At 41.5% G+C, this 72,089-nt stretch overlaps 1 protein-coding gene across 1 annotated transcript; it reads right to left on the reverse strand.

The window, feature by feature from the left end:
• Positions 1 to 19,082: 19,082 nt before the first annotated feature.
• On the reverse strand, positions 19,083 to 54,134 carry LOC147882748 (villin-4-like). The gene is made up of 23 exons (XM_087400273.1): positions 53,216 to 54,134; positions 38,265 to 38,360; positions 37,812 to 37,911; positions 37,409 to 37,477; positions 37,009 to 37,236; positions 36,718 to 36,895; positions 36,486 to 36,618; positions 30,102 to 30,264; positions 29,867 to 30,017; positions 29,670 to 29,767; positions 29,425 to 29,580; positions 29,179 to 29,247; positions 24,493 to 24,561; positions 24,254 to 24,337; positions 23,567 to 23,695; positions 22,254 to 22,401; positions 22,110 to 22,120; positions 21,816 to 21,956; positions 21,580 to 21,705; positions 20,752 to 20,817; positions 20,225 to 20,648; positions 19,766 to 19,980; positions 19,083 to 19,630 (listed from the first exon to the last, which is right to left on the reverse strand). Exons 2-23 carry the CDS (start codon positions 38,318 to 38,320, stop codon positions 19,517 to 19,519), a joined length of 2,928 nt encoding a protein of 975 aa, XP_087256399.1. The 5' UTR covers positions 38,321 to 38,360; positions 53,216 to 54,134; the 3' UTR covers positions 19,083 to 19,516.
• Between the last annotated feature and the right edge of the window lie 17,955 nt (positions 54,135 to 72,089).

Genomic DNA, 72,089 nt, shown 5'->3' on the forward strand with positions numbered 1-72,089 from the left:
AAGGGTTGAGGAGGAGGGACAAGGAAGGAGGAGGAAGAGGGAGGAGAGTGGAGCAGGAGGCAAGGAGAGGGAGGAGGAGGGAGGAGGAGGAAGGAGGAGGATGGAGGAGGAGGGATGAGGAGGAGGAGGAGGAAGAAGGAGGAGGAAGGAGGAGGAAGGAGGTAGAGGAGGAGGGAGGAGGAGAAAAAGAAGGGAGGAGGAGGAGGGGGAGGAGGAGGAGGAGGAGGAGGAAGGAGGAGGGAGGAGGAGAAGGAGAAGGATAAGGGAGGAGGAGGAGGAAGTACAAGGGTAGAGAGTGCAAGGGTAAGGGCATGCTAGAACACGATAGTGTAAGAGAGCATGGACCCAATGGAGATCAATTGCATGAACACAATAGTGAGCTTGAACACTGAACCCCAAAGAGTGGGAGCTTCATTCCATTGAGAGATATTTATACATGTTGGTCTCTACACAATCCATAGGTACCTCCGTGGTGGGACCTCTTTTGTAGGAGACCTTTTGCACAGGAGTCCCTCCACTTTTGGGGGGGACCTTTTGGGTCTCTACACAAAGTGGAGGGACTTTTTGGGTCTCTACACAAAGTGGAGGGACCTCTAAAAGTGTAGGCTTTTAGTATTTCTCTCTCTATATTTACTCTTTCTCTCTCTAGATCCTGATTTTGCAAGTATGATTGGATCTTTTCTAGAGATGATTTTGGCTATCCTCATCCTTTAAGATTTATCATACTATCTTTCAAGCTCAAGATATTACAAGCGGAGCTTTGCTGGCTATTATACACACACAATGCTCTCATAGTTGTTGTCCTAGACTACACTTCTGGCCCTTGTTGCCATAGGGCTAACACTTATGCAGATCACTCTAGTTGCACTCTATGCTGTGTGCACTCATTTGTGGTTTGCATTGGGTTGCAATGGATGCTTTACATGCCATTTGGATGCATTGCGATCCTTGTTGGATGTGCTGATAGGACCAGATTGCCTTGTGGGATGCTTTGTTGATGGACATTTAGCACACAAATGCTATTGCAGTGGTGGATGCATAAGTTGTGCTATGATCTCTTGGATGAGACATTATTGATGCTTATGCCCATGTATGGTGTTTATGCTTGAGGCACTTGGCTCTTATTGGCATTATATTTGCCAATGTTTTGTCATTGTGGATTGACATTTTCTTTTGGGCCAGATTTGCTCATATGGATGCATAGTATATGCACATGAGTTAGATGCATTTTGATGCTTTGAGCCTTGAGTTTTGGTGACACTATCCTTCATTAAGGCAGACATATTGCGTGCACCTAGTATTTGGTGTGATTTCGGGAAGGTAGTAAGTACTCAATTGCCTCCATATGTGAAACTGAGTCAGGCAGATAAGTCCCAAGTTAGATGAGGAGAGGGCCATGATGGCCAAGGTTCCTTATGCATCAGTGGTTGGGAGTCTTATGTATGCTATGATAGCTACTAGACCAGACATTGCATTTGCAGTGGGAGTTGTTAGTCGGTATATGGCTAATCTAGGAAAGAGGCATTGGGAGGTAGTTAAGAGCATCATGAGGTACATGAAGGGTACCAAGGAGGTGTGTATCTACTTTGGCAAAAGAGAGATGCATATATTTGGGTACACAGATTCCGATTATGCAGGGCATGTGGATAGAAGGAGATCCACTTCTGGTTATGTGTTCACCTTTGTAGGTGGTGCAGTATCGTGGATGTCTTGTGCATAGAAGTGCATTGCTTTGTCTACCACAAAGGTTGAGTGTACTGAGTATGTTGCAGCCACAGAGGGTTGCAAGGAGGCTATATGGTTTGATTGGCTAGTGGGAGATTTGTGGATTCATACTAGTATACCGACATTGTATAGTGATTCCATGAGTACTATTCAGCTAGCACAAAATCTGGTCTTTCATGAAAAGACCAAACACATTAAGGTCAGGTACCATTTTATCAGGGAGGTACTTGAGGAGAAGCGCATAGAGCTTGTCAAGGTTCATACATATGATAACCCTGTAGATATGCTGACAAAGAGTCTACCTAGTCAGTGGTTTGAGTATTGTCATGTTTGATGGGCATTGGATAGTATGCTCATTGGTTGTTCTCCCTTAAAGGCACATTGGCCTTTAAGTGGGAGGTTGTGGGGGTTAAAGGCCACTGTACCTTATCCCCAGTTATGTACAATACTCAAACACATATATATATGGATGATATAGAAGAATAGTCTACCTAGTCAACGGTTTGAGTATTGTCGTGTTTTGATGGGCATTGGATAGTATGCTCATTTGTTGTTCTCCCTTCAAGGCACTTTGGCCTTAAAGTGCAAGGTTTTGGGGGTTAAAGGCCAGTGTACCTTAACCCCGATTATGTACAATACTCAAACACATATATATATGGATGACATAGAAGATTAAGGTGTTCTGCACCCACCAAAACTTGTGTGACTCTCTCTTCAGGCTCTCCCTCTCTCTCTCACCTTCTTCCATTTCGCTTCCATTGTTGAGATCTCTCAATACATCTCTTATCTATCAAGTGCATCTCTGCATGTAAGACACAAAAATTCACTCTTTCTGGCGGGATGTTTAAAATTGCATCCCAATTGTCATCAAGTTTAAACCGATTCAGTGCTCTTGTGATTAAAACTCATAACACAGTTGCTCTAGTGGTATTTGCCATCATCTACATTCCTTTTCTATATTTTTTGTTCTTCCCTACTTGGGATTGCATGTAGAAAAGACATAGGTACATTGTGTTTGCACCTATATGGACTTTTAAGTCCATTAACATATGCCCCTCAATGTTGAAAGATCCAAGACCTTAAACATGAAGAAATTCTCCCTTGGTTTGAGCACCTACCAACACACCTTCAATACACTGATCTCTCTTCATGTACAAGAGAGTCCTAAAGCGTCTTCACACAACTACTATAAAGAAACCACATCATCATATATATATCCACATGCATAAATCTACGATATCTCCATATGCATATAGCTATGTGTACATCACATAAACCCAAAGCATCTCTAAAATGAAAAAACTCATCTTTACCCAAAGACTTGGTAAAGATATCTGCAACTTAGGCATTTGTCCTCACATGTCTCAAGTCAATTTTGCCACTTATCACTTTCTCCCTGACATAGTGATAGTGGACTTCTATGTGTGTTTTGTTCTTGCATGGTAAATGAGATTCTTGGCTAGCATAATAGAACTTATGTTGTCAAAGTAGATCACTACTAGACCATCAATGTATACTCCTAACTCATGAAGAAGCAATGTCAGTCAAGTTTCTTCACATGCTACTATGGTAGCCTATCTATATTCAACTTCTATGCTAGACAAATTAACTATGGGTTGTCTCTTACTCCTCCAACTAATCACACTACTCCCAAGAGAGAATGCATAACCACTAGTTGACCTTCTATCATCAATGGTGCCAGCCCAATCTGCATCAATATAACCATGCAAGCATATCCCTCCTTCCGTGGCATAACAAAAGCCAACATTTATTGTGGTTTTAACATATCTAAATATCCTTCTCACCGCATCAAGGTGACTCTTGCAATGCTTTTGCATAAATTGACTCACCACACCCAAGGCATAACTCAAATCCGCTCTAGTGATGGTAAGATAAATGAGACTCCCAACCATCTTTGGGAACATGGTCACATCCTACAAGTAATACCCATCATCAATCATCTTAGCATTTTGCTCAAATGCTGTTAATAAGAATTCCTATGAAAATTTTGAGTATGAGATGAATTTAACAATATGCCATGAGTAAAAGTTAGTCAAATTAGCATGATTGTGTTCTTCACTAAAAGAGCTTCAAATATGTCTTTACACCTTCAAATTTTGGTAACACATGAAGGAGTTGGGATTTTATATTTTATTTTATTTTTCGTTTTAACCCCCCTCATCCAAAAGAACCCCCCCTTGGGTCTCATATATTATGAAAAATATGTACAAATCTTAAAATATTTCATATTTGTTGAAGTATAAACCTTATGCTTCAGTAGGGAGGACTGGAAATTGTCATATTTTTCCCTTACATATTTAAAAATTTTGTAGGAAACCCATGCATATTACATATGGACCTTGTCCTCCCATACCTTGGATTTTGGACGAGGGTAGTAACATAATACATATTGAGTTGGTGCCCCAAGGTGGTGTTTCAAGTGGTTTGCTGTTGTACCATATTTTTCCAGCATGTCCAAAGCATATTGCCTTTGTAGCATCCAAATACCTTGTGGTGAATTAATTACTTCAATCCCAAGGAAGTATCTTAGCTGTCCAAGGTCCTTCATGTCAAATTCACATGATAATCTCTCCTTAGTTGCACATACATGATCACAAGCACCATTTTTTCTCCCTCTTAATTCACATAAAGTGAGCTATCAGCCTTAGATTGTTTGAAGTGCATATTCCCTCACATGAAGCTCTTGGAGCTTGCTTTAGCCCATACAAGGCTTTCCTTAGCTTGCACACATGCATAGGATATTTGGGATGTATATATCCTTTGGGCTGATGCATATAAACCTCCTCATGAAGTGTACCATTCAAGAAAGCATTTTTGACATCCATTTGATATAACTTTCATCTATGCATGCTTGCGCAATCATGGTCCATATGGTGGTCATCTTTGCCACCAGGCTGAATGTTTCATCATAGTCCAACCCATATGTTTGGGCATAACCTTTTGCAACTAGCCTTTCTTTGTATCTCTCCACACTTCCATCTAATTTGCACTTCACTTTATACACCCATTTGCATCCAATAGCTTTCTTTCCTTTTGGAAGTTTGACAAGTGTCTAAGTGTTGTTCTTATCCAAGGAATCCATTTCTTGATCCATGGCATCCCTCCAATCCGAATTTTTTACAACCTCCTCAAAACTTGAGGGCTCAACATGTTGCACTTTGCTAACCATGTATGCATAGTGCATCCTCATAAATCCATTGTAAGTTTGACAAATGTCCAAGTGTTGTTCTTATCCAAGGCATCCATTTCTTGATCCATGGCATCCCTCCAATCTGAATTTTTTACAGCCTCCTCAAAACTTGAGGGCTCAACATGTTGCACTTTGCTAACCATGTATGCATAGTGCATCCTCATAAATCCATTGTAAGTCAATCTATCAACGGGATGTATCACCCTTTTCTATCTTCTTAAGGGCTTTGTATTTTCCATTGACTTTCTAGCATGTGGCGAACATGCTTCAAAGCATGGTTGGTCTCTTGAGTCTTCACAAGATTTAAATCACTCTCTTCATCACTATTTGCATCCTCGACACTCTCTTTTACTTTAGCTTTTTGCTTTCCTTTATCCACATGCTTGCTCCCCCTCAATCTACCACTCCATGGGATCACACTATCAATACTTCCCTCATGTTGTCATGGCCCTGACATCACTTTACTTGAGGGTCCAGCTTGCTGTTATTTCATCTTTTCAACCTTTGGCATGTGCTCATCCTCTACAACAATTGGTTTGGGCTGATACCATGCTTCAAGCTCACTAAACTTCACATCTCGACTTTCGTACACTTTTCTAATGAAGGGGTCATAGCATTTAGATCCCTTTCTCTCAACCAAGTATCCCAAAAATACACATTTAGTAGCCCTTGGCTCTAACTTCTTCCTTATCTCACTTGGCACATGCACATAACAAATGCAGCCAAACACTTTCAATAAGCCAAGGTTGGCTTATAGCCATAAAGCTTTTCAAAAGGTGTCAACCCATGTATGGCATACGTGGGCGTTCTATTCATAATATACACGGCTGTATGCACCGCTTCAGCCTAAAAACTCAATGGATATTCATCTCATCCATCATAGCTCTAGCCATGCCACCAATCACGCTATTCTTCCTTTCCACAATGGGGTTTTGTTGAGGAGTGTATCTACAAGTGACCCATCTCTTAATGCCTTGAGCATCTAGAAACTCATCAAATTCATAGGACATATATTCTCGACCATTGTTCGTATGAAAGCTCTTGATATAACACCAAAGATCCTTCTTTATAATTCTTTTGAATTGGCAAAACACTTGAAAAGCATCACTTTCGGCTTTTAAAAAATATGCCCATGTTATCTAGATGTAATCATCTATAAAAGTGATGTAATATCTTGCTCCTCCAAGTGTCATATGATCCGTTGGCCAACTCTCTGAGTGAACTATTTTCGAAGGGTACTTTCTCACTCTCCCTCTCTTTGGAAATGGCAAGCGTGTTTGTTTGGCAAATTGGCATGCAGGCCCCATGCAGGGCACACGTTTTTGAAATCTAAGTGACCAAATATGGGTAGCCCTCACTAATTCTTTTGTTTGCATTTCCTTCAAATGTCTATAATTAATATGCCCAAGTCTTTTGTGCCAAAAGTGAGCCTCTTGATCTTGTTTGGGACCATTATTGGCATATGTACCTTGCTGTAAATGGGGCTTTCCTACATCAAATGTGAACAATCTTCCTCTCTTTTGTCCTTTAGCAACAATCTTGCCCACTTTGCCATTATGAAACTCCTCTACAAAGCATCCAAACTTGTAAAAGCACACTTGATAATCTTCATCAGCCATTTGACCAACGAAAGCAAGATTTTTGGTGATTGTGGGCACATATAAGACATCTCCCAATGTGTTTTCCACACCATAATATTACCAATATGAGTAATCTTGTGCATAGTATCATCTCCCGTAGAAACAAACTCCTTAGCGGGCATCTCATCTTTGTGAATAAACCACTCACCATGATGTGTTATATGATTCATGGCTCCCGAATCTATGAACCAATCATCACTAAAAGAGGGTTTTTGCATTGCTCATAACACGCTCCATACTAAAGAGGTGAGTGCGATATCCATGTTTATATGCATGCTCTCTTCGACCAACATAATGATTGTAGTGTGGTCTTCCACCACACCCTCTATATGTGGCATTACACTTGGCATAACAATCTCTTTCAAAGTGCCCATATTTTCCACAAAAGTGATAATTTCCAGCTTGTGGAGTATGAGTGGCTCTTCCTCTACCATGGGGTGTGGCTCTCCCCCTTCCTCTTGGCATGACACCATGTCCTCTTTAAGCAAAATCATTTATGTCCATAGTGTTTTGAGGGGCATATGAGGCTCTTCCACAACCTCGTGGGGGTCCAATTCTTCCTCTAAAATCACCTCTTCCACCTTGGTGATAGAACAAATTGTCTCTTCCACTACTTGTGGAGGCTTTGAGCCCAAGCTTTACCTCTTCCATCATGCATAATGCAACGAACTCCTTGAAATTAGACATATGGCCTTGTATGGGAATAAAAGTATTCAACGATTTGTATTGAGGGCCTAAACCATTCAAGGTGATATAGACACCAAATCGTCATCTTCCAGATTGAAATTTATGGAGAATAAGTCTTCCATAATTTGCCTTATCTCAGCCACATAGTCCGTGATGCTTCTATTTCCTCTCCACATTCCATGGAGACATTGCTTGAGCTAAATTTTCCTTGCCTCCATGCTTGTGCCGTGCAATTTGTGAATGATATCCCAAGCTTCTTTAGGCGTGCTAGCCTTCTTGATGTGAGGAATGAGTGTATCAAAAGTGCATAAGGAAATCTAATGCAACACCTTTCTTGATTTCTCAACCCATGTTTTGTATTCCAATTTCAGCTCATCCGAGGGTTCATCCCAAGGCAACTCCAGGCATTCATTTTTGCCCCTAATCAATCCCCAAACACCTTTTCCCATGAGGAAGTTTTCCATTCTATAAGACCAAGCACTATAATTATCCTTTGTCAACTTTTCACCCACAATTTGGGCTACTTGAGTGGTCTCATCCATGCTTGATTAACAATATTCACTTCCAGATGCAACTTAGCAAACCTCAAGGCAATGGCACTTTCTGTTTTTTTAAATTTGTAGTACACTCACTTCAAGTGAGGTAAATGGCATAAAAAATAGAGAATTCAGCCCCTTTTATCAAGTGCTCACACTTGCTCAAATTTTGGGCATCCAAGAACATCAAAATTGAGCACTATCATTCCACTTTTGAGCACAAACTCAAGCATGTACCAATGCACTTATAGCTTTTCCATTTTTTTGTAAATGAGCATATTTTGGCATCAAATGGCTACAAATTGCCTTCTAAATGTGCTCTTGCAATGGCTTATCAAATGGAAAATTTATCCCACGCTCCTCCCACGCTTTGGGCATCATGTATACATCCAATTTTGGGCATACACACCCTTATATGCATCCTCCAACTCAAATTTATTGGCAAAAACTTGTTTCAAGTGCTCAAATTCATTCATGCCTCACCAACTGGGCATATAACCTCCAGTATCAACATTTTCTACCCAAATGCAATATTTCCCAAATTTTTAAGTAAATTCCTGCAAGCAAGTGCTTCCTTCCACGTGATACTCATGGGTACTATGCTAATTGTCGTGCAATAAAGCAAGAAATAAGTGGACAAATAGTGGCAAAACACTTCTTGCTTGGTCTCCAATGGTAGTGATGAGCAATGGCACTTCTTCTTTGGTCTCCATCAATAATGATAGGTAATGATCACCCTTCTCTCGTAAACAATGACCATAAAATGCTCTTGGGCTTACTTTTATGGCATATCACACTTAGTAAAATTTTAAAATAATCTTTGAGAGCAAAGCAGGCGTTTCTTCCTGTTTTTATTCAAGTAGTCACATGTCTCCTACACGATGGGACTAGATTCGACTCAGAGTTTTTGCATGTCTTCTGCTTCAGTGCCCTTGCCTATGAGGAAAACTGCTCATTCATTCTTGTTTTTTGTGAATTTGACCAATTGGATCTTGACATCCGAAAGCTTCTCTTTTCAGGGACTCATTATCTTTGCTAAGGCTACACCTGTAAAGCTTCTCATGTCGTGCATTTAAAAAAAATGGTTGAAGCTTGTCCCTATACATCTACACACAATAGAATTAATTTTCTTTCTTTCTTTCACAATATGATTAGTTCTCAACAACATTGGGTTGTTTACACAATGGCAATTATAAGAAATATGATAAATGGCTAGATATCCTTGCCTCCTAATTCTAGCAGCATCATAAGCATGCACCACTTCTACTGGTTTCAACTATGCTTGGACCACCTCTTACAATATTGCAAGGTGCAATGCATGTCATCTTGGATCTTAAATAATGGAAATAAATTTCTTGCAAAAAACTTTATGTATACAAAATCAACATAATGGAGAGAAACACTGCAAAAAGTGGAAATTATACTTAACAAGTACACATAAAAAACGGGACATAATACAAACCATGTGGCTTGCACTCTACATTTCCTTGCACCACCAATAGCTGCTAAGAATTCCATTAGTCAAATAGTCCTATGCCTCTACTTGTAACCAAGGGGTGTGCTTTTAAAGTTTTATATTTTTTATTTCACTGCCTTTATTTGTTGCCTTTACAACTGTAATTCCTTCAACAAGTCATGGTTCTCATCTCCCAAATTTTGAACCAATTGTTTTACGAAGAATACCTTGAAGATTTCCATATTTTTCTTGCAATAGAGGTAGTTTCAATCTTGAGAACTGGACTTGGATATCGTTTCTACTATTGTGTTTGCAATAATCAAGTAAATCTTGATGAAAATCTCCAACATCTTGAAGTAAAATTGGCAAATTAAGAAATGATTGGACGCATTGCTAGATCCTCGAATCTTGTCGTTACAGAAAACTATAAAAAGGTTACAATAATTTGGTAGGCTTCCTATGTAATATCGGAATATGGGTAATATCCTACAGCACATGTATGAGGATCCACTCCACACTCTTGTTGTCATTGCACTAAGAGTTTGGCATACTCAGGTGCAATCTCGATGTGTAGGCTACATTTGTGCTTCATGTCGGTGATATCTTACAATGGAGCCATGATAGGATATGAAATTTACAAGGTGAGACAAAAATGGATTGGGGGATGAAAATTGGTTTGGGTCAATGGATATGGGTTAGGGAAAGTTTTGGAGTTTCCACTCAATTTAGGTGAGAGAAAATTTGGATTTGGGGGATGACAAACGGTCTTGGTCAATAGGTATGTGTTTGGAAGGTTTTCAACCTATTTTGACTTTTTCAATGTTGGTGAGGTGGCATATGCAAGACACTTTTTGGGGATGGGGACCCTCCAAGAGAAACTTAAGAGGAGCATGTTTAGGGAAATGGAAAGAGCCTACTCCCATGCTGAGGAAGTGCACTTTGTAAGAGCCTCGGGACCCATCCAAGGCTAGCTTAGTCCCTAATCCATCCCTTATAAGGCCCTTTTGGACTCCAAATTTCCCCTAGTGCAACCCCATTGAGTGGACCATGGATAATCAATCATTTTAGTGTTGAAATGGGCTAGAGATCTTTGCACAACACAATTGACAACTCTTCTTCAAGCAAGACAATGTTAAGGCACTTATTGATAGCTATGACTACAAAGACGACACCCTAATAATTCTTAATGGGAAATTGTCCCTCGTGAATGAGTTTGTGGAGAAGCTATTTTAGGTAGTGTAATAAGATTTTTCATCCTAGGTAGGTACCCATCTTTCCAAGGCTACTTGATTAGTCAAACCTTGGACAAAGAGGTAAGCCCATCCTTTGGCTTCCTTTCAGACTACATGGAGAGTTGAAGAAGAGAGTTGGAAACATCCCAAGCACCTTTGTCGTAAATCCATTGACTAGGCAATCATTCTTTTACTTGAAGTTTCTACAAAAGGGTTGTGGTAATGGAAAACCCCTTGCGAGCTTGATGCACACATTTGTCATAAATCCATCGACTAAGCAATCATCTTTTACTTGAATTTTCTACAAAAGTGTTGTGCTAATGGCAAACCCCTTGCAAGCTTGATGCACACCTTTGATTGATGCTACAGAAGTTGCTTACAAGTCATCCTTTGGTACCTTGCAACTATTTCTTCCACCTTTCTACCTCTCAGCCCTAAGATATTGTTAGACTTGATTGGTGGCAAAAATAAAAATTCTAGCATAGCACCAGAACTCGGAGCTGATGCTTAAGCAACAAATAATACAAAGTTGTGACTCGTTTCCCAAGCTAAGCAAAGGGAAACCAAGATCGAGCTTATGATCATTGTTCTAATCAAGGAGCTCAACCACGTATGTTCTAAATATAACAACTGAATATGCATAACATTTAGCTTGCAAACCCAATGGCAACAACTCAAAAACGAAGTGGCCAAGTACAGTGAAAGATGAAAATTTGTGAATAAGAGGATCAAGGATCTCGAATATGAGGTAGCAGCTTGACACTTCCATAAGACATCAGTAGCCTCACGCAAGAGCAAGATCCATTCTAAGTGTAGCTTGAGACTATTGAACTTGGAGAATCTTTTTTTGATCACCTTCATACAGAGTCAATCCAAGTGGATACACTTGCTGTATTGGTGTACAGGACCACAAAACAAGCAAATCGAGGCCATGGATGCCATAAGGAGGTGTAGCACCACAGGATAATCCGTCTTGAGGTTGTTCATGTCATTGAGTAGTACAAGGAGGATTGGTGCTTCTATCTTGTTTCCCCACTTAAGGTGAATGCTATATATCCATGGCTCCTTTCTCCCTTCATCACTTCAAAGTATTGGGTTCAATCCTCCACGTCGACCAATACTCTGAATTTTGTCCCCCCTAACTCATTGTGACAACCCACCATGGACCGCCCTCTTGAGTTTGGACCGTTAGGGCTCGGTCCAAGCTAGGTTTGAGTGAATCATTGGAGACCTAGAACCATATGATAAAGGAAATATAAGGATTCTCATGTGGCCACCTCAGCCCCATGGTTACCCATGGCAAGAATCCACGACATAATAGTTCTTGAATTCAAATGTGAGATCTTGGAGTGTGAGACCTATGCCCTACATATATAGAGGTGTAGGCTTGGAGAGAGAGAGAGAGAGAGAGAGAGAGAGAGAGAGAGAGAGAGAGAGAGAGAGAGAGAGAGAGAGAGAGAGAGAGAGAGACATTAACATATTTGAAAGGCCTTATGAGTGTAAGAGACAAAGTACAACCAAAATAGTATCTCATGCAAGGCACCATGGGCTGAAGCAAGGCCTTTTTAAGTGCCATACTAAGAAATTTAAACTCAATCTCAAAATAACTGAGAAGAACGTAAAACTCAAAATTGTGAGAGAGAGTAAGAGATATGATCTACTATATGATCCTGGTGCTATGGTAGTCTTCTAATGGGATATGAGGATATCTCACATTTGCTTTGTCGGGTCATCTCTCCCTATGGTGTAGGGTATGGTCTCCATGATCTCTATATCCAATGGGCCATCTAAAGAATGATACCATGGCTTTAACGGTCCCCTCTAAGTAGAGCCAAGATAGGTTAGATGTCCATCGTGCATGCTCTAGTCTATCTCTACCATGTATCTAGTCTCTGTGGCTCTTGATCCATAGCTCCTCATCACCTCTTCCCAATAATCCACTCTACCGTCATATCAGGCATCTCATCCTCCTCTAGTCACTATGTTGGGGTGCAGACTCAAATGTGTGTAGAGGTCTATGACATGCTGTTGTGTTTGATCTAGCTCAATCTCCCGTGTTATGGTCACCTCCTACTATCTAATCTATCTCAATAGAGTCTCTATGTCTTTGCATCTTGATCAGGTGGAGACTGATGCAATCTTGATCATGAAAGTAGATCAGCCAAGAAAGTGGTCCGAACTCATGTCTTTCCTAGAAAAGGCAATGATATCGTCCACAATCTCATAGTAGCTTGGTCTTGTACATAGGAAGTGCTCCTATATCTCCACTTCCTCCAACGTGCATAATCTACAAATCTGTTGCTCTTGAGGTGTGCATGTGGCTCTCCCTGTCTCGATCTCCAACTAGAGGGAAGAGAATCGTACTAGTAGCTACCTAATGGAAATCCTGAGTGCATGGGAGACTCATCGTCCTCTAGGTCTTAAGAAGTGATCATGATATGATGCACCTTGGTGGGGAACTCCTAGTCCCCCTACCAAGTTTGTGGTGTAGATTTGGAGTAGATCCAACCATATGATATGGTTGATTTCATCTCATGAGATCTAAGAGGGTGGGGCATCAAATTGTAGTGAAAAGGTGGCCTTTCCAATACCCTAACTTGTAAGCCATCCGGATATGTGTGCATAGCATGCAGTGTTATCCCCTCTATCTGTTGCTAGTCATTTGGATCACCCTCGTGCCAATCTCGGTAGTCTCCAACTTGGGGCAAAGTCCAAATCCAATGGAGGTATATTACTATTTGAAAAATGGCATCGATCTAGAGGGTTGTCATGTTAAACTCTACCAATACTATCTAATGAGGGACTGAAGGCTTGGTCTGAATTATCCACTATCCCATAGTTACTCGTAGCCTTTCAAATCTCCTCCAATCAAAATCGAGAGATCACTCCTTCAAACGGGTGCTTTATACATGGTTGTCAGCCTCACCAAACTATCCAATAGCCATCTCTTCATCAAGGGATCGTGGAAATATGACAGAAAGTATTGTTTCTCTGGTTGAGCCAAAGCCCCCTAAGCTGTGCCCTGGTTGCATGCATCATCATGAAAATTGGCCTTGTAAAAATTATCCAAGGTAAGTGTAGGACCACACAATCTCCACTAGCTCTCCTTGATAACTGAAAACTATGTCAAGGTAATACCACCTCTCCCTTCAAGATTGATTGTCAAGTCTCTCTCCCTTCAAAACACCTCTAGAGCCTCGAGATGTCTCTAGAAGCTTGTTGTGCTGGAGAGGATATGAGGACTATATCATTTGTGTATAGTAATATCTATATTATTAGGTCAACAAGCAATGATCCCTCACCTCTAGGACCTAAAGTCTTCTAATCATACGAGATCTTGGAACTATCTCAAAAGCTTCCGCGATCTCACCTCCTTGATGATGGTCTCTAGAGTGAAGATGTGGTCTAGCATAGAGTGAAGATATGGTCTAGAGAGTAGTGTTGTTGCTAACATCAAGCCTATGGCAAATCCTATTACCCCTGTGTCATCATGAAAGCACTAATCTCTGTCTGTTTGTCTGTCTCTCTACTATAGACCCATAAATCTTGGCCAATGTGTGGCCAATCATGAGTGTGCAATAATTCCCATTATCCATTCATTCATAGACCCTCGTGGTCCTAGGCTCCCTTGTTATGTAGTTGGAGCAATACAGCCCACACATTCCATGTAGTAAACAAGGTGGATGTGGTGGGCTTGTGTAATGAGGACACATCAAGTGGTGCATGGGCTATTGTATCATAGAGCAATGTGGTGTATGTGAGCCAAATTGTCGGGTCTGTGACGGGGATGAGTGGCTTACCCTCTGAGAGAAGCCCATGCAATAATGGGGTCCCCTTCTCAAAAAGAGTGACTTGCCTCATATAGCCCATGTGAGAGAAAGCCCGCCTCTTATGATGTGTAAAGTAGCATGAGATCCATTATGCCTTGGACACTCAGCACTCAGCATGGAACCATGGGTTCTAGGGCATCTTCCCGACCGGGGCATGCTGTGGATTGAGTCATGCATGGGAACGATCTAGCCATAGGATCATGGACCACTAATACAATGGTGATTAAGGCATGTTTGCATCATCTCCAAGGGAAGTCTGCATCATCTCTCTCCTCTTTCTCCTTTTTCTCGGATGATCATGTGATCCATCTCTATATGCAACCTATTTCACTTCATGTCTTGTTGCCATCTCGTCTACTCCTATTGCAAGTCATTATCTAGGTATGTCCTAGTCCCCCTCAGTGTTGCCCTTGTACCTATACAAGTAGATCTGTCCATTGCAATCTAGAATCTGACATTGATTGGCCTTGTTTGTACATCAAATTTACCCACTCTTTAAGCTACTCAAAGGTGAGATTAATACCTATCTTAGTAACAGTTTAGTATCTCTGCCTTTCCATTGAATATCTATTGTGAGAATTCAACATGCTTTTGTCTACCATCCCTTTCATGATTTCCTCATTTTCCCCTGCTTAGTGGCCTGCATGGTTGCCATTTCCTTCCTTAACTATTCACTCTCTGATTTTAGCTCATCTATTATCCTATGGTAGCTCCTGTGACCCCTTCATTTCTTTGAGCTATTGCAACTCTGCTCCATGGCCTACATCTTCTCCTTGCTGTGTTGGTCTTTTCTAGCTCCAATCGGCCCCCTCTTTTTCCCATTCTTCTCTTGTATATTTCTCCTTCCTCGACTCCTCTTGCATCTTCCCCTTTGCTTCTTCACTTCACTAAGGGCTTTGTGTACACGCATCTTCTCACCCATCAATGCCACATTTTTTACTTCTATACTATCAATTTTCCCAATCAACAGTAGATAGATTTCCTTAAGGGGAATAGGAACCTCAGAAGTGGCCTTAAGTGGTGTCAGTTATCTGATCAATTCTTGCTGAAAATATAAACATAAAACCTTGAATTGCACTAAAAAACAGTTAGCACATTGAGTTAACATTCCATAGCACATGCTCAGAAGTGCTACCAAATCTTCGAGGATTCATAGCAAATACTTGAGCAAGAGGTCATAGCATTTTCAAGGGCTTGCTTCCCCCCACGCATCTTCTACACTGCCCCATGTCATCATGTTGGACCCACAGCCTTGGACACACAATCTTGCACATTCCTTCTCTTCTAAAAAGACCATGATCTTGCAATTTCATTTACATGGCAGAGTATTTACATGTTTGTAGTTACAGTCAAGACAATCCTTCAGCAATCTTTTGCATATTATTTTGCTGGTCTTTACATGTTTGTAGTTGTTGTCAAGATAGTCCTTCAACATTCTTTTGGAGAGCTCTCAGCAAAAGTCATACCCACCAATCTAGTACTTGTAGTAGTAGTTATACTAGTGTAGCAACAACAACAGGTGTGTAGATTGGTAGGTGGGGACTGAAAGTCTGCAAGGAATGCAGAGGGGGGTGTTTTTTGGCCCTGCAAGGGTCCTAAGGGATGTCTTGGTTAGTGAGTTGCTAATTAGGTCCATAGTTTTGAAGTTAGTTCATTTGGTCAAATTGACCATGCAAATTGTGATTAGTATGAGGTTTAAGTGTGGGTTAGTAGGAGTTTAAGAGATATTCTAATGTATTTAAGGTATAAGGTTTTTGTTTGCTTGTGGAGGTCTTTGTTAGATTTCTTGTGAAGATTCTAAATGCTTGTCTTTCGTTAGGTGTTTCTCCAAAGATGACACCACCTTTATATTACTCTTGTTAACATAGGCACGTCCCTTAATGATCCATCTACCACACACACACACGCAAAAACCTCTTTCATCTCTTTTCTCTCCTCTCTTTTCCTTCACCTTCAGTTGCTTTTTCTATTTTCCTTTCCTTCCAATTTACACCTATCGTTTCCCTTTTACAAGTTATTAAATAATATTTATCGAGCTTATATTGACATATAGTGGGATCCCCACCTTATTGAGAGAGTGAGGAAATGGGCAATGAAGGGAGGGGATGGACTCTGGAGGGAGGAGGAGAGGGGAGGAATAAAGGGGGGGTAGAAGAGGTTGGAAGGAGTTGTGATAGTGTGGGAGGGGGTTGGGAGTAAGTGAGAAGGTTGAGGGATGGGAGATATTTTGGGAGGGACTAGGGAGTTGTCGTGATAGGGAGAAAGAGAGTTTTAGGTGGGAGTTGCGCACAGTGTTTACCGAAAACTTGCAAATTATATACAATGATCCTATAACATCTTAGTCTCCACCCATAAAAAAAGTTTTCTCAATTTTACAAAATCTACAAAATTTTAGGCGATTTAGTTATATTTTAGCTCGAAAACCTGCAAATTCTCAAAGAAAACCTTCAAAATTTAAAACCCCAAGCTTTGTGATTTGTTGAGAATTTTTTTTACTTGGCCAGCACTAGAGCGTTTTATGAAACTCTAAAATCTTGCGAAGCCATGTGGCACATGCGAAGCCGTCTAGATCAACTTAAGTATTATTAGCTACTTACAATAGCCCATATAGATAGCAACTAGCCCATATACTTGGGAGCTCGCCAAGCATTCTGTGAACACTGGTTGGGCAGGACAAGGAGGCGGAGGGTTGGGAGGGGGATGGGTGAGAGGATATCATGCTTATAGAGAGAGGAGGATTACGTTTAAAAAAAAAGAGGAGAGAGGTCAAGAATGGTTTCTATTAATCATATTTACCAAGTTCTAATGCCCTCAAACGGAGTCTCACACACACACAGCTTATGCTCTCACATAGCTACGTGTCTTTTTGTAATTTTCGCTACCATCTGTGTTTGCCTGCTAATATTATGGAACTTATCATCTCTCGACTTTTCCCTTCTTCTGTTCTTGAGAAATTGCAACCAGTAGCGTCAGTATATGGAGCGTGTGGCAAGCTAGCACTCTTACATTGAAAGAAAAGAGATGTCGAGGATGGTTTCAATTGATCATGTTCAGAGTTATAAAGCTCTCACACTGAGTGACATAAACACAGAGCTTATGCTCTCACGTAGACGAGTGCCTATTTGTAATCTTGCTAACGAGATGTGTTTGCCCGCTTATGTAATGGAACTTTATCATCTCGTGACTTTCCTCTCCTTCAGTTCTTGAGAAATGGCAACCAGTAGTGTTAGTAATTCGAGAGTGTTTGTTGTCCCTTTACAGGCTCTCATTTTCTCCGATAGCACACAAAGAATAGGCTGGCATACCATGCAAACATGTATCGTCCCACAATGGTAGTCATGCATGCAAGCATTAGTGAAAGGGGGGGGGGGGGGTGTGTGAGTGTGTGTGTGTATATATATATATAGAGAGAGAGAGAGCATTAACGTCTACGAACGACCGAAGGATCTCTAATACAAAAAAAGCAGATACAATGAAAGCTAAAGATACAACCACTAAACAGGCACCCATACCCAAGGCTGAAGTCTAACGAGAAAAATATAGATACATTGTGATGTCATGCGAGAGAAGGAAACCAGCCCCTGGCCATTACCAATTGATCAACAATCCGTTTGAGAGGTTGGGCCTATGTATGTTGTCGAGGACCAACTCCACCAGACGATTGAGGAGAGACAAGAGGAACTCGTCTGACGGTGGCTTTGGGTCTAGTCAACGCTAGTGTCGTGAAAGAAAACCAGTGATGGATCACTGCTGCTAATGATTGGCCTGTCCAGGTCCCTCCTCCTCCTCTCTAGTCTCTGAGGCAGGCCGCCACTTGACTGGTGCCAATGTGACTCTAGCGGTTTGTCTGCACAAGTTGAAAAGAGAGGATATGTCTGTAGTTCTCATGTGGATGTGTCGAGTTGTGTACTCTGCTATGTCTGGTCCCTTATTGTCCCTGACTCGAGTCACCAAAGAAAAAAATCGTAATCATGCTCTAACTGGACTCTACCAGTCCATCATGTGCTATCCTCTACGCTCACATGAGCTGATCTCTACGTCTTTAGGCCTCCTTTAGGCCTCAAGAAGGAACAAGGCCACACGCTGCTCATCAAGATGTGCCAAGAACTCTCTGAGTGGGCCAAAACCGCTACTGAATAGACAATGATGTCGTCCACATAGTGCACCCCTCCTCTGAGATCCATAAGCAATGATCTTTGTAGATGCTGAGTGTTAACCGAAAGATCAGTAGAGTCCTATAACTTGGTTCACCTCTTGGAACACGAGCAGAATGGATGGAACCTCAAGGCTATACTGAAATGGTGGCAATTTGTCCATCTGTAATCCCAAGCCCGCAAACCATCTACATGTCCAAGTGTACCAACTCCTTTGATCCCGTCTGCCTCCAATGCCAAAGATGAAGTCAAATCTAGCCATGGCAATCTCTACCATTTGGATGTCGTGGTACCAAACTCTCTGACTCTATGGAGATGAGCGACAAAATGGAAGAATGCGTCAGGCTGGAGAGAGAGAGAGAGAGAGAGAGAGAGAGAGAGAGAGAGCGATACATATACACACACACAGACGTGTGTTGTTGTGTGTATGTGTTTGTACATACATACAAAGGGAAGGCAATGAGATGAGAATATTCTATTAACATATTCTATTTAAGGTTTGGTGCCTTGAGTCCAGCTAAATTCATTGCCTTGAAAAAGATCTTTGGGACAAACTAAGTAGGTTGTACATCAAATCCCAAAAAGGGAGAGCATGAAGCTTTTCCAGCATTATTTTAAAGCACAATCAATCATCTGAATGGTAATATAGAAAAAAAAAATTTTACAAACATGACTAATAAATTTCTCATGCCTTCTAGCAAGACCAAACTTACAATCCTTTGGAAATATGATGTCCGTGTACCTATGCTTGTACATTTGATTACAACCTGTGACAATACTGAAAAATGCCTGTGCAATTTCACAGACATTCTGAGACTATCAAAAGAATTTTTGTGTGGTATCTTCAAAAACATTCTTACAACTATGGGGAAAATCATATGAAGTGTATCTAGCCTGTATATTTATGTTATGATTTTCAAACTCAAGAAGGGAGACTTTGGCTATGCACAGTTTGACTCTTCATCTCTATCCACAATTACGGATTCATGGTATGAATACCAGACATTCAAAGCTGACAACAAAATAAGAGCTATTCATGGCTGCATCAAAACAGGTCTGCCAATATTTTATACTTGTCTTGCTTCCATTTTGGAAGTTTGTAAAATGTTTCTTTGTCCATGTGAAATGTCTCTTGAAATTCTTCGCTTGATAAATAGGCCTGCAAGCATAAGCACAACTTGACTCCATTAACAAAAAAGAATTATCCCGAATTGTGGATAATTTGGACTTGACCTCTCTAGAAAATAGAATAACTGACTGAGTTTAACTTATAGAAGGGAAGGATTCATGTTACCTCTCTCCTCGAGCTGTCAAAATGAGCAGCTGGATTTGGAGAGGACACTTTCAACTGCTCATATGGGTAGGTTTTATCTCCATTTGCCTCATTTACAACTCCAGAAACTTCAAAAGAATTTGGTGCCACTTTTTCTTCCTCAACTAACTTTGTGGTGCTAAAGCTGAACGCATCAAATTCCCTGCTTGCTTTCTCTTCACTTCTAGACTTCACACCTGATTGAACAACCAAAACCAAAGTGAGAAACCCAATGTATTGTCGTGCGTGAAGTGCAGTTTCTTTTTCTTCCCCAAGGAAAAGGCTTCTATCAAGTATGGAAACCGTGTAGTTTCCACACTTTTCACATCACGATATATGGAAAATGCTAGCCCCTGTGATATCTTGCAAGGGCGGAAGCTCAACAGAGTTAAATCGCATTTGAAAAGACTAAAGAAAGCTTTCCTTGCAAAAAAATCTTACCTGGCCATGCAAAATCAAGCCTCTTATCACTGTATGATTCAAAGACAGAAGCCAATGCAGCTATTGCAGGCGACCTTGGAGATGCAACTGGTCTTGGAGTTCTTGGCGAAGGAGTCATAGAAGATGTTGCAGAGGGAGACTCTCGAATTGGTTCCCTGGTCCTCAATGCAGACAACTTCACAATGGGTGTGTTTGGGGGTGCATCTCCACCATTCTGAAATTCAAACATTGAAGACAATGCAGACACAGCTGCTGATCTACCAGGTGAACGACCATTGCCTGGTTTGCTTCTTGGCACTGTAGTCTTCTCTGGGGAACGTTCAGGTTTAAAGGTTAAATTTCGACTGAATCGACTCTTGTCTACCACAGAGAAGGCTTCCTTTCTACTTTCCGACACAGGTGAACGCCTTCGTGACCTCGTAACCTGTCCATAACATACTTTGAAGACGATTCTATAAAGAGACACATAACAGGCGGGCATAATTTGTTCGACAACAACTAAGTAATAGCAAACATGTTTGGCTCACCTCCACAGCCTGTACCGGTAGTCCTTTTAATGATAAAACCTTCCTCTGGAAAGGATCAAGATGATGCTGCAGCCATGAACAATCTTGCATGAGGGAAGAAACTAGACACTCACATTGTCAGCATTTGTATTCTCGCATCCCAAGCAAGATTAAACCTCTATCAGGGACATCTTACAATTCAGTGTGTGTAATATGCTAGCTTTACAAAAAGACAAAAAAACAAAAAACAAAAAAATATGCTAGCTTTACTACGGAGTGCGAGATAGACACAAATCCCTCTTAAACTGCAACCTGACATGCATAAATGATTAATGCTTGTTAATCCTGTTCCCGTAGCAGTAATTATCAAGCATTACTACTTGTGATCTGTCTTGCAACACTTGTGTACAGAGCAATCAATAATATTGGCGTCATTTCACCACTGCCACTCTTTAAAGCTATATTCAGGATGATGCATAATGGTCGAAAGTAGCAAACAACTGGCATGGGAAGAACAAGTCAATGTACCGAATGAAATATCCACCTCCAGCAAAATACCAAACTGCGAACATAGCAAGATCGACACCTATTCCCCCTGCACCTATATTCTCCTTGAAACAGGTGGACATAAAGGTCATTTCTAATATTTCTACCAGACCTGTCCTATCTGGCATCACATTTACAACTCCTTTGGCAGCACAAGTATGGGATCACTGTGGAACAGCAAATCAGAGTGTCTCCTTCATTGGATCTGCTGTGCCTTATAAAATCTGAATAATTGAGCGAACAAGTAGCTGAGTAGTAATTAAGGCTTTCAGAAACAGTCTTATGATGAAACCATGAATTTACCAGAACTTTGGTAGAGTCCCACGAAAAGAGCGTCTTGAAAAATAAGGGTTCACTTCCTTCAATTATCTTGTATAATGGAGTCTCCAAGGAAATGCCTTCATATGCAGCAGCTTGTTCAAGGTATTTCTGTGAAATTCACAAGACATAACAGTAGTAAAACTTATTCCATACAAATCATGATAAAAGGCTTATGGTCAAGGTGGTGTCTGTATAGCAACTAAGGTAAACGGAATTACCTGTCCAATTTCAAATGCCTTAAGTTTGTACTTGGCACTCACACTTTGACCGACCCAAATGAAGACATCAGTATAGCAGTCCAATATCATGATTTCATCACCTAATAAACTGTCTTGGGAAAAATTGAACACCTCTGTCACCTGTGACAAACATGCCAGAAACATCAACTACAAAAAATTGCATTAACCGTGAGATCATGTGAGAAATATTATATTTTTACATCCACAATTGATGCTTTGTTTGAGATCTTCTAGAAGGTAATGAGGTGTTTTAAAATCTCTACATGTCCTTACCTTCAATTGACCTGTGCACCATCATCAACCCATCAATGTCATATGTATCAAGAGAGCTCAAGAGTCAGCAACTTTTGAGAAAGCAGAAGACTGACCTGAAACATTTATGTGATCAAGTTTCAACGACGACTTAAGAAAGATTACCTTTTTCCAAACTGCAGGAAAACAATTGAGGGTCTTTAGCACTCTGTCGTGGTTCCTGATGACTGGAGTGAACCTTTTTTCCACCTAATGCATCCCAGAAGAGATCCGATTCAGATCCCTCTCTCAAAGTAGTTGATGATGCAGCAGGCTGACAGAGCAACAATTTTGTCTCAAAACGATATCAAGTAAGCACAAACTTTACTTTATTTCCAAAAGAAAATGCACCATGAATATGGCACCAATGTACAAGGTGGACAAGAATATACACAATATCCACAGAAATAAGGACCTCATCTTTCCTAGCTTAAGACCAATCAGCATGCCAAGAGAACCCCTGTACTCCAAGATTCAAACACACCCAGATACCACTGTTTAAAAAGATCCTTTTGAAATGCAGTTACATATAGCGATCTGAATTCATGGATATACAAAGACCAGTCTGCCACGGGCTGTGGGACAACTTATTACAGCAAATCAGTACTATATTGGTTATCAGAGGACTACTTGTAAGGTAGGTCTGGGTCATTCCGAATGGTATGAATTGGATCAAAGTTACCTTCTGGAGAAGTATGTCACCTAATTTTAGGTGTTACAGGGTCTGGGTAGCAAAAACTGTAAGAAATGGATTATATTTACCATCTGGGTAATACTTGCCATGTCATATTTCAATATTTCTACTACTACTTATTCCCCCAGGTCCTTCAAATTGATTTCGTATGGCTCTAAACACATAACCCTTCTTTGGCCAGGGCTCATCACCGCTTTAAATTGTACCCTTTATTGAAAGGTCTATTGATATCATGAATTTCCCACACAGGCCCACGACTTCATCAGATGCTCACAGCTCTCCCCTTTCAGCCTTAGAAAACTAAGCAATAGAGGTTCATAAAGAAGGTGCACAGCACGATGGGAGTTTGAATTTTTATGATGGATTGCATTTGTGTTTCATCTCTAACACATTAACAATGTACAGGTTTTTGCTCGTGATATGATCAGAGGCTCATATACATTCACCTGAAGACTTTGTACAAAAAAATATATACCGTCATAAGACTAGAATATATCCAATCTTACAAAATGATTTTTAAAAAAATACAAACAAAAGCTATATGGGATAATAATAAGTTCCAGTCTGGGAAACAGATGTTTTCATTGAAAATTAGTATTAAGGACCATAGTAAATAGCTATGAATAGTCTTGCAGACAAAGTGCCTGAATAATGTGGCTTGATTGACATTTGCAAGCAGGCAATTCTTTGCTACACAAAGCTTGCCAAAAAAGTCAAACTGCAGAACTTCTGTAGAGGACTCTACCTCGAAATAGTGCACCATGTTTTCAGTTGCTTCTTGTTCCTCCAAGGTACTGAACTTACCATACCATGTGAAAAAACTATTTTCCACTTGTAAGAAAAAACAACCTGAAGAGTTCAAAGATGTTGCCACCTGCACATGAAGACAGTTACCAAGTAGCTCCAATGAATAAATGACTTTCTCCATTGGCCAAAAAAATGACACATTTGTGCACCTCAACCATATAAAGTGCTAAGTACACTTGGTTTAGCTATCAAGTTTCAGTGGAAGAGGATTTTAAATTCTCAAAGGCAAGAAAACTTCCTTGCCCTGAGAATTATCTTTTGATATCTGGATTTAATAATTGCTCACACCATTGAATGTACATTTGGAAATATAATGAATATCCAAAATCTTACTTATTTAAAGATTTACAGTAACACATTTGTTTTCAATGTCATTTATCAATCGCTTCCATTAATCAGAAAAACCAATAGCTCTTAATAAACCGTAATCTTTGATTCCTTGGCATCTCATCTAGAAAACCTCATTTTTTTGCAGCCTCCTTAGTATCACAAGGCCAACTTCCTTTTAACATACATATAAGTAAAAGGACATGGTTTCTATTTTCTGAGTACGCAATAAAGCTTAATTATGTCAGAGAATATGTAAGACAAGTATAGCCTTAAGGAAAAAGGTATCCATGTTTACCGAATCCACTTGAATGGCCTGCCAGTTGTGAGGACCAGAGTGTCGTACTTGAAACAATCTCACTGCACTATCATTTTCATCGCCCTGGGCATACCATTACAGCTCACAAACCTCCTTTCAGCTAATTGCAACAGGAAAGAAAAACTGAAGATGGAGACTTTCAGTCAGAAATGTTTGTTATTGTCAGCTGAGAAGTATGAGATTCTTCAGTAATTTTGAAAACTCGATTAACATCTTACCCTTATGGTGTAGATCTTATCAAAAAGTGAAAGAAACTGAGTGGGCTCCTTGCCTTCAAAAACGCGAACCTGTCATTCTGTTGTTATGGCAGATTCTCTCTCTCTCTCTCTCTCTCTCTCTCTCTCTCTCCATATTATAGAGGTGCGCTAGACACCTCCCTTCTGATTATGTGTTGGTCTCTTGCAGACAGTAATGAATCTTTATTTCTTTTTACTGGATGAGTGTGTGCGCGAGCGCATGTGTGCGTGTTTTAAAAAAAAGTGTGTATTGGATGGCATATTTCTCTACCACAAGAGAGACTCTGGGTGTTGCAAAAGTTGTTCCGCAAAGTTAGATTATTGGAAGCCATCTACTTGGCCACCTTCAAATTGTTCAGTCCATTCTCATATTTTCTTTGCCCCTTATTCTCTGGTCTTCACGGGATATTCAAAAGTTTATCACTAAGGTTCTGGAATGCTTTTGGCGCACCAAGCATGATCGTAAGGCTCTCCGTCTTCTCAAAAGAAATTAGTCATTTTGCCCAGGCTTCATGGGGTTTTGAACATTCTTGATCTTCACAATCCTGCTCGCCCGCAAGGCTACTCTTGCCCACCTTTTTGGAGCAGCGTCAGCCATGGACCCTCATTTGTCTTGTTTACTCACCTCTCGATGTACGGATGCTTTTAGCCATTGGGTCCCAGCTATTTCTGATGTCATTTTTGGTCACTTTTTTGGTCGTATTCCGGGTTGTCCGTTCTCTTCTCAATTGATTCAAGAATGACAGCAGCTTCTGAATTATGTCCACTGGTCTGGTAGACCTCCAGATCCTAGAAACACACTTCAATTGCAGAGTCTTCACTGGAATCGGGTCTTAGCTCACTTACAGCCTCGCAGGGCTCGATTGGGAGTTTCTATAGTGGCAGATGTTGTGGATGATCAGGGTTACACACTTTCCTTTCGACAGGCCAGCAGACAATATTGCTTAGGGCTGCATCACAAATCTATTTGGCATATTATTACTACCTCGTTGCAACCTCTTCAGCCTGTCCCTCGTCTATTTTCTACTCTCCCCTTATTGGATTTGTGGTTTGATCAACATGAGAGTCCAAGTTACTCTTCCTTTTCACTTGTAGATCTTTCTGCCAAGAAGGCATATCACTTATTGCTTCCATGGCCTTGGATTTAGGACCATGGAAATCACTTTTGGCGTTTGAATAAGTCCCTTTCTTGGAGGAGAACTTCTCTTCAGTGTATCTAGAGCAGTAAACTACCTCTCAAGCAAAGAGTCTTCCTATGGCAATGTTTGGTTGGGGCTTTACCAATGGGATCTTTCTTCAGGCGCATTGGTTCTTCGGCTTTCCCCACTTGTTCTCATTCTCAAGAGACGGATATCTTTTCAGATTGATGACAAGGCTTCAAGCTCATTTTCTCTCCATTCCCTGTGCGGAGCAGTTTTGGTTGTTTCTTCTCCTGGTGTCGATATTGCGCTCTTTGGTCATTCTATCGTGCCCATACCATTCAACTGTATGAGCACTCTTTAGTGAATGTCTTTCCATACTTTCAAGCTTCTTTACTTCGGTCTCTACAGGATGCTCATTCCCTTGGAGACCTTCCTCAGGCCCAGTTGGAAGTTTTTATTACTGCTTGAATTTTGAGTAGTAGATGTCCCACTCTAGGACAGCTATGAATGTAATGTCTTCTTAATGCAAATTTTCTTTTATTTTTTTTTGTGTGTGTGTTGGTCGTCTGGCAGAATTTTGTTTGCAGGGAGCCATTGTTTGGCTAGGCAGATTTTTGGACAGATTTGAGCACATTCTGTGAATTGGGCATTTTGTTAAATTTGGGGCTTTTGTCAAACTGCCCCAAGTTGTGCTCAATTTCAATTTGAAGCTTGGGGCTTTTGTCCATTTTTTGGCACACATTGCAAGCAATTTGCAAAGATTGGCCAAGAAATTGGGGCTTTTGCAGGAGATTAGCTATTTGGGTGAAATTTGGCTCAATTTCAACTCCAAATTTGGGGCTTTTGTTCAAAAATTGCAGATTTGGGGCTTTTAGTAAATTTGCCCCTTTTTGGTTGCAATTTCAAGCCACAAATTGGGGCTTTTGTGTTGGGAGAGCAATTTGACAGGTTTCAGTTCACACTACCTTTCTGTGAGTGCTTTGAAGCGCTTTTGGCAGGTTTTGGGAGAGATTGCATGCTCTAGCAGATTTCTGATAGAGACATTACAGAGATTTGAGTTGCATTTTTAGCCAGTGTTTGGCTGTGTTTTTTTGGGATTTGTGCACTCCATTCCCAACAAGGGAATTCAGATTTTCATTTGCTGTATTTTCTTTCTCAGACATGGCCCAGCAAAATCAGAATGATTTCGGTTTCAGTGGTCTCTCACAAGAGGACAAGCTAGATGGTACCAACTACTCCCTCTAGAGTTTTATGGTACGCAATATTCTGATTTCTCGTAATTTGTGGGACTATGTAAGTGGTGATGAGTTCCGGCCAGCAAATGTGGCACCTAATACCCCTCCCCAACAAGGAGGAGGCAGAGGTCATGCACAGGGTACAGCTGCAGCACAAGTTATTGGTGCAGTTATACCTACCACTCCAGAGCAAAAGAGATGGGATTCACGTGATGCTTTAGCTTTGTCGTGTATTTCTCTTTCAGTGAAAAGATTCATCATTCCACATATCCGGTCGTGTAAGACCTCAAAGGCAGCATGGGATATTTTGGAGACCATGTATGCAGCTCGGAATGATGCCAGGATGGTGTGTGTGTGTGTACTGAAATTTTCAGTTGATGTAATTGTAGCACCTTATTTTGAGGTTGCTACTCATGTAATATAATCAACCAAAGATTTCACCCAAAAAAAAGTGTGTATGTGTGTGTGTGTGTGTGTGTGTGTGTGTGTGTGTGGACATATTGCTTCAGCTGTTTGTCACAGATGCTCGCACTCTACTGAATCAGTGCTCCACATCTTTTGGTCCTGTCCAAACACTTCTGATTTCATTGCTCTCATCAGATAGAGGCTTCAACAGCGATTTCCTACTGTTACTTTTGGCAGATTTTTCTGGTTGTTTGGATTTCATCCCCAGAGACAGGATTTTGATTTATTTTTTATATGGGTGCGATATTGGACCCTATGGACTTTATGGATGGATAGAAATCATAGAGTCTTTGGTGATCCACTATTTTCATCCTTTCTTTTTTTCAAACGATCTCTGCAACAATCATTCTACGATTGTTTTCAGACTCGTTTGATTGATCAGGATGTGTATACAGCCTATACTGAGATCTTTTCTTGAGTAGTAGCTACTTCGTTTTTTTGAAGCAGCTATGAATGTAATTATTATATTGAAATAAAAGCTTTCTTCTCACAAAAAAAAAGTGTGTGTGTGTGTGTGAGAGAGAGAGAGAGAATGCCAACACTCTTTGGAATTTGGATAGGCCTTCATCTTGGTGGCAATCAAAACTCAAAAAATTTTGGAAAGCTAAATTGCCATTGAAACAGAGGCTTTTCTTTTGGAGATGTATAGTGGGAGCTTTTTCCATTGGGGTGAAATTGGAAGCACCTCGTATTGCTTCCTCTTCCTGCCCCCGTTGCTCTCATCACCGTGAGACAATTCCCCATTTGTTATGGTCTTGCCCGCACTCTCGGATATTGATCACTCATGTCTCTCATTTGCTACAGCTTCGGTTTCCCTCTATCAGATTCGGGAAACTATTCTGGATGTTTGGATGCTTCTCATCTCAGATGTCTCCATTCCTCCTTTTCTTTCACTGGGCTCGTTTTTGGGTACTATGGACTATTTGGACACAGAGATTGCATTTGAGGATGGGACAACAGTTTCCTCAGGCATATGCTTTCTTCAGAATGTCCCTCAAGCAATCTTTATATGATAGTTCTGCTGCGAGGGACTTGGATGCTACTAGCCTTGAAGTGTTTTCTCACTGTTTTTGAGTTCTTCCATTAGGCTCTCTTTTGGAGTCTAATGTCATGTACATTTATTTCATGTTAAATTTATAGTTACTGGTTTCACAAAAAAAAAAGTGAGAGAGAGAGAGAGAGAGAGAGAGAGAAAGAGAAGCATACTCTTATGATATATTCCTCTATCTACTTGTCTTATATTGAAATCTTTTGGAAAATGATTAGATTTACAAGACTTTTTGCACTGAAAATGCTGTGTGTATTTTGCACATAGACTCATTTCAATGCATCATGGAGCGACAACCCATATCATCCAAGAACATATTCCCAAGGCTTCCAAAACTTCTTCCAGTGTCTCTTCCACAATCAGCCCATTGGACCTGCTCAGGAAATGTAGTTGTGTTAATGACCTCCAATGCATATTAAGAGGCTACTCTCCTTCAAGGATGCCTGAGCTGCGGCACAGCAAGAGAAAAAGAAGATCCCGAGACAAGTACAAATCCTATTTTAGAATGACAATACTCTCCCCTACATTTCACTGTTTTCAAGAGTACTGTTTATGATTCAAGAGAATGTAAATGGAAGAACACACTGCCCCTATGCTTCAAAATATAGCTTTTCAAGTATTCAAACGTGATGTTAAAAAATCAAGCAACATTTCTCTATAGCTGTGAAGCAAACATGGATAAAATAAATTATTGCAAGAGCACGGAAAAAGATTGTTTGTACACTTTCACCTGTGCGACTAAAAATAAAAAATGTGCCAGAACAACAACAAAAATTACCTCAACTGCATTTTCTTGCAATGAGCTAGCAATTTCAGTGATGTTCTGTGCACATGACGCTCTGGTCTCCTGCCAAAAGCATTATGCATTCTTATAAAATCTCTGAGTCTAGATACGGATGAATCTGTAAACAAGTCCTCTCTTGGAATCTGTCACTCAGTTCAATAGCTCCTACAGAAAACCTTGGACTATCAGACGAGGTGCAGCAGGCACCTACAAGACATTGCGCCTGAAAACCTTACATACCATGGAACTCTGACGCCCCAACCAAGAGCACAAAAAATACTCTTCTTTCTGATCTCCTTGATATGTATACAATATAATATAGCAATAGCTATTGTAGAATTTCCCACAATCGCTTGATGGCACACACTCTTTCAAGCTGCCATTCAAATACCACACCTGGAAAAGTCGGAGGAATAATCAATATTGAATTTTCAATTTCAGTTTCAAAGGCATGTATAAAGGCTTTTCCCAGGAAAAAGTAAAACCTGAATCTTCCCAGCATTGTTAAATAGTGGTGACTGTTCCTTCACTGGAGCTGCCTTCAATAGCCCTTTGACATTGAAACCTTTCTGTTTTAGTAAAACTGCACAAATTGCAAACCAACAGAATATTGCAAATTAGTTTTTATTCATTGAGAGACCAAAATCCAAATGCTTGCCTTTTTAAAAAAAACAGTACCAACCTGCAACCTTTCCTCTTCCATCTTCGGAGATCGGTATTGCAGCACTAACTGGCCAGAATTTGAACTTTGATTTGAACTCTCTAGGCTCAAAACCCTCAATTGTGCATGTCAGATGAGTTCCATGAGGATTTTTGCGCTCTCCAATCAATTCCTGTTTTCAAAAGTTTAGGCCTCAATTCTAATGTTTTATTCACAAACCCACCTGAAAGAGTTTGAAAGATGTTGGATCCCTCACCTCTGCCACCAAGATTGTAGCTTTCCTTTCTTCAAGTGATGTATCCCGACCCACCCATGTGAATAATTCAGTACCAAAGTCAATTATATAGCACTTGTTCGCACTCAGAATCTCCCTCTTTAAAGTTGACGCTTCCACTTTTTTGGCATGCCCTTCCAGGATACTACACCAAAAATCCACCCATCCAACCAACAAGTCCAACTCAGGAAAGTATCGAAAGACTACCAAAAGAACCTCTTAATGATTGCACACTAAGTATCAGCATACAGCACTGAAGAATAAAACAAGAACATATGGCTTGTAACGCATGTGCTTGCTTTTCATGATGTTTATTTTTTTAATTTTTTTTTCAAAGAAAGGAACCTTCTATTAATGCTTGAAAGATTTTCATACAAGACGACAGCCCCGAAGGTGCTGAGTATGGAAAAAACTGGAAAAGGCTGAAAGAAAAACCGGCCTGTTCCAGAGAAACCCAGCTCACTGCATAGGGGATCTCTGGAACTGGGGCTAACAACCAAGTGGGGGGACTATACAGCCAGTGAATCCCTCGCGGAGTAAAATGTAGAAAACACCTGCAGGCCAAGCCTTGCATAAACAAGCACGCCTCTCGATAGTCGCCCTAGAGCCTGGAGTTCTGCGCTCCCAAGTGGACCGTAGAGTGTAAATGATATCCTGCCATATAGCAACTAGGGTAGCCGCGAGTGGAACCTGGTGCTCACCCATCACAAGACTGCAACGAGCCACCCAAATGCTCCAAGCCGTGATGCTGGCTACCACCTTCCAGCCACTGTCCTCCTTAGGAGGAGGAGAAGCTAGACTGTCAGGGGGGACTGCCTCGTGGAGTGCGATCCTTTGGATGCTCTGACCCTGTATCTGGTACGCTTGGGAGATCTCATTAATCTAAAACCCGTGTCCTCCCTCTGTCAACCAAGCCACCATCCCCCAGGTGTAGTCTCTATGAAGACTCTGCATACGTGTCATGATCTTGAGGACTCCCATCCAGATCCTCGCTGCGCTACGACAACTCCACGGGCAATGCGAGATAGGGCCCAAGGCACCATTGGAGCAACAATGGCACTGCCCATCCATTCGCATCTGCTCCAACCACGGTCCGATGGGCAAGCCTCTGTGGGCGGCCAACCAGAAGAAGTAAGAGATCTTCCTCGGCCAGAAGCTGGACCACAACCGCGTCCAGAACTTGGAGCGCACATCCCGGGGCACTCTCTGGGTCACCCAATGTCTCTCCCTCGAAGGGGTCCACCTCAACGAGTCCATCTGAAGCCTCCTGCCAATCCATGTGGTATAGGAAAAGAAGGGCACCTCATCCACCTACTCAGCTAGGCCGCTCCTGGAGGGCCAGAACCACTCTCCCGGATCCCACTGGATCTCCCTCAGGGGTCTACCCTCCCATAGCCAAAGGCGCCATCTAGAGGCATCCTGCTCTGAAATACTGGGAGGGTCAATGTGCCACTCCTTCCCTGAACGGCCCACTACTCTGATCATCTGCTAGTGTATCCCATCAAGACTCCCATCCATCTCGGAGTCACTCTCAGTGAGTGGCTGAAGTAGGCCTCTAGGTCCTACACGGAAGAAGCCAGGGTGCGTGCTGCCGCGCTGCATCAACATCCTCAAGGCAACACCAGTATGGAAAAACTGCCCCAACCATTTGCTGTCTCTCCAAACGTGAAGTCCTCCCACCAGAACTCCAAAATGGCTAAGTCAATCTCGCCCATCCGCTGCCCTGCCCTACCCCTCGCAGATGTGCTAGGGCATCAAGCCTCGCCTCTGTCTCCATAGGTAGTCTGCTCCAACGGTCAAAGGACCCTTTTGGACCACTGTCCCATTGTGCCCAACCAATGTGAGTCCGATGTTCGAGCATACGGCCCTCCTAATCTCTGATCTCTAGGTGCCACATAAGGGGTTGGCGCTCAAACTCCTCTCTGCATCTGGGCGGAGCAGGGATGAGACCCCCTACCAATCTCTGCCATACCCTGTGAAGACTCCTCATTAGGGGGGAGCCCTTCCCCGTAAGGGGGGCCTCTGAGAAGATCCATCGATGTGAAGGCTGCCAATGTCCCCCAGTGCGTGGGGTGTTCCTCAGAAGCCCTCACTGTAAGAGGAGCTTCCAAGGCTCTGCACCTGGGGTGAGGCCACGAACCACCAGCTTGCCCAAAAGGGCCCTGCTCTGCATCTCTCGATCAATGACACCCAAGCCTCCTAGTGCCTGCGACATGATTCACACTGTCTGCCAAGCTACTCGGGCCCTAGTGTTCCTCGTGCCATTTGAACCTGCCCAAAGGAAGTTCCGTACCAACCGTCGGAGCTGCCCAATGCAACCTCTGTGAAAGCACCAACAGGAGGCAATATACCAAGCCGTGGCAAGAAGGACCTGGTTTGCCACTAAGGCGCGACCTGCTAAGGAGAGTTTGGCCGAGTTTCAATAGAGAAGCTTGCGCCGGTTTATTTGAGGTACCAATTCCCAGTTTTGGCTTCTTAGGAGAGCTCCCAGTAAAACATATCTTTTCTTGCTTTGCTTTCTCGAAGTTTCATGACTCAATAATAAATATCCCTCAATTTTAAATTTCTCAAGCAGTTCCTAAGAAATTCCTTTCTTAAATGGCCCTTTTCTTTGTAACATAAGGAAACCATACGATTTAGATGAATAATTTGGTATGGATCCTGGTTTGGGTATAAACCTCGTTTGACCCTCATTTGCCCCTTATGATTTCGCGATTATGCCATCATGCATTTGGACGGGAATTTCTTCTAACTTTCATTTTTTATCATCTAGCTAACATGGTTTCTACCTAGTAGATGCATTTGCATGCTCCAAGATTCCAGATTCACAAGACTAAACTGCCCCTTAATAGAATCAAGTCACAAAATGAGTAGGCATGTGTGTGGCTTTGTCATATGCATGGACCGTAGCTAACGTGCCCTTTAGGCGCACACAACTAGCTCAAGAAGCCTGGGAGGCTTGGGTCTAGGCAGGTGATTCTCGAACTGAGTTGCAAGGGCACAGATGGATTAGGGTTTCTGCTATTTTAAGCGCACTCAGCTCGAGTGTAGTATAGGGAGCCCAAGGGTTCAGTTTTCAGTGTGCAAAGTAGAGCGAGTCCATCTCTTCCTTGCCCTTTTGGATCCTAGATCGTGTTGCGGACGTGCAATTGCTTCCTAGCGTAGCCCAAGACCCAACATCTGATCCAAGGCCCATGGGGGACCACTTGGTGGTATGGGACGCCAGGCTGGTTGGGATCTAGTTGGGAGATGTGCCAACAGCCCAGCTCGTGGCTCGGAGGGGACGTCCTAGTTTCTCGAGTCTTTATGTCATGGTTGGGTGGTGAGCTAGCCTGCACCCATCTTTGTTGTTTCCATCGTTGTTTCTTTGTGCTTGTTTCGCATGTCCGGGTTTCGCTAGCCTTGGGGTCGTGTCAGTCGGCATCAAAGCCACTCCTGAAAGTTGAGTTTCTATATAAGGAATCATTGGCCATGGTCTCCTCTAGATATGCAAAAAATTCACAAATTTCCATAGGCGCAACTGAATTTTCTATCAGAGTTCAGGGAATTTTTCATTTTTGAGTAGAAAAGGTGGATTTAGTGCAAGATTACCCTGAGCGTGGAAGGTTAGTTGAAATCAGCCAAAGGAGTGCAGGGGCTTGAAATGCTTGGGAAATTGGGGTTTGGACTGCCAGAAAGGGGGGCAAATTGTTGTAGGAAGTCTTACTTCCGGTTTGGATTGCGATTTGTAGTGCAGATGTTGTGCCTGATCTGGTAGAGCATCAGTTTTAGCCTGGAAACTGACTGCCTCATTGGAGAGGGGCTGAGGCAACTGTCATGTTCTTTTCTAGCTCTACCTCGCTCAAAAGCAAAAGTATTTTTAACCTTTTAGGGGAAAGCATTCTAAAAGTAGTGCTTTCCAAAAGCAGCCTGCTTTCTAAAGAAAAGCAAGCTTCTGGTAAAAAAAAGCAGTAGCTTTTGAGACTTCTAAAAGCAGTTTACTTTTGGAAGAAAGCATGGCTTTAGAGAGTTTTTTCGAGTGCTTTCTAGAGGGCCAAGGGGTAGTCACTTCTCTATCAGCGTAGGACTATTGGTGCAGCTACTGGTCTACATCCGGCTTCCCCTACATCCATTGCGATTCATAATAGGAGATCTCCAAAGGCTTGCGCATTATTTGCAGCCTATTTTCTCTTGCTCGCTGTGATTTGCAGTTTTCTTCCCTCTCATAGCCTGAAATCCTAATTTTACATTTCGCCTCTTGGTTTCCAGCTCCTGGCTCGCACCAAAACCGCTCTGCACCCTAGGCAGTTTCTGGACTTCGAAATTGAAATTTGCTGCTCCACAGCTAATTTGACCTTTCTCTCTGCCCACAGCCTTCTCAACGATTTGCAGAAATTTCTTATGGCTGATCAGAATCACTCTTCCCAAGACGAAATTCAAGGTGCAAATCATGGTATGGGCCTATCTAGGACTGATCTATATAAAGATTGATAAAAAAGGATGCTTTCAAGGATTTCTTGACTACTTTGGATGCGAGATTTGATGGGTCGCCTTGAATCATACCCAATTAGCTCAGCAGATCACCGCGCTACAGTCTGCTGTCACATTGATGACGAATACCATCCGGTCTCTTACTCATGTGGATGCCATGGCTTCTGTCAATTACACTTAATTAAGGTTTAATTACTTTCATAAAGGAGTTAATCCCAAGCTGAGCAAGTTGAGCAAGTTGAGCTACTATAGAGAACGTCTGTCACATGTTCATGAAGGCTCTTCATGGTCTTCCCAAAAACGTATGAAGCACCTCATCAGATAAATGGACTAAGGGTTAGATTAGTGTGGGCCAGAGGGACCACACACCTACATGGGCTGTGAATACATGCCCATTTGTGGGCAATTTCAGAAACCCCAAGGGCTGGAATGGGACAACAAGCTGAGCAAGTTGAGCAAGTTGAGCTACTATAGAGAACGTCTGTCACATGTTCATGAAGGCTCTTCATGGTCTTCCCAAAAACGTATGAAGCACCTCATCAAATAAATAGACTAAGGGTTAGATTAGTGTGGGCCAGAGGGACCACACACCTACATGGGCTGTGAATACATGCCCATTTGTGGGCAATTTCAGAAACCCCAAGGGCTGGAATGGGACAACTGCCAATATGCATGGGCCCACAACTTTTGAAGCCAATTCAGACCAGATCTAAGGCCACTGACATGGTTGGTCTTTCTGGCCAGGCCACTGGGGGGAGCAGGTACAGACTGCCTCCCTAGCCCTGTGGAGAGGGCATTTAATTGCATAATGTGGTAATTTATCCATTCAAAACGGATTATACAAGAGGTGAGAGGGTTAGAACTCAATCTCTAGCATCTGCAATATGACAGAAAAGCCAAGGGGGTGGTCTATAGTGCCATGATATCCCAAGTGGCGTCAGATGAAAAAACAGAGAGCAATCCCAAGTCCTCATGAATTGAGATCAATCTGTCTCGCACTGGTGCAAAGGACCCAGTACATCTCTCCCACTGACTCCTGATAGTGAAAATAAGATCTGCCCAGATTGAAGCCAATATATCAGCTGCAATGGATGGCCGCCTAAAACATGTGCACATGTCGAACACCAGATCCACCACAATGCAATGCTGGAAACCACCTTCCAAGCCAAACCTACCGGTGAAGAAGCTAGTGTATCCCTAGCTGGAATAGGAATGAAAAACAAAACCTGTGGATCCATGATGCTAAGATTTGTAGGACTATGTCTCAGATGGTGCTGCAATGAAGACAGCACGGTCACCAGCCTCGGACTCATATAAAGCAAAGGCACCAGGCCTACCAGCTAAAGTTGAAGCCTCCACGGGCACTCGAGGGAGAGGAGAGCAGCAGTCCTTGACACTTTTGCAGGCTTACAGCCCACATTTCGAAAGGGGTTTTGGGGCAAACACTTCTACCTTCCACCCACACTTTGTGGAGCTTTCTAGAGGTTGTATGTGCTGTACTTTCTGCTGTTCTTGGATAGATCGAAGTTTGACTACTTCATGCTGTTGCGCGGTGTGAGTTTGGACAGAGTTTGAAGGTCCTTTTGGCATCAGTATTCCATTGCAAGCTAGCGCCGGCTATTCTCTAACATCTCATTCCTAACTTTTTCAAATTCGTTTCTCTGTTGTCTAAAGGTTCAGAGCTTCATAGGGAGAAAGCATGTGTGTTGAAGGCCAACCCCCCAAAAGAATAGAGAAAACAAAATTCTGGCTTTCACAAAAACATATGCATTATTAAAAGCAGGTCAGCTTTGCCTTCACTTTGAGAAAACTGTAAAGAGTCAGATGAAGTTGCCCCTGTTCCTGAGAGGGACATATGCACACGTTCAGGCATCAATCTCAGTCATGAATACGTACCAGAAAAGCATTCCTGCAGTAGTTTTAGTTTCATAATCATCTTCGCCATCCAATTTCCTTCCAAGGGGAGCAAATCCGCCAAAAAGACCCCAGAATTCTCCACTGTCAGCATCAGCAACGAACTTGCCATCCTCTGGAAAACAGCATATGATGAAAGTTAGGTCTAGATAAATACTTGGAAACTAAAACAGGATGAGACAGTGGAAAACCCCATGCAATGTCACGTGTGTACCAATTATTGCCAGTTGACAATCTTTTTTATGAAAATTTTCCTTCAAATACTGTACAACATCCAAAGCCTTTGCACGCTGGTAAATATCTGTATTCGATCCATTGAACTGGAAGATCTTAGACTCGGTATCAAGCACAAACACATCCTCATGGCTGAGTGAAGATCTGGTAAATGGTACCTGTAGAGTAAATTCTTCAGTACTCTGACCACTCATACATTCTATTACAAACCTTCATATGTGAAGGGTATATAGCTCCGTTTGAATGAAGAAAAACACTGCATGCTGCATACCTCTTTTACACGAACTACATGTCTCCCTTTACACATGAATAGGCGCACTCCACCATCTGATTTTTTAGCGCCTGAAGGAACACCTTCTTCAGTTGGTATGAAACAAGGCTTGAAATAAGAGAGAAACTTGTCTGTCTCATAGCCTTCTACTTCTCTAAATTGTACTGCACGACCTCCAAGAGCTGCATCTAGTTCTACTGCCTTCACAGCTGCTGCAGCAGCCTCATCCTGACCGTATGTAATATGATAAAGAACATATTACGTACACATATCAAAGCAGGATTCCCATCATCATCATTTGAAACTACATAAACAACTCAATGTACAAAGCTACTAGGAAAAATTTATATTGCAAGGACAGATTTCCTTAATAAAAACAGAGAAGGTTGATTCAACTCACTTGACTTGTGCGTTTCCCTAGCCAATAGTGAATGTCATGGTGAAAGACCCCACTTTTCAAGGCATCAGTCTGTCAAGCAATGGAAAAGAAAAGAGAATATTCCCATCACTGATTGTATATAATTTCTAAGTACAAACAGCAACTACATTCCTAGATCAGAAAACAAAACACTTTAAATCTTCCCTTGACGTATTGAGAAGAGTTCAATTACAATTGTTTATATTGTAATTGAACCTGAAAAAGAGCAATTTAAAACTTGTCATGTCATATCCTTTGCCTCAAAAAAGAACTGAAAGAATAACTGCCGGAATAACGGCGTAGGTATTGTCTATATGAAAACAGATCGGCTGTATGGTTCTCTTTTTGAAGGATTGCAAATAGCACCAAATGTAAAGAAACTTGCCTGCAAAATCACATATGATTGTCCGGAACAAAATTTTCCATAATGCGACCTTGGTATAGCCACTGGACGAGAATTTTCTATTCGCCATATTTCTAACCCACTACAGAAAACGTTAATGGAAAACCTGATATTCTCCAGGTTCACATACAATTCCTGCCAAAAGTTTCTCCATCCTCCAACCATATCTAAAGGGTAGAATTTTGAAACCGAGGAGACTTTGGCCTATCTACAGAGTGGTTCTTTTAAGCTGGGATAATCCTTGTTAAATCAAGTCCAAATTCCTCAGTCTACTGTCTCCTTGCCTTGCACAGTAAATCACTATCTTTGAGTATTAGATTAAACTTAATATATTATTTGAATGTGAAGCATCTGTGCGAAAACTGAACGTTAGCAAACAGGTACAAAAAAATGTAACAAGGGGGAAGACAGGTTCTTGTTTTTCTTAAAGGATACGCTTTGTGGCCAACTCCCTGGAACGCTGGGTCCAAGTCTTTCATAGAGACAGCCATATTAGGTGTCCTCCAAGTGCCACTGCTGAAGGATATGGAGCTGCACATTGCGCATTTCATTTCATATATTATAAATTTTCTTTTAATCCATAAAATAAGAACAACAGACAGCACAAACTTGAGATAATTCTAGGCCATTAATTCAAATCTTTAAGACGTATTTTACTCAAAAACTGTATAAGAAACATCCACCTTGTTAGGATATAAATGCTCTAGAAAATTTTGCACTTTGAATTTCATGTTCAATCCATTCCAAATTTCTTCTTTCTTTCCAAATGAAGAGAAGAAGATGAACCTTTGAAGATTAGCATAGACATAATGTTCGTTGGTCAGGGAAAACAGCACCCCTCAGAATGAGGAAACACTGTGCGAGCAGGGAAATGAGGAAAGACAATAATGCCATGTCAAAACATGTCTTCACCAGTAGTGTGTGTGTGAGGGGGCATGAGAGGAAGAGGGGATTAAAGGGAGAGAATATGGGGACACAACGGAATCTGTTTGAAGTTTGGAAAGAGGAGGGGAGGCATGCATGGTCGGCAACATTTGCAAGAGCAACATTTCTGGCAGCTCTTGTACCATTTTCATGTTGTTCTTTGTTTCAACAAATTATAGGAATTCCTATGGGCACTAATTGTGCTGTCTTTTTAGCAAACTTGTATCTTTTCACTTATGAATTTGAGTTTATGCAACGTCTTATTTCTATCAACACCTGCCCTATCAATTTACATAACCTTAGCCAAGTTAGGCGTTTTATAGATGATTTATTTGCACCAGATGTTCCTGACTTTCAAGACTTTGTGTACAAAGACGCTTGTGCTTTTGGAGAAGGAATCTATCCTCGTGACTCTTGTGAACTGAACTGCACTTCAAGAGGGAATTCTTGGGTTTTTTTTAGATCTTAGACTTCTCAATCTACCGTAGGATTAGAGGTTGATATATATGATAAACGTGAACAACCTGAATATCGTGGTTTACACATTATAAAAATGCCTCACATTGACTAAAACATTTCTGATTTGGCAAAATATGGAGTCATTTCGTCCCAATTCCATAGATATTCCCGCCTTTGTACAACTAAGGAGTCTTTTATCACTCAATGTAGTAACTTGATCACTTTACCAATACACAAGAGGTATAATCCAATAAAAATAATGAAAAAAGTATGCACAATCTCCAATCTTAAGTCTTTTATCTACGGGGTATCGGCCTTAGGCATGTTTAGAATGATTGAACGTAAGCTGATAACAAAAAGCGGGGAGCTGAACAGCCCATTTTTCTTTTAGTTTCAAAAGAGAGTTTGATTGAGTTAAGAATGTGATCTTGCATCTTTGTAGGAAGCAGTACAAGAGGTTCATTTAGTTTGTTATGTTTTAAATAATTCATTCATTCTATGAATTTTTTTTCACTCCTACATGAGAGAGAGAGAGAGATTTTATTCCTGTTTTTTGGTCAATTTTGTTTCTTGATTTACTTGTTTATTCTTCTTTATTTCTTGTTTTCTTTCTCTCTCTTTTTTTGGTTGTATTTTAGTAAGCACTGGGTGTGCCCAAGAGACTCCACAGATCTTTGCTTATACTGGCGCACTGATGACGACATAAGTGTTGCTTTGCTTGCTAAGTATGTCTTCCTTTTGTTTTTCAAAAAAAAATTGTTACTTTTGTTCTTCTCTTTCTTTTTCTCTTTTACTTTCTTTGTAGAATTTTGGACTTTAGAACAACAAAAACTCTAACTTTGTACGATTGGATATATTCTAGTCTTACAAAGGTATATATAATACTTTCACCAATTGGTCTTCTATGGGTGTGATTATCCTCCGCATCTCAAGTCTGCCCACTAGGAAGGGTTTGACAAACAAGGGCCTATATCCAGCCTTATATGCTGGTTTGGGTGGCCCATGGGGCTGCCCACAATTTGCAAGTGCTGCCCATGTGGCAGCCATATTGCTGCCCACATGTCAGCTCCTCTCCATCCCCCTTCATCCCAACCTATGCTGTATGTCATGCTGCCCCATACACATGAGAAAGTAGAATGACATCTAAGGTCGATGTATGTGGAACCATGATATACGTAGCTTGTTTCTACGTGTGCCTGTAATGTGCAATGCACATTGGACAAAGTGACTTATGTGCTATGTCTACCCTTGGGTATGTAAGAGGAAGCATGGGTTTAGATTACCTGTGTGCCAAATTGTAAAGCACATAAATATATTGACCATTGAAATTGAGTGTCAATGTGTAGTGCAAAATCCATCTCCCTTTAAGTGCTCATCGATCAATTGCAAATATGATTGGCTCAATTGGTTTGTGAATCTTAAGGGATAATTAATTTACTTCATCACAAAGAAATCACAAAATCAATAGAACATGTGACATATGTTTATCCAAAGTCAAGTACTTTGGAGCTCAACTGAGCAGAACAAGGAGTATGCCCGAGATCTGAGGAATGCCCAATTTATTTGGGCTTAAATCATCTCAAAGCCAAATACAGGTAGCACAATGGCTGATCATTACTGACAGCTGTACAGATCAGCATGATAGTGTCATATATGTTCAAGTGTTAAATTTGATCACACAGCGAAACAACTCCACCTTCCATATACTTGAATTTCCTTGAAGATTCCCAAAATCTTCTCATATCTCTATCCACCTGCCATGATTGAATGAAAATTTTACGAGCACACACTAAGCCGTTCTTATTGTGCTTTTATTATTGATGGTTTTGGGTAGTATGAGAAGAGACCGGCAGTAATTCATTGTGCTCTTAGCCATTTCAAGGTGTTTGTTTTGTAATTCATTCATGGCAGGAGCCCTTTTCACATCTTTTATAGATCAAGATCACTTTGTTGGTTGGAGAAAGTTATTATTTTTATGCAATAGGATTATGATTGTATTTTGGAAACACTTTGGGATGAGAGAAGAGAAGCGCATCTTTTTCCCCTCTTTTTTTCATGTCTTTGCTAGGGCTACAATTGAAGAAAGTTAAAAATGTAGAAAGTTTGCTCTGTTATGCTTGTTAGGCATTACATCTTTTGGTGGATGATGAATCCATTTTGAAAAAATTAAGTGGCATTCTTTCTTGACGTCAAGATCATTTATCTCCTTGTCTCTCGTGTCATAGGTAATTCCTTAAAGTCACTCTCTCTCTCTCTCTCTCTCTCTCTCTCTCTCTCTCTTCCCCCCCACATCTTCATTGTCTCCTTTCCTGCGCTTTGCTTTTTGATACTTCTCAAATTGTAAGATTATCATTGTCATGGGAAGTGCCATTTCCCACCTGGCAAACTCATTTCCCGCATTTAGGTGGGGAATGTATCACCTATTGTGATGTAAAGATTATCTAAAAGAAAATCTATCCAAGAGCAAACATCTTCAACACTTACTGCCTTTGTATATCTTTTCTTTTTAGAATAAATGTCATGATCTTTATTATTTAGCCACAGACTCAAAACATAAAGCTATTTTCACAACTTTTAGGATTTTGCATCTACCTTTGTCAAATCTCAGTTTACAAAACTTCAGCAATTAGCTTTTTCATTCTAAACTTAACTATTTTTCTTGAATGCTTCAAGAGGAAATAATTTTTTTTACAATAGGAATCACTCCTACAGGGTCATTTAAATCCAGCTTGAATGCGAGGGGACATCTGCCTCCTTTAATACATCCCTCCAAAGTTCATGGACACTAGGCAACATGCCTTTGAAGCAGTAGCTTAGCCATTTAGAGGCATCTGTCAAAGTAGTCTCACAGGCAACTGCAATTACCCCGAAGATAATTGGAGGAATTACTGGTGAAAGTATTACCCCAAAGATAACTGGAGGAATTACTGCTAGTGGAAATATATGTGGAGCAGCCACAAGGATCTCACTGCCGGTTTGATGTGAGATTGGAACAAATCCCAAGGGCAAGGTGCTCAGTAGGATCCAAGCTGTCCTCAATTTTCGAGGGGGACAAGTAGATGGCCATCTATTAGACGGATGATGACACTGACATTTGTGGAGTCAACAAGAGGGTTACAAAAACTTTTGCCTATATGGAAAACTGCATTCAGAGATTCCACTTGGCAGTCAAATTCACAATTGTATGACTTCATGGATGAACTTGTCGATGGTACCTGGATTGCACGAAGATGCTGGCATGTTCGTGATCAGACTTGCGGTACCATAGGTGATTGATTGTTGCTGCACAGAAAGAACTGTTCCAAGATGGTATGCTTGTACGGAGCCAGATTCGGAAGAGCAGGAGCTGCATTGTCATGGACTGGAATTCGAGGACGCCTTCGACTTGTTCCTAAGAGTTTCTTCGTGGGAGCTGATCGAGCATTTGCATCAGCATGTGGGTGTCATCCCACAGTGGGTTGGAGAGAGGGTGTGTTTGAATAGACTGATCACCCCCGCATCGAGGAGGACGTGGGGCCGATGACATAAAACATAGGTTGGAATGAAAGGGGATGGAGAGGAGCTGACATGTGAGCAGCAATCTGACTGCCACATGGGCAGCATGTGCACAGCCTTCTTGGGTTAATTTATGGGCAGCCACTCAGACCAGTATATAAGGATGGCTATAGGTCCTTGTTTAGGACAAATGGGCTGACACGATGCTCAGCCAAATGCGGCCGGCACAGGGGTTGTATGGGCCCCAAGAGCAGCTGGTTGGCCTAGTCTAGGTTGGTAAAATAGGCCAGCAAAGTCTGCTGGTAGTGGCAGGTCAGTGGACATAGTAGGTCAACTAAAGAGGGAAAAGTGCCCCTAACTGGCTTATTAAATTACATTGGTCACTGCTGAATTATATCTATAATTCTAATACCCCCCTGCAGTGCCAATATCATGTACAAGGCTGATTAATCACCAAACGGATATAAGTTCAGGACACTGCGAAATGCCTCAAACTTTTCACGTGGTAGTGCTTTGGTGAAAATATCTGCAACATTGTCATGTGTGGACACAAAGATCATACTGATCTCTCCTGCATGCAACTTCTCTCTGACGTAGTGATAGTGAACCTCAATGTGCTTCGTGCGAGCATGAAACACTGGATTCTTTGCCACTGCAATGACACTCTGACTATCAGTGAGAATTGGAGAAGGACCCTCCAATGACAGATGAAGATCAGCAAATAGACGTCGCAGCCAGACACATTCAACTGTTGCTGTGAAAGCTGCCATGTACTCAGCTTCACATGATGAGGTAACTACTGTAGATTGTTTCTTGCTCAGCCAAGAAATGCAAGATTTACCCAAAAAGAAACAATTGCCACTAGTGGACTGCCTAGTGTCATAATCACCAACCCAATCTGAATCACTGTAGGCATGCATCTGCAAGTCACCCCCCCTGGGAAATAACAAGCCAAAAGACTTCGTGCCCTGCAAATAACGGAAGATGCGCTTAACTGCCTGCCAATGCATAGTTTTTGGACTATGCATATACTTGCTCACCTGAGATACTGCAAACTGAATATCAGGTCTAGTGTTGCAGAGATATATGAGGCATCCAACAACCTGACTGTAAAGTGTGGCATCAACTAATTCTCCTGTATCATGCATTGTGAGTTTCAGCCCCGGCTCCATGGGAGTGGCTATGGGCTTACAATCATGCATGTTAAATCTATCTAAGAGTTTCTGCACATGCTTGGACTGAGACATAACAGTGCCACGTCTCTCTTGAGAGAACTGGATCCCCAAATAAAAGTGAAGTAGTCCCAAATCTGACATGTCAAAATTGGTCTGCAAATCAGCTTTGAAATCTGCAATATTATCTTCATTGGACCCTGTGAGCAGTAAGTCATCGACATAAAGAAGGATGACTAAAACTTCCCCCCCATCCATCTTAATGTAGAGGGTGCTCTCAGTAGGACTATTGTGTAGCCCCTTGCTTGTCAAAAAGGCATGAATCTTGGCATACCATGCACGAGGGGCCTGTTTCAGCCCATACAAAGCTTTGTTTAGCTTGCATACCTGAAGTGCATTTGCTGTAATTTCAAAGCCTGGAGGTTGTTTGACATAAACCTCTTCCAACAAGTCTCCATTTAAGAAGGCTGTTTTTATGTCCAACTAATGAACATTCCACTCAAAATGTGCAGCCATTGCAATAACAAATCGGATGGTGGTCATCCGGGATGTAGGAGCAAAAGCCTCCTCATAATCTATGCCCTTTTTCTGAGCATAGCCTTTAGCAACCAGCCTTGCCTTGTATCTGTCAATGGAGCCATCTGGCTTCCGTTTCACCTTGAAAACCCATCGTGTGCCAATGGCATGTTTACCTGGTGGCAAGTCTACAACATCCCAAGTCTAATTTTGCTTAATGGACTGCAACTCATCGTGCATGGCATTCATCCAATGCACATTGTCATTTGCTTCTTCGAATGTTGCAGGCTCCTCATCGAGAAGAGTACCTGCATATGCTGATTCCACTGAATTAGCACCTTCCATGTGCCTTGCTGCACTACAAGTCCTGCCAGGTAATGGAGCATCAATCTTACTCTCCATGAGAGTCTGTAACAGCCAGTTTGGGACTGTTTTTGCTGCATGTATGTCTGCAATTTCTTGCTGAACTACCTGTTCCATTGCCTGTGGAGGTGGCAAGACATCCTGTGGCTGAACTGGAGCATCGGGAGGTGAGGTGGCTGTAAATTCTAATTTGCATCAGAAATATCAGCAGGGGAACCCAAGGCAATGGGTAGCATCCCCTCAAAAACATCCTCTGAAGAAGAAGGCATATGAAATTCAGCCTGAGTGTGAGCTGAATTTTCTGCAAATATCACATCTCTACTGACAATGATCTTGCGTGTAGCAAGATTGTAGAGACAGCACCCCTTTGCTTTCTGCACTGTACCCAACAAATATGCACTTAATTGCCTTATCTGACAACTTATGCCGAAATTCAACTAGCACATGAGCATATGCAAGGCATCCAAAGACTCGAAAATGATCCACTGAAGGCTTTCTCCCATTCCAGACCTCATAGGGAGTTTTTGTTTTCAAAGCTTTAGTGGGAGCCCGATTTAAGATGTAGTTGGCACACATTAGACCTTCAAGCCAGAATTTGTGAGGCATGTGTTTGCTTTTCAGCATACATCTGTCCATCTCCATAAGAGTTCTATTTTTCCTCTCAACTTTACCATTTTGCTGAGGGGTCAGCCTCACTGTGAGCTGATGCACAATACCCTTGCCTTTCAGAAAAGCATCAAAATCTGCAGACAAGTATTCCCCACCTCTATCTGTGCGCAATGTCTGTATCTTGAGTCCAGTTTCATTTTCAAACATGGCTGAAAAGTGTTTAAACACCATGAACACTTCTGATTTGCGCTTCAACCCAAAGACCCAAGTGAAATTGGAGTAATCATCAATAAAAGTAACAAAGTAGAGATGACCACCCAATGATGGAGTCCTCATGGGACCACAGACATCACTGTGTATAAGCTGTAATTTCCGGACAACTTTAACTGAACCATCCTTTTTGAAGGGAAATCTATGCATCTTGCCTAAAATGCACCCTTCACAAGCATGTGGAGGAGGTATCTCAAGAGGTGGCAATGCATCAACCATAGAGTGCTTCTGAAGTGTCATTAAGCTATTGTAATGCATGTGGCCATATCGGGCATGCCATAATTCTGCATTCTGCATGGCAGCAGTAGGAGTAGAATGGGCTGCTCTTTTCTCAAAAAGATCAAGCTGAAAAAGCCCACGCAGCAGAGTACCAGATAATCTCAAGGCATAATCATTTTCCTTGTCTCGGATAGCACATTTGTCATCCTCAAAGATGACCTGAAATCCAGCCCTGTTAAGAGTGGACACTGAAAGGAGATTCTTGGTGATACCAGTCACATACAAGACATATGAAAGTCTGAAAACTGAGCCATCAATGGCAGTAAGCTCAACTTCTCCTGTGCCACGTACTGAATATGGCGAGTTGTTGGCACAAGTGACTTTCTTACCAACGGGAGGTGGATGCAAAGAAGTAAAGAGACACTTCCTAGAAGTGATATGCTTGGAGGCACCGCTGTCAAAATACCAAGTATTCAGTGTTTCATTGACACTGAAAGCTGATGCATCCGTAGAGGGGTCATAACTGCAAGTCAAAAAGGCATATGTATCATCATTACAAGTGGCTGTACTATCCCGAGCATCTGGAACAGCCAGCCTAGAATCTGAAATGCAAGATAAAAAGGCATAATCCTGTCCAAGAAAGTTGGCTGCAGCATCCCCACTGTATGATGCATGAGGAGCTGAATCTGAAACAGCCATACCGGAGCTGTTTTTCTTCTCTTTTGCAAGCCTTTTCCTGCATTCTGCAATGTGATGACCTGGCTTTTTGTAGTAATGAAAAAAACCCTTCTTCTTGGGCTTACTTGCATCATTTTTAGCCTTTTATGAAGGCTGTCCTGACCCACTAGACGGCTGATTTACTGATGTCTTTGCCTGTCCCTTTGTTTTTGACTTGAACTTTGAGAGCATAGCCTGTTCACCTGCACGTGAAGCCAAGTTTTTCCTGGTCTACTCTTCCTGAAGCAGAAGCCCTATCAACTCATGAAAAGTGAGAGGATTTGTACCCCCCCTCAATGATAAGTTCAGCAAGGTATGAAAGCTGAGATAAGACTCAGGAAGAGAATTCACAGTGGTGGTAATCATCTCTGAATCAGGAATAATCTCATCAATGTTCAATAATTGCTCTCTGAGATCCTGTAGCTTTGTGAGGTGGACTGACATGGAGTCACCCTCTTCCATATGTGTATTACTTAACTCTCTTTTCAAGAAAGATACCCTTGCATCATTCCGGGCTGCATACATGCTTTCTAAGATATCCTACGTTGCCTTCGAGGTCTTACACGACCCGATATGCAGGATGATATATCTTTTCACTGAAAGAGAGATGCATGACAAAGCTAAGGCATCCCGTGAATCCCATCTCTTCTGCTCTGAAGTAGTGGCTATAGCTGCACCAACAACTTGTTCTACAGCTGCACCCTGTGCACGACCTCTTTCACCTCCTTGCTGGGGAGGGGTATTAGGTGCCATATCTGCTGGTCGGATCTCACCCCCATTCACATAATCCCATAAATTGCGAGAAATCAGAATATTGCGCACCATAAAACTCCAGAGGGAGTAGTTGGTACCATCCAACTTGTCTTCCTGTGAAAGACCACCGAACTGGAAATCATTTTGATTTTGATGGGCCATATCTGAGAAAGAGATTTTAGCAGATACAAGACTGAATTCCCTTACTGGGAATGAAATGCACAACTCCCAAAAAACACAGCCAAGCACTGGCTGTAAATGCAACTCAGATTTCTGCACTTGCACTGTCAGAAATCTGTCCAAGCATCAAAAACTCTCCAGAATCTGCCAAAAGTGCTGCAAAACACATCAAGAAAAGCAGTATGAACTGAAATCTCCAAAATTGCTCTCCCAACACAAAAGCCCCAAAATAGGCCCAAAATTGCAACCAGAAAGGGGCAAATTGATCAAAAGCCCCAAATGTTGCAAGAATTGCGCTCTATCTGCAAAAGCCCCAAATTTCACTGCGAAATTGCAGTGTAATCACAAAATCCCCAAATTTATGCAAGAAATTGTACTGCAAAACTGAAAGCCCCAAATTTCGAGCTTGAAATTGCAACCAGAAAGGGGCAAAAGCACAGAAAGCACCAAATTTTACAATTTCAACAGAAAGCCCCAAATTTTTGGGCTAAACCTCTAAATCTGCCTGCAATGTCTGCTTCACAAGCAACAATGAACCCGAAGATACCCAAATGACTGCAAATGTCTGTACAAATACCACCAGATCTGTTGGTACGGTGAGTACGAATGAGCAGATTCAAGATGTACGAAGAAGTACAGATGTATGGTGCAATTACGTATGATGAGTTGTACTGAAGCAGGACCGTACGACAGGTACGCACAAGTACATCCAGTACAGTGACTAATCGTACGATCGCAATCGCAGGTACGAACGGGGAATAGTACAGTCGCAATTACGGACGTCGAGTTTGCAGGTATGCTGGTACGAGCGTCAACGCAGGTAAGGCTGGTATGGCGCTATTGCATGTACAGTATGGGTACTACAGTACGGACAGCGAAGTTGTACGACGAACGTACAGAGCGATCAGGAAAGAAGCGCATGTACGGACGACGAACAGTAGATTCGAGCAGGTACGGCAAGACTGTACGAAAGGTACGAAAGCAGCAAGTACGCACTGTATGGCAGGTACAAGCAAGTACGGTCACAGCACTTATGGCAGATGCGAGCAGGTACGGTAGGTACTGACGACAAGACTGCAGCTGACGAAGGTACGAGCAGCAAAGAGAGCTCGCGGGAGCTTAGAGCAGGTCCTAGAGCACGATCTGCTCTGATACCAAATGTAAGATTTGGGGGGGAGAGAGAGAGAGCAAGAGAGTGAGCTGAGAGCTAAAAGCTTGAAAGCTTAGTTGCAATAGAAGAGTGTGAGAGTACAACTGAAAGAGTGAGAGAGAAGGTTTTGTCCTAGTGACAAAACCTTAGAAGTCACTAACCATAGTTAGTGGACTAACTGCGGTTAGGGAAAAAAACCTCTTAAAAGGAAAAGTGCCCCTAACTAGCTTATTAAATTACATTGGTCACTCCTGCATTATATCTATAATTCTAACACATACCATAGAATTCAATCTTAAGATGGATTTCTTGGTTTTTGGCTTTTACACCAAACATTGTGTTCAACTCATCCCATGCATCCTTGGCATGATCCTTAGAGTCTATATGATGAATTATGTTTGGACCCAAGTGCAATCCAATGAGTGATAGTGCTGCTTCATCTTTTTCCTTCCAAGCATTATTTTGTGCAATGGATATGTCTTCTTTTACAGTCTTCCAAAGCTTTTGGTGCATCAGGAGATATCTCATTTGTGTAGACCATGTGTGAAATCCATCCCCGGTGAACTTCTCAACAGTTGGGGTGCGGATTGCCATTGCAAAGGTCTTACCAGTTGATGATACTTTCAAATCTGGCAGTGTCTAATTGCATACAGAAAATCTGAGTTGACAGGCGCGTAGAGCTTGAAAAACTGGTTATTTTTCCTTTTTGGAGCGTGTGCAAATTCCTCTTGGATTCCAAGTTACATCTTGTCGAAGTTTTTGTGAAGAAAAGGCCTTTGATGATGTGGCACAAGAATTGACATGCTGAATTCCATATTGTGCTTAGCAAGGTACTATGTGCTTAGGTGGCACTGTAGTGACCTATTACCCCAGTTTAGTTAACCCACAGTTACTTAAATTGTACCAAGGTTCAACTATCCTGAACAATTAACTTAACCGCAATTAAAAAGTTACCACTTTATCTGCCACGTGGCATTTTGTGGTGAGACCTTGGAGAACATACATCATTGGAAAATTTTGACGTTGTAGAGGCGCGACGACGACGACGACGACGGAGATGCATTGGCCACGGATGGGGCACGAGAGACTGTCGTGAAGGCAATGCAAATTGCTCTGGATCCGGGAGCCCGTTGGCTTATTGCTGTTTGTGCGTGGCTCGGCGGTTGTCGCCGCTCTTCGTTGGAGACGTTCGTTGTTGGCCTGAGAGAGTCAACGGGCTGCTGGGTCTCATTGGAGCATGGGCACTTGTTGACGCTGCTGGAGATCGCTTGTTGAAGGTGTGCCGTGTGCAAGGCTTATCGTCCTCGTTGTCAGTGCAGAAGATGTTGGAGCATTGGCTTTGTATCCACACTTATATGCTGTTGATACGAAGAGGTAGATGGGCTGCCGTGAGCTTTAGAGCCCGTGAAACGTGGAGTTTCAAGGTCGTTGGAGCGTCGTTCATTGGTGGTCGTCAGACTGTAGAAGTTGGGATTCACGACTGAGCCCTCTGTTGCGTAGCTTCAAGCGGGTGGATTCCAAATTGTAGCTCAGGCGCTGAGTCTCCTATCAATTGCAGGAGCCCGTGAGCATTGCTGCAGCTGTTAATGTTGAGGCTATGGAGGATAGGCGTAGAAGGAGATGGTTGGCTAAGGTCGTAGAAGGCAAGGGGCCGTTGAAGTCCATTAGCCCGTTCAATGGAGCTGCGTCAAGCAACTCCTACTCGCCGAACGCTACCACAAAAGTTACTAGCAGGCTCAAGCTAGCCAAGCCATTCAGCGCTCCAAGACTAGACTGTGTGTTCGAGAAACAAAGCTCAAGACAGCAGAGCATGCAACTACCTTAGTAAACGGCATCTTCACCTTGCATTGTGCAAAGTAGAACTCTCTTTAGATGGAAACTCTCCAAGAAGAACTCTCAAATCTCTCAACAAGAAACACTCAAACTCACAATGAACTCAACTCTCTAAATGAAGAACTCTCGAGATCTAAAACTAATCTTACATTCTAAAACTAATCTAGGAATGGAAGCAATCCTAGTGAACTACTAATGAGCTAAACTAGGAGAGCTAAACCTATGCTCTGATACCATGACAAAACATGTGTGCCTCAGGATCTCTAGAGCACTCTAAGGTGGATGGAACCTATGTGAAGACATGATGAAGAGAGTGCTCATGACATGTACCTCAAGTCAATTAGGTTCCAAGATAGATTAGCTTGGACTCATAAAGAGAATCTTGAGATAGTGCTAAAGTGCTTGATTGATATTACTTCAAATGAACCTCCCTTTTATAGGTGAGGGTACTTATATCCATTTGCTTGCTCACATGTGGGATATCTCCTCCATGCCATGTGGCAGCTTTCCCTTTACTCATACCTTTGCTCTACATGTGCTCATGGCACCACAACTCTCAACACAGAATGCTCGTCTCACTTACAAGAGATACAAGATGGACCACTTTAGAGTAGACATATATTCAATGTGTCATGCATCACTTTCTAATTTCTTAGTCTTCAAGATGCACTAGACATCACAAGCCACTACGAACGTCAACAAGCAACAATGGAAAAGGGATGGCATTGTCAAGGAATGAATGGATTGGAATTGGAATAGAAGAAGAATGAAGAAGAGCTCCCTGAAGAATGGTCCAAGTGTTGTCTTCTCACAAAAATATTTTGATTCTCCATCCCACATGGGTTTGCAATTAAGACCCACAAGTTTTCTACAAAATGTGTGCTTATATCTCCCAGGCTAAAGGCAGATTTTCCATCTCTAGCCTTGCTCCTACTGGTCTGGTTGTAACTACCCTTTAAAAAACGTGTGAATTGTCAAAAATTTTCAACCACCTGACAGCCTTGCTGGACAAAGAAATCAAAAGATTAAGGATTATTATAGCAAGTGATTTTGCACTCATTTTCGTATTTGAGAGTTGCCACCCTATACAGTGATGAACATGAGTCATAGCATGTTCGGCTGTAAATACAGCTATGTTTTGCTAAGCGGATCACCACTAGGGTGGCATCCTAGAACATAAGCCATCTCTGACTATTTGGAGGTAGAGCATTTGCAAACATAACAAAGGGGGGGAGGAGGAGGATGCTATATCCTCAGAGAGTGAGTTGAATTCATGCGGTACAAGTCTCAGATTGAAAAACCTGAAAGCAAGATCCTGGTATCATTTAACATGGCATTAAATCACAGCAAGATAGATTAAGGACTTCAAGGCAGGCATTTGAGAGAAATGAAGGGTGAGTACCAGTAACAGTGAAGAGAAAATGGCGAATGCTCAAGCAGGGAGCAATTAACAAAACGACAGGAACAACCACCCAGAAAGCCAATGTATGAGCAAGAGGACAAAGACAATGTGTGCAGGAAATAAGTGAGCTGGCATCGATTTTAGTAAGAGACGATCATCCACAGGTTATCTTTCCATGCTTGGAAGTTCTCCTGTGAACTGGATGACAAAAACACGTTGCAAGGACCCAAGCGTACATGCAAACAACCTGAATTCAGCAATTGATGCAAGTTTCATTAACGGAGATTAGCACCATTGGTCATTTACAAGGATGATCAAGCTGTAAACTGGAAGAATCCAAGAATGAAGCACATTGAATTGAAGTTTTAGGGAGAAAGTGAGAAGAGATGAAGTCAAACGGCAGCATTGGACAAGCAGTGAGATGTTTTAATCCATGGGAGGCGAATTAGAGTGTTTTGAGACAGAAATATGCAGAACTGCCAGTAGAAGTTTGGGGCGGGATGTCTAGTCTTAATCTGTTAGCTCATCTCTTCAGCTTGCATTTATTTTAATTTGTGGTTCATGCTTCTGTGAATAAATCGTGTCTTTACTAAGGAGAACTTCTGGCCTTTTTAATGTACGATTTCTTACTCCCTGCACCAGGATTTGAAAAGCAAACTCTACTTCTTTAAGAATCGCTGTACGCGTTTCATGGATTGGATCTCCGACGCTTAAACCAAACTGGGATATTAAACTATTGCTCTCATACGAAGGGACTGGAAGTCGAATATATATTACGTTGATTCTTTTAATATGGAAGAGGACGGCCTGGAACTAGAAGATGCTTTAAGGATTGAGATAAGATTAAAGGGACATTGCCATTAATTTTTACTATTATATATAGTCCATATGCGTTTGGCACCTTTTGACGGTCTCCGTCTATTATTTAAAATTGAAGACAGTCTCTCGTTACAGAACGTTTAGATGGGCGGATTCCGATCTCCTGTAGAAGTTGCTTGTCAGTGATTCTGATCATTATTCTACCTATGTAAAGAGGATTTCCGTGATCCATTGGAAATTGCGAGTTGACGTAATGGATTGAAAATTCATTGTGGACTTCCAAGGTCGTATATCATATATTGAACCGATAGGACGAGGATGAAAATCGAATACAAATCGCCGAACCGGGGCTGCGCAAATGTTTCCTCGAAGATCGGAGGTATTACCACTGGCATAATACTACAACAAATGTACGAACCACATTCGGCAGCTGCGATTGTGCCAAAGAGGTCCAACTACCAGTCCATAAAAACGAAAGCGTTAACGAAAAATATTGACGTCTTACCTGGAGCACCTGGACGAAGGAATGAGGTGATCGCAGTCGCTTAAAGCAGCTGGGTGGGTGATCGGAGCAGCTTGGCGAAGGCAAGGAGCGCGGTGGATGAAGGCAAGAGGCACCTTGGGACGGAACGATCCGATCTAGAGAGAGGGGAGGTGTGGATGGATCAGGGCAAAGAGGCTAGGATGGATCGGAGCTAAGGAACGGCAGAGGGAGTGAGAGAGAGAGAGGTGTTGATCGACTTGGAGCTACTGGGCGGTAGTGGATGGAGCAGGAAAGCGCAGCTTTTGATGGGAAGTGAGATGCGAATTGTGCTTGAAGAGGAAGAAGAGGGAGGATCAACAGTAGCAGAAGCAGCAGTTGATAGTGGCAGGTGGTAAAGGGAAGAAGCCGAAGAAATTTAGATTCGAGGAGGATGAGGAGATGCAGATGATTAGATGAAGATGAAGAGGGAGAGGCAGAGGACGATGATGGCGATGGAGTTTGAAGCAAAAAACCACTGGAGTAGAGACTAATTCGAGCTTGGTGGTTGGTCCCTCGCACCGCCCTCCTCGCTGTAGCTTGCCAGCTTTTGCGATGGAAAGGAGGAATGGCATATCCGGCTAGCTTTTCGCAATTTTCTGAGTGTCTTGCTTTGGACAGAGGAGGGGGTCAGTAGCTTTCACTGCAGAAAACCGCTCGTGGAGAGTGGTTCCAGCGGTTGACGATTGCTTTAATTTACCCTGCGAGGGAGGGGTGGTCATGTGGGTGTGGGCTCGAGGGTGATGGAGATGACGAAAGGGAAAGAAGGGGGAGGGCGGGAAGGAAGGCAGGGAGGGGTCCAGGGAGGTGGGGAAGCAGGGAGGTGGTGGGATGCAGAGCAGGTAGAGCAATGGTGGAGCTGAGATGGAAAAGTGATAGGAGAAGAAGAGGAGCAGCAGAGGAGGGTGGTGAGAAGTGGTGTGGGATGCAAAGCAGGTGGTGATCCACTGGTGAAGCTCAGATGAGAAGGTGATGGGAATGTGATAGGAATGTGAAGCTGAGATGGAGATGGAGATGGAGGAGAAAAGCTTCATCATCACCTCCATTGTACACAGTTTGCAGAGGTTGGGCAGGGTAGTCTCTGACTCTAATTGCAGAGGCATGCACTACTCTGTCATCTCCTCCTCCTCCTCCTCCTCCTCCTCTCACCTTCCCATCTCAGCTCCACCACCCGAGGAGGAGCAGCAGCAGATAGGTTGGGCACATGTGTCTCTTTCAATAGCATTCCGTCAAGCAGATTCCTACCAGAGGCAATCGGATTTAGGGGCACATGTCAGCCTGAAGCTCATCGGACCCTGTCGGAGCTACGGGCACATGTAAGGATTGAAATCCGGTAAGTGAGAGAAGCATTCCTATTCGATATCCCTGCCTGCCTGTGTAGTCCGATTGCATGAATCCGGCATCTGATTGCCTTCCGGTAGGCTTCCGACTACCTGAACCATGCCTGAACCACCCCAAAAAGGCTGCATGTGCCCAGGGTGAGAGGAGGAGCAGAGTGGTGCCGAGAGATGGTGGGATTCAAAGCAGGTGGCTGTACTCACAGCAGGTGGCTCCAGAGGAGGAGGTGCCATTGGAGGCAGTGTTCCAATGCAAAAGTAGATGCCGCAAGAGGCAATGGTGAAATGCAAAGCAGGTGCCTCTCAAGGATGCAAAGCCAAGTCCCTGAGATTGGCATTCCATTAGTCATCTTGCTTATGAGATGCTATCGGAATTACGGGCATATGGCTACCGAAAGTTGGCTGGACCAAACTAATGGACACATGATCTTATCCGATGCTATCGGAATTACGAGCATATGGCTACCGGAAGTTGGCTGCACCTTATATTATATCAAACTAATGGACACATGATCTTCTGGGATGCTATCGGAATGACGGGCATATAGTTACCGGAAGTTGGCTGGACCTTATATAAAACTAATGGGCACATGATCCGATAGGAATCCGAAAGGTAAGCACACGTCTGTCGGAGCTTTGGAGTGTCAAGCATCAAGCAGGATACTAGCTTCCGATTAGAGTCCGAGTGTTGCCGGAAGTGCCCAAAGTCGGAAGAAATTCATGGCAAGTGCCCAACCTCCTTTTTGCATCCCATCATCTCTCAACCACCACCCTCATCCTCCCTTCTCAAAGTTATTTTTTCTGCATCTCTCTTTTCCGCCTGCCTTTTGCACTCCCCATCTCCCCCCCCCCGCCCCTTCCCCCTTTTTTGCCCCCGCGTCTTCCTTCCCCCCGATGCATTTTGCGCGCATGTCAAGTCTCTTTTTTACCACCCGCCTCCGACAAACGAAAGGTGCCGTCTTTTCTCCTTTTTCGACAGTCGTCCCCAATCCCCACTCGAATTTTGGAGGCGATCGCCTCTGCACTTTGTTGCCGTTGGACAGAACGTGCAACCTTTTCTCGACAGATGCGATCGTCCATCCTTACTCGGCAGCCGAGATCAACGATTCCAGCTTCCATCGATGCTTCTCTAGATCTTCTAAATTGTACATACACCTCGTACAACTCTGCCAATATTTTCATTATTTCCAATATTTTCATTATTTCTTTGTTTGAAAAGATGTCTTTATGATTTGGGTCTCTATTTTTCAATTGCTTTTTCCCAGTTTTTTTCTTACATTCCTAGCATGTGAAAATCTGACATGGGAAACATTCTTTTGCTATAAAATTTAGGCCACCCATGGAGTGGAGGAGAAAAGAGGAGCTCAAGATTTGCACAAATAAGCTACCGGAAATGCTTGCAAAATGCAGAATTACACACTAATTAGTACCTAAGTAAACAACAACAATTACCTCAAACTCCACAGTTCACAAGTCAACTTTGATGTAAACCTTTAAACCTACTAGAATGAATTGCCTACACGGCAAAGCCAATAAACACACATTCACCTACTCCATACCACATCACCAAGAAAAGCAAGAACTCATATCCATAGGGAGGCAAAATAAACTTATAGTACACCTACACTATTGGCTACGTCAATAACAGGACTGACAACTATCTACCAATAGCCCCTGTTCATGTCATATATTGCCTCACCAAGTGAAGCTCAAGAGATTCTCCTTGAGGTTGCTCTTACCTTTAAAATGACTACAATATCATGGATTGGGTAATGAACTATTCCACAATGGAGAATAGGAAGGAATGTAATATATGTGGGAGTTGAATATGGAATCAAGAAAGCTAGATTAGAATAAGAGGATGCAATTATCATAAGCGACAATAGTCAAGCAATTGAGAGGCAAATTTTACCGACATTGTTGTCTCGAGATTTTTAGATATCATCCTAACTCTCTATATCTACTCATGAATATCCATCATTTTTAGGACTTGCAATAATAACCAAATGTGCACGTGCCAAATAAGACATTACATTAAAACTTTTAACGTAGGTTCCATTACACCCCTCTAACTCAACATTATATGCCCCTAACTCAACATTATACTAAATCTTTTGACATACTCTATTATGTTACCGATGTCAACCAGAGAATGTCGATTCCTAAAGAAAGGGCCCCGAGGGCTTGTGCTTACAAAATACAATGTTTGCATTTGTTTTCTCCCGAGGGCTTGTGCTTGGAAAGTACAATGTTTGTATGTGTTTTCTCCCTCTCTATCTTCCCTCAGCTCTCCCTTTCTTGCTCCTCTACCTCTCCCGTCCGCCATCTCCTTGTTTTGCCTCTTTGATGTGTCCATTGCCTTTTTCATGCACATTAAGCTACATCCTTTAACATGTTTTGTGATATAACAGTTAATTTTAGTGATTCATTCTATTTCCATTAGTATCCATTTAGTTTAGTAGCTTCAATCTATTTCTGTTGGTACCATTAAGTGATTTTATCAGGTTTATTTTACCCTACAATGTCCATTCTATGTGGATAAGATCCCGATAGATTTTTCTTTCCACAAACTTTCAAAAACGTATAGTGTTGAGCTGACCCTCAAAAAGTCTTAATAAGAACCTTATAGCATTCCCATTGTTCATATTTAATTCAAGCATCAATTTTCGATATACCAGCATGTTTCCCATCATAAAAGTCCTAAAGGTAACTATTTCAATGGGGTTAAGTTTACGAGCATTTTTTAACAAGCTCCTAGAAGGTTTAACATAACTAGACCCCCCATAGCAAAATGGAAATGCACACTTTTGCTAATCCATTAGCAACCTTTAGTGGTCCCCCTTAAGTACCATGGAAAATAGGTCCCAACTTATTTAAAGAAAATATTTACATTTACCTCCTAACATTGCTTATAAAGGTATAGCCTCTAATTTGTACGCATTCTCTCTTGCTCTCATCATCTATCCCCTCTTCCTTTTTTGTATGTGGGCCAATGTACTCTTGTTGGAGCAAAGCATATGGTAGCGCCCATAGAGTTGGACCACGGATGCTCATGCAACTTAGAAGTGGGAATGCTTCCAAAGAAGTGATTCCAAACAAGAGAGAGTGACTCAATAACATCCCAAATAAGGATGGAGTAAAAATGCCATTGCAAGTGTAGCCCAATGCAACTAGAAAAAATGATAGACAAGTACTTGAAGGGATGAGAGGGACACATCCTTGGTGATCTCACAATGAAATGATTTCATGAGCAGAATTTCCTAGAAGCCACCTTTATTTCTAACTCCGTGATATTGCCACAATAGAATAAGTGCCCACAACAGAATAAGTGCATGTGTAAAGAATGAGGAAAGTGAATGACTTTGATGAAATGTAAAGCATGGCTAAATGAAAAGAATTCAAAAGCAGGGTATCTCACCCCCTCCATAGGGTGAAAGTACATGTTTGGTTGGTCGCTCCAGAGGGAGGACACTCCAAGGCAAAGTGTTACAGTAGGTGTAGCCATGTGAGGCAATGAGAAGGAAAAGGTGTAAACCATAAAGGATGGAATCATGACCATTAAATGATCGTATGCCCTAAAAAATAAGATACATACTTTTCCCTCATTCTCTCCCTCGTGCACACATGCAAACTCAAAATACCCTCTCCATATTTCTTATTTCTTTCCTTATGTACCTTCTCACGTGCATATGCCCCCCCCCTCTCTCTCTCTCTCTCTCTCTCTCTCTCTCTCTCTCTCTCTCACACACACACACACACACACACATGCATGCATATGTACAATTTAAAAGGTTTTTCTTAACCCCATATACTAAATAATGTAGAAGGGGACTTTCATGATTAAATAATTATTTTTTTCATCATTTAAAATATTGAAAAGTGTTATCAATGGAACACTATACACCCATGATAAATTCTCCAATTTGAATTATTCAATACACCAAATTTGTGGACCACACTTTATTCTAAATGCTCTACAAAGTCTATGGCTTATCACTTCTTTCTTGAATACAAAGCATCACTCAAGGGTAGTGGTTGCCTTTAAAAGGTTTTTCTTAACCCCATATACTAAATAATCTAGAAGGGGAATTTCATGATTAAATAATTATTTTTTTCATGATTTAAATTATTGAAAAGTGTTATCAATGGAACACTATACACCCATTATTAATTCTTCAATTTGAATTATTCAATACATAAAATTTGTGGACCATACTTTCTTCTAAATGCTCTATAAAGTCTCAAGCTAATCACTTCTTTCTTGAATACAAAGCATCATTCAAGAGTAGTGGTTGCATTTTGAGAAAAAGTAATGCATGTACTTCTCTTGCTTTGCTTTTGCATCAAATCCATCCTATTATCAGAGAATGGATTATGAGATTTAACATTTCTTTCTCATACTCTAGACGAAACCCTTATGCATATAAAAAACATGAAACTTTACCGTTTCTTTGTTACAGTTACATGCTAAAGCAAACAACTATGATCCTTAGGTTTAACTTTATAATACTTCAAAAGATAAGCATAAACAGACACCGTCCTTTTGAAGGATGGCTCCTTGAATAAGTTTTGTTAGAAAATGGCTTTAAGAGATAGTAAGAGTTGCCCTTTCAATATGTGTTTTATGGAGCAACACTTTCCTTCTACTATTATTCTTGGAAAATGTTACTTACTTTAGTAATGATCTAAACCAAATTTAATTTGGCATTATCTTCATAAGGACAAAGATACCTAACTCTTTCCAAATGCAAAATACCCCTTAGAATGTTTGCCCATTAGAACATTTGGCCATTGTGCTAAGGAAGATTCTCACTCTATGGGAAGAGAGAGAGAGAGAGAGAGAGAAAATGAATACCACAACATGTTGAGCTATGAAACTATGAATTAGCATTCAAATGAAGATAAGAGAATATATACATCTCAATTGATAAGGCTTCATCCACATGGGATTGTACCTTATGTAGTGTAATTTTCCCTACACACTAACTCCCACCTTGAATTTGCATGCAAAGGGTGCTTTACACAAGTTTTTTAGGGATTTTCCATGAATAAAAAATCACATCTTGGCAACAAAGTAAATATCAAACTAAATGCATTGAGTGAATAGAAAAATAAAACTAAATGCATTGAGTGATTTAAAAAATTTTGTACAAAGAGTACAACTTAAGCATCGCTTCCCCCTCTTAAGTTGCACTTGTTCCTAGAAAATACCAAGATGATGTCAAAAGTAATTGAAGTTGTCAAGGAAGAGTGGCTTAGTTATGATATATGCATCATATTCTTGTGTTAGAAGAGGAACAAGATCTCTCTCACTAATGATAACCTTTTCTCTAATGAATTGATATTGCATGTGGATATGTTTTGTTTTATCATGAAAGACTGGGTTGTTTTCCAACTAAATGGTGCTCATTTTGTTAGAAAGATCACCAAAGAGAATCTTAATGTTTGAGAGGAAATCAAACTACTTCACATGCAACATTTGTTTTTCTTCTATCGATGATAAATTCACCAGTGGCTATTTCTTGCTCTGCTATGGCAAAGTTGTTGAGGTAGACTAAAGGAGAAACCTCTTATATACCTTATATCATGCACATTATTAGCCTAATCTATATTAGTAAATCCATAAAAGTAAACATCTATGAATTTTGCATACTTGTCAATGCCTTTGAGATACCATAGAATTCTTCTAGATACTTGTCCATACCTTTGAGATACCAGAAAACTCTTTTACATGCATTTTGATATGTCTTTTTGGGGTTTTGCTTAAACTAGCTAAAAGGCCAATTGAACATGAGATGTCAGAGGCTTGGAAATAATCGTATAAATCAAACATTGTCCAACAAGTTGTCTATATTAATGAATATTTGTATTTAGTAATCTATCATAAATTGAAAGCTTAATGTTTTATTCCTGGGAGTATGCAAGGGTTTGGAATTATACATACATAATTGCTTCAAAACTTTGAGTATACTTGTCTTGTGCCATGTCCATCTCTCCATGTTGCTATGTCTCTATATCCTTCATGTCAAACTTAGATGTGGATATATCCATTTAATTATATGATGACCAAGTCATTCACATAAAGATGAACAAGCACTATGCCATGTGTTGTTTTTTTGATGTACAATGAAGGATATGTATTTGATGGCTATAGACCAATAGAAAAATAGTGAATTTTTGCAATCGATGCTCTTGGTGGGGCTAGAAGACTTTGAGTGATCTAAAAAGATTGTGCTCTTGGCCTTTGATCACAAGGTGATCACATAACCTTCTAGCTATTGCATGTAGATTTCTTCATCTAGAAAACCATTCAAGAAAGCATTCATGCCATCCATGTGGCATATTACGCTATCAAAGTGAGAAGCTATGGTAAATAATTGTGTTGACAATGGTCATCTTTGCAATTGGTGCAAATGTTTCTGCCATATACTTGTGCATAACCTTTGCTATTGTTTAGAACTTGTGAATTTAGCATCTTGATTTAGCTTTACTCTATGCAACCATTTGCATCCCATGGGTTCTTCTCTGCTCAAAGATTTAATAACGACCAAGTTTAGGTCATGATCAAGGAGTTCCCTCCTCATCCATGTCACATTGCCATTCAGCTACTTGTGTAGCTTATTTGAATGGCACGATTCCATAACCAATGCAATGTAAAGTTTCTTATCTAAAGTCATCTCTCTGGTTATTTCCTCCCATGAGAAGATCTTTTGACTTGTGAAACCACGTGCATTCTATGGGATTCTTCTCTACTTCAAAGATATGATAATGACTAAGTTTGCTTATTGATTAAGGGATCGTACTCCTCGTCCACGTCATGCTACCATTTAAGTCTTTATGTTGCTTATTTGAATGGTGCAAGCTTTAGTGTGGTGGCAATAGTATCCATAGCTTCTAGCATTTCTACTATCCACAGCTTCTAGCATTTCTACTTTCATTTCCTCTATATGATCGATAAGGACTAGTTAATATCTGAATGTGTTGATAAGGAAACCGTCTTAATCAATAAGCAAAACTGGCAATGAAATATATGTAGGAGGATGATAATGAAATTTCATCAGGTGATGACATCTCTAGAGACTATCAACCTTCTTTTGACTAGATCATACAACGTTTGTATGCTTTGAAATCTTTTGAGTATCATTGAAAACACACATCAAGCTTGTTTTTTAGTTCATCTAGAATATGTACATATGCTAGAGAGTCAAATGCTCTCAAGTTATCAATCAAGGACTTAAGTTATGTGCCTCTTTTGGTGTAAAGGATGGTAGCAAGGTACCTATTCATAAAGTACACTTTTGTTGTGGAACATGCTTCTACCTTATATCATTTGGAAACTTCTTTTAATCTTCTCATGAACCTAGTAGATTCTACAATAAGCCAATTCCTTCTTTTTGCCATCTGAGGGTTAAAGGTCACTGTGCCTTTACCCCGGTTATGTACAATACTCAAACACATATATAAATGAATGAAAAAGAAGATTAGGGTGGTTATGCACCCACCAAAACTTATGTGGCTCTCTGTTTCTCTCTCTCCCTCTTCCGTTCTTGCTTCCGTTGTGAGCACTCTCAACTGGTATTAGAGCCCGGGTGATCTAGCTGAGCGTGCGTGAATGCTTGAAGCTCAGCAGCTCTGTGGGAGGAAGGAGAAGCTCTGTGGGAAGCTTTATGGGTGACTTTACTTGCATCCGAGTGTATAGAGACCTTGGAGGAACCTTTGGAAAAGTCACTTTGGTTTTGCGAAGTGGTTTTGAGAGCCTATTAAGTGTTTTCAAAGAAAAAGTCATTTTTTGAGCTTTTCCCTGTTCCGTTCGATGATAGAGACTTCGTATTGACTTGTAGAGGCAACTATTGCTTACTTTTGGTGTCCACTTCACTTCGACAGCTTGGAAACACCTTCATTCTTGAATCTGGGATCATTTCATTGGATTTCTGACTCACTGTGTCAGTTTATGCATTTTTCTGTCTGGGTGTTGGAACTCAAGTTTGGAGCAACCATTTGCACATTTGTTAGTTCTGGTGGGCTTAGGAGGTCCTAAAACTTCTATGTTGCTCATCATTCACACTCCGGTGGAGTTTACAAATAGCTCTGTTTCCAAAAACGTTTTTCAGTCTGTGTGTTGGACCCAGTGATTGAGACCACGGTTTCTAAAACCGTCTGTCCCATTGCGTTTCAGATGCCCAAAAACCCCTACCTGTCAATTCTTATGCGATTCGGTGGAGGATTTTCAGAGTTATAGATCTTTGTGTATTCGATTTCGTCTCTCTATTATGCATTTTTCATTCTAAGGTTTTGAAACCTTAGATTTATGCCACATGGCAATGGATAAGTGTTGACTCCCATTTCTCACTCATCGGTTGGGATTTTGGAGTTTTGACAGAAGAGAAATATTTGCAGATTTTCTTGCTGAGTCCGATTATTCAATGGCGCCCATGTTTTGAGGGATCTCAGGTTTTATTTTTTTAGTAGAAGTCATTACCGTGGGACCATGATTTCTTGAGCATACCTTATGTAGATCACTCTGGTTGCAGTTGGAGCAGTGTGCGCTCATTCGTGGTGTGCATTGGGTTGCAGTGGATGATTTATCGGCCATTTGGATGCATTGCGGTCCTTATTGGATGCGCTGATAGGCCCGAATTGCCTTGTGGGATGCTATTTTTATGGACGCTTTGCACACGGATGCTATTTTATGCTGAGAGACAGCTTTGACACATTACAGGTGATGCACTGATAGTGCTATGCTCTCTTGGATGAGATATTATTGATGCATATGCCAGTGGATGGTGTATATGCTTGAGTCATTTGGCACTTATTGGCATTTTGGATTACCATTGCAATTGGCATTTTCTTTTGGGCCAGATTTGCTCATATGGATGCATAGTATATGCACACGAGTCAGATGCATCTTTTGATGCTTTGAGCTTTGAGTTTTGGTGATATTTCACTCTATTGTGGCATACACATTTGGGTGCACCTGGTATTTGGTGTGATTCTCTCTTATAGGCACTAGCATTTGGGATTTTGCTTTATTTGCATCATGGCATCCTCTTTCATGTCTGAAAAGGAGTTTTTCAGCATTAAAAAGTTTGATGGGACAAACTTTTCTTTGTGGAAAGAACAAATAAGGGATGTGCTTATTCAAAAGAAGCAGATTAAACCCTTGGCAGGGATTGAAGCTAAGCCTGCAAATATGTCTGAGGATGATTGGAATGAGTTGGATGCATTAGCAAAATCTACTATTAGACTTCATCTTGCAGAGTAAGTTTATTTCACTGTAGTAAATGAGTAGACTACGGAAGATTTGTGGAAGAATTTTCAGCCAGCTTCAGGCTCAGAAGATGAATTTTGATGCGGAGACTAAGGCAATATTTCTCTTATGTTCATTGCCATCCTCATGGGATACCTTCCGTACAGCTGTCAGTAACTCTGCACCTGGTGGAGTACTGAAATTTGATGATGTTGTGGGTAGCTTGTTGGCCGAGGAGATTAGACGGAAGTCTATGGATGGCAACAAGCAGGATGCAGCCTTAAATGTGCAAAGGGGCATATTAGAGTATAGGGGGAAGTCCCAAGAAAGAGGAAAGTCTCGTAGCAAATCCAGGGCATGGAACATTGAGTGTTACCACTGTGGCAAGAAGGGCCATATGAAAAAGGATTGCTACAAGTTGAAAAGAGAGCAAAAGGATAAGAAAAAGAATGCAAATTGGGGTGCAAATCAAAAGGAAGAGAGTCCAAGGGAGGACAAAGGAAAAGTGAAGATCGAGGAGATCAATGCAGTCACACATGATAGTGACAATGACGTTCTTTTCATGTCTAGTTTATCTGTAGAGTTGCTTACCACTTCAGATTATGCATATTCCTAGGATTGGATTTTGCATTCTGGTGCTTCATTCCATGTTACTCCCCATAGGGAATGGTTCTCCACTTATGACAGTGGAAAGACAGGTTGTGTGCATCTTGGAAATGACTATGCCATGGTGGGAGTAGGTGACATAAAGTTTTCTTTTGCAAATGGGTCTGCATTTATTTTAAAACATGTGAGACATGTGCCTAAGTTGACCAAGAGTCTTACTTTTGGCTTTCAGAGTTGGAAAATTCAAAAGAGCTCTATGCTTTTGGCCAGGGGTGCCAAGTGTGGGACTTTGTATCCCTTACATGTATCACGGGTATTTGATCATGTTGTTGCAATAACCGAGCAGCCAAGCACTTCTTTGTGGCATTGCAGGTTAGGGCACATGAGCCAAAATGGAATGAAACTCTTATGCCGTTTGGGTTATGTACCACATTTGAGTTTCTCTGATTTTGAATTTTGTGAGCACTCTCAACTGGTATCAGAGTTTGAAAAGTAGACTAAATCAGCCCATAAAAGAAGGGGAAAGAAAGAGTTTGAAAAGCTTGATTTGGTGCATTCAGACGTATGTGGTCCCATGCCTACACGGTCATTAGGCGGGGCTGAATACTATGTGACATTCATTGATGATGCAACTAGGAAAGTGTGGGCTTATGCTATAGCTCGGAAGAGTGATGTGTTCCAGGTATTTCAGAAATGGCTGGCCTTGGTTGAGAATCAGTCAGGTACAACGCTTAAATGCCTACGGACTAACAATGGTGGAGAGTATCTCTCTCATGACTTTCAGCATTTCTATGATACACGTGGCATTAAGAGGGAGCTCACATCCCCTCATACTCCACAGTAAAATCCAGTTGCAGCAAAGATGAACCGTACCATTCAAGAAAGGTTGCAATGCATGCTTTCTAATGCAAGTCTTTCTGGTGGTTTTTGGGCTGAGGCAATGAAGACTGCAGTGCATGTGATCAATAAATCACCTAGTAAGAGTTTGGATGGTGGTATTCCTAAATAGGCATGGAGTGGCAAGAAGCCCTCTTACTCTCATTTGCGTATATTTGGGTGTGAGGCATATGCACATGTGCCAAAAGAGCTTCGAAAGATCCTAAGTCTAGGAAATGCATCTTTCTGGGTTATGGTGAAAGTGGAGAGATAGGCTATCGTCTTTGGGATCCAGAAGCAAAGAAGATCATACGCAGCCATGATGTAGTCTTCAATGAGAAGAAGATGCATAAGGCACCCATGAGGGATGTGGAAATGAGGAGAATCACTTTCCAGGATGTGAATCCACCTGCATATGTTGATAGACAGCAAGCTATCCATGCACCAAATGTGCAAGAAATGGTACCACCAAGTACTCCCACAGGTATACAATCAAGGGTAGATGATGGATCATCTATTAGTGGAAATGATGAGCCAAATGTGGCTGATATGCAAGTGGGACAACAAGCTGAAATGCCCTTGAGAAGATCATCTAGAGTGTTTAGACCGCCTGATAAGTTTGTTCCAGGGGTAGACTATGTGATGCTTACTGATTGCGGGGAGACTTCTTGCTACAGAGAGGCTATGATGCATGAGGATCAATGCAAGTGGGAGTATGCTATGGAATCAGAGATGAGTTCACTTATGAAGAATAAGACTTGGGACTTGGTTTCTTTGCCACATGGAAAGAAAGCATTGCCATGTAAATGGGTCTACAAAATGAAGGTCACAGGTGATGATATGCCTAGGTACAAGGCCCGTTTGGTCGCTAAAGGGTTCAAGCAAGAGAAGGGTGTGGACTTTGATGAGAAGGGTTCAAGCAAGAGAAGGGTGTGGACTTTGATGAGATATTCTCTCCAGTTGTGAAGATGACCACACTTAGATGCATGCTTGGACTAGTGGCATTAGAGGATATGGAGCTTATGCAGATGGATGTCAAGACAACTTTCTTGCATGGGGATTTGCATGAGGAAATTTACATGGTGCAGCCACAAGGCTTTGAAGAAAAGGGCAAAGAGCATTCAGTTTGCAAGCTGAAGAAGAGTCTCTATGGTCTTAAGCAAGCACCTAGAGAATGGTATCAGAAGTTTGATTCTTTCATTCGGTCCCAGGGTTTTAGAAGGAGTGAAATTGATTACTGCCTCTACACTAAAAGGGCTAAGGATAATAGCCTGATAATCTTGGCACTATATGTGGATGATTTCTATTGGCTAGCAAGAATACTTATGAGCTAGATGCATTAAAGGCCAAGTTGCATGAAGCCTTTGATATGAAGGATTTGGGATTTGCAGGTCATATTTTTGGTATGCGCATCACGCATGATCGGAGTAGGAAACTCCTTTGGCTTTCACAAAAAGAGTATGTTACTAAAGTATTGCAGCGCTTCAATATGGAGGGGGGGAAGGCAGTGAGTACTCCATTGCCTCCATATGTGAAACTGAGTCATACAGATAGTCCCAAATCAGATGAGGAAAGGGCCATGATGGCCAAGGTTCCTTATGCATCAACAGTTGGGAGTCTTATGTATGCTATGATAGCTACTAGACCAGACATTGCATTTGCAGTGGGAGGCCGGTATATGGCTAATCCAAGAAAGAGGCATTGGGAGGCAGTTAAGTGCATCATGAGGTACATGAAGGGTACCAAGGAGATGTGCATCTGCTTTGGTAGAGGAGACATGCGTGTACTTGGGTACACAGATTCAAACTATGCAGGGCATGTGGATAGTAGGAGATCCACTTCTGGTTATGTGTTCACCTTTGCAGGTGGTGCAGTGTCGTGGATGTCTCGCACACAGAAGTGCATTGCTTTGTCTACCACAGAGGCTGAGTATGTTGCAGCCATAGAGAGTTGCAAGGAGGCTATATGGCTTGATTGACTAGTGGGAGATTTGGGGATTCATACAGGTGTACCGACATTGCATAGTGATTCAGGGAGGTACTTGAGGACAAGCGCATAGAGCTTGTCAAGGTTCATACAGATGATAACGCTGTAGATATGCTGACGAAGAGTCTACCTAGTCAGTGGTTTGAGTATTGTCGTGTATTGATGGGCATTGGATAGTATGCTCACTGGTTGTTCTTCCTTAAAGGCACATTGTGCTTTAAGTGGGAGGTTTTGGGGGTTAAAGGTCACTGTGCCTTTACCCCAGTTATGTACAATACTCAAACACATATATAAATGAATGAAAAAGAAGATTAGGGTGGTTCTGCACCCACCAAAACTTGTGTGGCTCTCTGTTTCTCTCTCTCCCTCTTCCGTTCTTGCTTCCGTCGTGAGCACTCTCATGCCAATCCATTCTACTTTGCACTGTATGTGCATGTAGAGGTAGAATGAATTGTATGTGCATGCATATCAAGCAACAAGTGACATCAAAATCTATTGAGTTAATTTGGATTTGATGTATATTAGGGAGGATTTTATAATATTTTTAGCTCAACTTAAACTTATGAAATACATCAAGGGAATGATCTAGTATACATCTTTATTTAGTGAAAGTGGAAGCATAATTCGATATATTGAAAGAATGATTTCAAGGACATTAGTCCTTTGATCATCACGAGCTTGGAAATGGAAGATAGGTTTCCTTATCTATACAATAACACTAACAAACATGAGGTTGGTAATGGAAGATGGGTCTACCCATGCTTGCTGCAAGTCTCATAAAGCACCTTTCTAAAAATAACTTTTGGTTTGAAATTTTCAAGGAAACTGGGCACTTGAAATTCAGATGGACAAATCGATTTTACATAAGCTACTCAAATAAGCATCATGATTTTGAAGTGTGGCTGCAAGTGCTCTTTGTATAAAAAATGGTTGATGTCAATTTAATCATTTTGCCAACTTTAGCTCATTTTGAAAGGATACCTTCTAGATTATGTAGCAACCAAATTTATTGAAAACCAACTCCATATCTCTTTCAATTATTTTCTGACAAAGAATTTGTGCCATTGCTAGAACAAAGGAAGCGTCTCCAATGTTGGTTATGATTCCTTCATTGCTATAAAGTGAAATTGCCCAATGGCTTCAATCTTAAGTGGGGTACTATCACCCATGACTACATTTTCCTTTGCATCCTATTTACACGCATGTCAAAAAAGCAATTTTTTGTACGTCTCATGTGATGCCTTGCACCTGAATGCAACTACAATACCATTTCATTATTAGTTTGCTTAATTGAATCTTTTGCATACTAAGAAACAAAAGTTTATGTTGAGAACTTGATCTTTAGACTTATTCTGATTCTTAATCAATGGCCGAGTGAGTTGATTATCTCTTATGTTGTCATTGATATTGGATTTAAACTTGAGTTTGCCTTTGATTTTGGTTTCCAATCCCATTGAAGATTTTCTATATCCCTTTGGTTTTTCCTTCATCATGGTTCCCAATAGCTTAAGATACCACAATATTTGTAATTTCCAGTTCTCTTTGGAACATATCATTGGTACCTCCTCTATCAAAGTTTCTCTTCCTCTAGATTCATGCTTCCTTTTGATTGGTGGGACCATGTTGTTGGTAATGTATTTTATTGGTGTTGCCTCTTCTCTATATTTATGACCCCCTCTAATTGGTAAAACCATGTTTTTGTGCCAGTGTTGACGATGACTTGAAGAATGCATGCTAGAGCTATGAGAGAAATTGATGAATTGTTGTGCCCGCTTGCATTGTGTTGACTTATCTTTAGAAATAATTTTTTTCTTTCCAAGAAGACCTATTCATGATTGATGCATTTGTAGTTCTTCTTGTTTTCTCTTTACTTTTAAAAACTTTTTTTAATTGCTGAGAAGACTAACTCATGACTGATGCATTTGTAGTTCTTCTTGTTTTCTCTTTGCTAAGTGGATTTGTCATAATCTAAATTATAGGTTGAGTTTCTCTAATGACCATAGCTATAAAAATTCCCTAGACCATTCAATGCGATTTCAAGCAATTTCTTGACTAATGGAAGTCAGTTGTCTATGATGTATTTTAACTTGAATAGGCAATCTTGCCTTGTGTCTACTTCATTAAAGTCTATTAATTAGTTCCTCACCCTTCACTCACACTCAATTAACCTAAGCTCATTGCTCATTTAATTAACTCGCTTTTTGATGTAGTTGCCTTGCCTACTCTGCCCTTGTTGCCCACCCTCTCCTCCTCCCTCACTTGGCACCCTACTTCTCCCCTTGCTTTCACCTCTTCTGTGCGTTGCCTTTTCATCCCCTCTTTGCCTCCCCTCCCCTTCCCTCTCTCCCTCCACTCTCCCTCCCACTCACCCTCCTCTCCCCTCCCTCTCTTTATAGTTGTGCATGGGAGGTCTCTAGAAGGCTCGACTAAGCGCTCTCTCAAAAGTTTGCCAACTGACTCGCATTGGATTAATGCCCATATATGCTTAGCTTAATATTTCCCCCAACGTCTACTGCCCATATATGCTTAGCTTAATTTTTCCTCCCTCCCAGGAATAAACCTCATAGTGGGTGCCTACTTGTAGCTTTTTCTACCATGTTTAGTTAATTTTTTAGCATTATGACCCTTGTCATGGATGCTTGTCCATCACGTGGTCAACCTGATGGAGAGGTCTTATCGGAGAGCAACAAAGAAAGGGAGAACTTGTGGGTGCTAACTCACCCAGATCAAGGTAAGCTCGTATTATGTATGTATGGTACAAAGGGGTATATACTAGGCCATTGGCCTTTACCCTAACACCCTCCCACTTAAAGGCCAATGCGCCTTTGAGGGAGAAGATGGGCATCCTAATGTCATCCGACACCCATCAATACTCTGCAATGTGCGAACCACTCTGAGGAAAGACTCTTTGTAAGAAGATCTGCAGGGTTCTCATATGTGTGAACCTTGACAAGTTGGATGCGCATGTTGTCCTCAATCACCTCTCTGATGAAGTGATACTTCACATCAATATGCTTTGTCTTCGCATGGAAGACAAGATTCCATGCCAACTGGATGGCACTCTGACTATCACAGTGCAAAATTGGAACCTCTCTTGCAATGCTAAAGTCTCCCATTAGACGAGTAAGCCACATAGCTTCCTTGCATGCCTCAGTGGTTGCAACATACTCTACCTCAGTGGTAGACAAACTCGTACATGGCTGCAAACGAGAGACCCATGAAACTGCACCTCCAGTGAATGAGAAAACATATCCTGTAGTAGACCTCTTGGAGTCTACATTCCTTGCAAAATCAGCATCTACATATCCAACAACAGATGTGTCCTTTCTCCCAAAGAAAATGCACATGTTCTTTGTACCATTCAAGTATCTCATGATACCTTTCACTGCCTCCCAATGCTTCTTGCTAGGATTTGCCATATACTTGCTAACAACTCCCACTGCAAAAGCAATATCTGGATGTGTAGCAACCAGGCATACATCAAGCTTCCTACTATGCATGCATAAGGTATCTTTGCCATTTCAGCCCGCTCCTCATTTGACTTAGGGATGTCCGCTTGGCTGAGTTTCACATATGGAGGCAACATAGTACTTATGGACTTCCCCCTCTCTATATTGAAACACTCAAGTACCTTGATAATATACTCTTTCTGTGACAAATGAAGGAGTTTCTTGTTCCTATCCCAAACAATCCTCATGCCAAGTATGTGACTGGCATCACCTAAATCCTTCATGTCAAAGGTCTCATGCAACCTTTTCTTCAAGGCATCCACATCCAAAGTACATTTCCCAGCAATAAGCATGTCATCAACATATAAAATCAAAATAAGAAGACTGCCATTTGATGCCTTCTTTATGTAAAGGCAATGATTCGTCTCACTCCATGTGTACCCTTGGGATCGCATAAATGCATCAAACTTATGGTACCACTCCCTAGGAGCCTGCTTCAGCCCATAAAGACTTTTCTGAAGCTTGCATACCATCTGTTCTTTGCCCTGCACAACAAACCCCTCTGGCTGCTGCATATAGATGTTCTCATGAAGATCTCCATGTATAAAAGCTGTTTTTACATCCATTTGGACAATCTCCATGTCCTCTCTGGCAACCAATGTAAGCATTGTACAGAGGGTAGTCATCTTCACCACTGGGAAAAGATATCATCAAATTCAATACCCTTCTCCTACTTAAAACCCTTGGCTACCAACCTTGCCTTATACTTAGGCAATGCATCTGCTGGAGACATCTTTAGCTTGTAAACCCATTTGCATGGCAATGCATGCTTTCCTTTGTGCAAATAAACCAAATCCCAAGTAGCATTCTTCATCAACGAATCCATCTCTGACTGCATAGCCTTCTCCCAATTATGCTTGTCATTCCTAGACATAGCATCCTCAAAGCATGAAGGCTCACTACAATCTGTCAACATGACATAATCTAAAGATGGAGCATATCTTTGTGGAGGTCGTGAGACTCTAGTGTAATGTCTCAACACTTGCTCACCATGAGCATCTTGCTGTCCCAACTAATTTTCTTGCATAACCTGAGGTTGTCCACCTAGATGTGGCTCTCTCACCTTACGATCCATGCTATGGGCTGTCCATGCCCTGCATCATGTGGTACAGGTTGTGCATGCCTCTCATATGGTGGTTGTCCATCCTCTTGAAACACCACTCTACGTATCTCAACAGTATTTTCTGGCTTCTTGTGCATCTTGTCCTCATTAAAGATGATATCATAGCTACGTACTATCTTCTTGGCCTCTAGATCCCACAATCGGTATCCCATCTTGCCTGAATCACCATATCCAA

This window comes from Dipteris shenzhenensis, chromosome 29 (genome assembly GCF_047967505.1).
Source record: "Dipteris shenzhenensis isolate YYH24624 ecotype China chromosome 29, Dip_SZ_1.0, whole genome shotgun sequence".
NCBI classification, from domain to species: Eukaryota; Viridiplantae; Streptophyta; class Polypodiopsida; order Gleicheniales; family Dipteridaceae; genus Dipteris; species Dipteris shenzhenensis.

Coding starts and splice junctions, on each gene's coding strand:
- LOC147882748 (XM_087400273.1), bottom strand. CDS start 38,320: ATGGCTGTCTCTATGAAAGACTTGGACCCAGCGTTCCAGGGAGTTGGC. Junction 29,581..29,669: donor ACAATGCTGGGAAGATTCAG/GTTTTACTTTTT, acceptor CGACTTTTCCAG/GTGTGGTATTTGAATGGCAG. Junction 29,248..29,424: donor TGGGGCGTCAGAGTTCCATG/GTATGTAAGGTT, acceptor TGCTTTTGGCAG/GAGACCAGAGCGTCATGTGC.